This window comes from Rhododendron vialii, chromosome 6a, assembly GCF_030253575.1.
Source record: "Rhododendron vialii isolate Sample 1 chromosome 6a, ASM3025357v1".
Taxonomy (NCBI): domain Eukaryota; kingdom Viridiplantae; phylum Streptophyta; class Magnoliopsida; order Ericales; family Ericaceae; genus Rhododendron; species Rhododendron vialii.
In genome coordinates, this window is record NC_080562.1 from 11,010,897 (window position 1) to 11,082,271 (window position 71,375).

General features: G+C 38.1%; 5 protein-coding genes and 1 long non-coding RNA gene across 12 annotated transcripts in view; 4 read left to right on the forward strand and 2 right to left on the reverse strand.

Moving 5' to 3' along the window:
* Nucleotides 1-985, reverse strand: part of LOC131331406 (pentatricopeptide repeat-containing protein At5g27460) — a 3,030-nt gene extending 2,045 nt beyond the window's left edge. Inside the window, exons 1-2 of the mRNA XM_058365327.1 lie at nt 850-985; nt 479-749 (exon numbers count right to left, since the gene is read on the reverse strand). Of these exons, the coding sequence (XP_058221310.1) occupies nt 479-749; nt 850-878 (300 nt within the window). The 5' untranslated portion in view covers nt 879-985. The remainder of the gene's footprint in view (nt 1-478; nt 750-849) is intronic.
* Nucleotides 986-6,726: 5,741 nt separating this feature from the next.
* On the reverse strand, nt 6,727-11,188 carry LOC131331407 (uncharacterized). The gene is made up of 4 exons (XM_058365328.1): nt 11,092-11,188; nt 10,408-10,779; nt 8,060-8,217; nt 6,727-7,121 (listed from the first exon to the last, which is right to left on the reverse strand). The coding sequence occupies exons 2-4, from the start codon at nt 10,774-10,776 to the stop codon at nt 7,010-7,012; spliced, it is 639 nt and encodes a 212-aa protein (XP_058221311.1). The 5' UTR covers nt 10,777-10,779; nt 11,092-11,188; the 3' UTR covers nt 6,727-7,009.
* Nucleotides 11,189-27,016: 15,828 nt separating this feature from the next.
* Nucleotides 27,017-41,335, forward strand: LOC131331408 (uncharacterized). 4 transcript variants are annotated; one of them, XM_058365330.1, is made up of 10 exons: nt 27,028-27,494; nt 28,499-29,513; nt 30,353-32,013; nt 32,106-32,466; nt 34,662-34,746; nt 35,726-35,782; nt 36,209-36,268; nt 36,432-36,644; nt 37,510-39,099; nt 40,582-41,335. In XM_058365330.1, exons 3-10 carry the CDS (start codon nt 30,453-30,455, stop codon nt 40,819-40,821), a joined length of 4,167 nt encoding a protein of 1,388 aa, XP_058221313.1. In that variant the 5' UTR covers nt 27,028-27,494; nt 28,499-29,513; nt 30,353-30,452; the 3' UTR covers nt 40,822-41,335. The 4 variants fall into 4 exon arrangements, with proteins under 4 accessions (XP_058221314.1, XP_058221313.1, XP_058221315.1 ...); XM_058365332.1 differs by having other exon boundaries at nt 28,499-28,701; XM_058365331.1 differs by lacking the exon at nt 28,499-29,513 and having other exon boundaries at nt 27,017-27,494.
* A 3,305-nt stretch (nt 41,336-44,640) lies between these two features.
* Nucleotides 44,641-46,545, forward strand: LOC131331409 (uncharacterized). 2 transcript variants are annotated; one of them, XR_009201378.1, is made up of 2 exons: nt 44,641-46,063; nt 46,200-46,545. It is a non-coding gene; the product is annotated as an uncharacterized LOC131331409 (long non-coding RNA). The 2 variants fall into 2 exon arrangements; XR_009201377.1 differs by having other exon boundaries at nt 44,641-45,069.
* A 1,889-nt stretch (nt 46,546-48,434) lies between these two features.
* LOC131331410 (protein DETOXIFICATION 27-like) lies at nt 48,435-57,383 on the forward strand. 3 transcript variants are annotated; one of them, XM_058365333.1, is made up of 8 exons: nt 48,435-48,818; nt 50,180-50,721; nt 50,811-50,897; nt 50,998-51,054; nt 55,883-56,121; nt 56,208-56,326; nt 56,772-56,858; nt 56,938-57,383. In XM_058365333.1, exons 1-8 carry the CDS (start codon nt 48,534-48,536, stop codon nt 56,998-57,000), a joined length of 1,479 nt encoding a protein of 492 aa, XP_058221316.1. In that variant the 5' UTR covers nt 48,435-48,533; the 3' UTR covers nt 57,001-57,383. The 3 variants fall into 3 exon arrangements, with proteins under 3 accessions (XP_058221316.1, XP_058221317.1, XP_058221318.1); XM_058365334.1 differs by having other exon boundaries at nt 48,515-48,818; nt 50,184-50,721; nt 56,938-57,145; XM_058365335.1 differs by lacking the exon at nt 48,435-48,818 and adding an exon at nt 48,968-49,204 and having other exon boundaries at nt 50,184-50,721.
* An 11,956-nt stretch (nt 57,384-69,339) lies between these two features.
* The window catches only part of LOC131331411 (protein DETOXIFICATION 27-like), a 7,995-nt gene continuing 5,959 nt past the window's right edge, over nt 69,340-71,375 (forward strand). Inside the window, exon 1 of the mRNA XM_058365336.1 lies at nt 69,340-69,736. Coding sequence (XP_058221319.1) covers nt 69,431-69,736 — 306 coding nt within the window. The 5' untranslated portion in view covers nt 69,340-69,430. The remainder of the gene's footprint in view (nt 69,737-71,375) is intronic.

Consider the following 71,375-nt stretch of genomic DNA (forward strand, 5'->3'; position numbering starts at 1 on the left):
ACCTTTCATTTTTTACGTCTCTGAAAGCTAAAATAAAAGATAAAAAATCGCCATTTTTCCACAGAAAGGAAGGTGCATTCAATTCGCAACCCAATGTATCCACAAAAGCAGGTTCCATAAGAAAAATCTAAGACCCAGTTTGGAAAATGGGAGAGAAAGGAAAAGAAAAGAAACTGTGAGGTAAATGAGAGGAAAGTGGGAGGGAAAGTTTACTATTCACAAAAGTTGAAGTTGTTATTTTCCTCTCCCTTTCTCTTCCAACCAAACAATGAAGGTGAGAATTTTAAAATCTTCCGTTCTTTTCCCTTCCTTTCCTCTCCAAACAAAGCTGAAAGGCATGGGAAAGTCTAGTCAAACAGCATTTTGACACTACATTTTTTACTTCATAGACACAAGTGTGGTGGTATGTGAGACCACCATACTTGTGTCGCAGTGTCAAAATGTCGTGTCAGTAGCATTGCTCAAATCGAAATCAAACCTCGAGGGCGTGCTTATAACGCCGCAATTTCATGAGCCCAGTGGAAATCCGTCGAAGCTCCAACACTGAAACCTTGTGGCCATCATCGACCCAATCCTGAAGCAAAGCCGTCGCGCTCCGTCGTGGGAATACGAGCCCTAAAATCCTGCTCCTCAGATCGTCGTTGCGGCGGCGTTCAACTGAACGCGGCGATTCACCGGAGACATCAGTAGGAAAGGCACGAGACGATATGGGCCTCCACCAGCTTGTGGTGTGTGAAGTGCTGTTGATGCTGCCGTTGCGGAGAAATTTTTGTGAATATATAGATACGTGCATCATGTAATTGTATGTGCTAAGATTAGAGAGAGAAGATAAGAAAGATGGGGGCTTACCGTCTGAGATGGTGAAAGAGGATATGCATCGCCGTGGTGGAGGACTGGGAAGTGCACGCCGAGTCGGCTACGGTGGCTGGGGCTGTGTTTGAAAACTGGGGAAGGGGAGAGGAAAAAACGAGGAAATAGCGGAGAGAAATGTAATTTAGAAAGTTTATTACAAGTGTTTAAATTCTTTCCACCTTAGGTAGAAACTACGGAGGCGACTATTCGCAGCCTCATATTTTCTCTCATAGTTCGTAAAAAAAATTCAATTATACTTGACAATTAGTTACCGAAATTGAGATACATTTTCAGTATACAATTACCGAAATATAATATTTTTTTAAACAGTTATTTACCAAAAATATATGTTCGGCAGTTGTTTACTGAAGGTTGAACATATTTTCGGCATGCAGTTACTGAAATATAATCTTGTTTTCAACAGCTATTTACCGAAATATTATGTATGATTTTCAACAACTATTTATCGAAATGTAGTGGGCTAAGGGAGAAAATACGGGGCTGCGAATAGTCGCCCCCAAACTATGGGGTTTCCACCACCCATTTCGGATCTCATCCTGTGATTTTTTCAGTAATCTGAATTGTTTATCTTGTAGAGTCCGCAGAATAGTATTGACTAAAAAAATCATATTTATCGAATATCGATAGGTACATCAAAAATTAAATTTTAATTTATAAAATAGACCGTTATGGATTGTTTAACTTTAAACTTATCTATCGTTGATTTTATAAACCAAAATTTAATTTTTTATATACCTATCCAATAAAATTGATTTTTTGCAAAAATATATTACTCTGCGAGCTCTAAAAGATATTTTTTTTTTAAATGTCAATTCATTCAAGCTCGAAGGTGAAGATTACATTGCAAAATATAGAAGTGCACCAAACTACCTCATTCAAGACCCTAGGACACCCTGCAAAAGCAAATCAACACGAGGTGCCGATATGAGAATCCTGTCCGGGATAAAGCAGAGAGATCTCACACGAAATCCCAGTACAAACCATTATACAATAAAACAGATGTAATCGAAACAACGAACAACATACAAACGTAAAGGAAAACTGTTCCCATGGACAAACCACAATGACCGGAGCGATCGGAGAAAAACCTCGACAGGCCCAAGGCCGAGACCAGACCTCCCTTCACCCTCGATCTGTCGTTGACGGCCCAGAGTAAAGAGAAACGTGGGCGAGACCAACTGGAGCTGATACGAAGACCCCCAACAGAGGCCCCACTGTTGCCGCTGCCAGAAAACCCCCATAGCACAACCGCAATAGCCGCCGACCACAGCCACCCTCAAATTTGACCAACATTGAAACCTAATAATCTTATTCTGCCCACCACCCAACCGCCGGACCTAGGGGGAAACCCAGACTAGCACATGCCGAATCTAGGAGGACCTAGATCGAAAGACCACTGGACTGACAACCGGAAAAAAAAAACCGAAAACAACAAAAGGAAACCCCACCCCCATCTGCACACCTTATTACCTCGACGCCAGCCTTGAGCGGAACAAATCTAGAACCGCCGAGTAGGACATCGGACTGTGGAGCACCACCGATTGCCGGACAGAGCCCCACAAGGGGGAACCACGCCGGCCCTACACCACAAGCGCCCCAAACTAGGAGCACGGAAAGCCCAACACCCAACACCTCGAGCTTTAAAAGATGAACGATTCAGATTACTGAAAAAAATACACGATTGGGTTCACAATTGATGGTGGTGAAAAACGTATTGTTTCTACCTAAAGTAGATAGAATTTATACTCCTACAAACTGGGGAAGGAGAGAGGGAAAAAAAAGGTGAAAATCATTTTCCGTGTATTATGCATGTATACATCCAGATTTGGCGACCCATTTCAATCCCGAGTTTTGCCCACGTTGTTGCCCATCAGTCAGACCTTGGACCATAAACACTTTGAACGAAAACTTTTAATCGCATGAACAAATTAGTAGCATATGTTTGCACCACTATGATATGTATTATTGGAATCCAAATACAGGCAACTCAAAGATAAAGGGTTGTGGAAATCACTTGGAAACATTCACGATTAAGTTCGAATCACACCTCAACATCAAAACCAGGAAATTTCAAAGCGTTGCAGCTTTCGTATTTGAATCGTCATCATCGTCTTCATCAGCATTTGTGAACTTCACCAGAAATGACGAAGAGAAGTAAGTACATCATTTACTAAAACCCTAGTCTCAAGTTTTCTTCTAATGGAGATGAAATGACAAAGAATTGAGGCATGTATCATATCCTTAGAATACTTGTTTTTTTTTTTTTTTAATCTTTAGTTGTCGACATGTCTCATAGGTTTTTTAGAATAGTACTGTAGTTGTTTATTAGTATATCACTTACTCAAACCCAAGCCTCTAGTTTTCTTCTAATTGATGAAATCGCGAAGAACTGAGATATGATAATATGAGAAATGAGACATTTTTTAGTTTCAAAAAGTATAGGCTATGTTTGATAACACTGTCACTTTTCTATTTTTTAAAATCAATTTCTACTTTTTCTAAAAAAAGTTGAAAGTGGAAAATACGTTTGTGTCAACCTATTTTCAAAAAAAATTCTAAAAATTCTAAAACTAGTTTTTACTTTTCCTAAAAAATGTCTCTCGTAATTTCTTCACTAATTCCCAAATGATACGGAGAGAGTAATTTCTTCACTAATTCCCAAATGATACGGAGAGAGTGAGAGAGTGTGTGTGTGGGGGGGGGGGGGGGGGGGGGGAAGGATGGGTTTGAGGGGGTAGAACAATTCTGCCATTGGACATTTCAAATTGAATCAAACCAATCTAACATCAAATTGAATAAAACCAATCTAATGTCAATTTGAATCAAACCAATCTAATGTCGAACTGAATCAAACCACTCTAATCACTCCCATAGTCTCATAAAAGCAAGTAAGGAAAGTATAAAAATATGAATTTTGATAGAGAAACAAGAGTTGCCAAAGCATCCTTGTAAAATGTTGCCTGGACAATTCTGCCTTTGGAGTCTCTTGTCATTGCTACAATGGATGCTTCACTACCAATGCATCAAAGCCTTTGGCTATTAAAGATTTGTAACAACCCTAATTTTCTCCCTAATTTATTTTATGGTCATTCAAATAATGTTAATTAGTGTAATTATAACAATTAGTAAATAGCTTCTTTGTTAGTTTTATTTTATTTTTTTAATTACATATACTAATAATTATTACAAATCTTAGCAAAGTTATAAAATGCAATATATAACATATATGTAAGTACGTGTATGTATACATGGGGATATTAATACACAAAATATGGGGGACATGTTCTCCTCTCCTCTCTTTTCTGTTGACTCTCTCTCCCTCCGATTATCTCTCTTCCACTTTCCCACTTCTCCCTCTATGCCCTCAAACCACTACAACACCCCACCTCCCCACTATCTCATTCTCTCTCATTATACAAACCTTATAATCTGAAAATTAAACCCACATTCACTCCACTCCTATTTTTGATACTCAGTCCAGAGAAGAAGAAAAAAAATAGAGATGAGAGTTTGATTTTTCATCCATAGAATTTTACTGAGAGAGAAAAACGGGTTCCTACATAACACTACTCCATACATCAAGTTCGGGTTTCCAATCAACCACTACATCACCAAGCATCCACAGCCCACCTTCCATTCGTTCCGAGGCAGCCCCAGAGTTCTCCGATTCCGTCGTCTTCTCCAATGGCTAAAAATCGACCGAACCCATTAATTGTTTTTTCAGCCGAATTCGAGGTAGAATAATCGCTCTCCTACTTTCTCCTAAGTATATAAATGTGCAATTATATTAGTTGTAATGATAGGAATTGAAAAGAAACAAACCCGTGCATTGTAAGTTGAGAAAATCGAAAATTTTCGTTTTCGGTTCAGATCTGCGTTTTCGTGAAACTATTCATATGGAAAATCTAATCCGTTCATCTTTTCGTCTTATCGAGATGATTTCGGAAAGGTATAATAAGCCAATTTTCGATGTCAGGATTGATCACACGACCCGGTCAAAATTTCGGGTTAAACCATATATATATATATATATATATATATATATATATATATATGTGTGTATGTTATATATATGTATACTTGCGTACAGTACTCCAGGTTGAAGATGACTGACGTCATCATGAACCCCATCCATCAGAATTTACAGTTTAACCCCTGTGTTTTGGTTTGTACTAAAATTAGATCCTAAACTATGTGAAATTATTTGTTTTACCTCCTGTGCTAAAATTTTAAGTTTTTAGGATACATCTATGACTATTCCTTTGGAATATGTGATTTATGTTAACCTCTAAAGGATTTAGTAACTAAAAGTATTAGGCTTAGAAAAGAATAAAATTATTTTTGGTATTATTATTTTATTGTTAACAAAGGCCCAAATATTTTTAATAAAACTTTTTGTGTAGTTCATCGACTTCAGTAAATACATTGTGGATGTAGATCATGTCTAATTTATTGGAAAGCAAATGTTTGACAATAAGAAAAATAGTAACATGATGTATAAGTTTGAAAAATTAGTAACTTACTTATTTGCTAAAATTTGCTTGTTATAAACATAAAAATCTAAAGGTATTGACCTGACCATAAAATACTATCATTCCGTTTGGTTTAACATTTTGAGAGTTATTTTAACTCTTGGCACAGTTTTTAATAAATCTCTCTCTATCTCTATCTACTCATTACCACTCCAACTCTCAAAAATAACTTTCTAAAATGTAAACCAAACAAAGCCTATGTGTTTTTCTACTCACGAATTTTTAATTGTTATTTATCTCTCTGAGATATATCATGCTACAATGTTACGGCCTGAGAAGTTGTTGGAATTACTTTATTTTACGTGTTAGAATGAACTTAGGTTCACTGGATGGTTACGAGTAGAGATTCATATAGATGATGTTAAGTAAATAGAAATTGATAAAGTGTCGAGGTGTGAGGTTGTGGATTGTGATTTGAGCTATGGCTATGACAAGGATAACCAATGGGGCCCTGTGTTGAAATGGGTAACCCATGGGGCCTAGTGTTGAGAGATGTTGTGACGCTAATGTATAATGCGTCATAGAAAAATTCGCTTCTTTTGTTCAAGAGGGAATAGGTCCCATGAGACGGTTATAGTTAGTGGTAGGGATGTCCAACCCTAATGTACGATGCGTCATGGGATGACTCGATCCTCCTGTTATAGTCTTAAATGAGAACATGTTAGATACATAATTTAGGTGAACTCACATAGGATCCTGGTACAGGATAAGCAAGAGGAAGGGTGGACTCATGAGACGGTTTTAGTTAGTGGATGTGGGAGGAAAAAAATCTCGTGGAGAGGATCCTTAGATATCATGTAAGTTGATAAATAGTAAAGAAAAATGATGATGTGCTATTATTCTGTACCTTCTATATATTGTCAATTTTTAGATCGTTGAACTGCTAACTGTAGAGTAAGGGGTTAGTAGGGTTGGGATTATTTACTGAGTTTCAAAACTCATTATAATGCCGTTGGGCTGGCATTTCATGCCAGGTAATCAAGAGACCGAAGAACAGAATCCTCTTCAAGATGATCAGTACCAGGGTGAAGACCTCCCAGCTGAGGAAGGAAAGTTTGTCGAGCCTTGGATGCCTTACCCTTAGAAGCTCTGTTAATTTAAAGTATTGCTATTTGAATTTCCAAAAGTGTTATCACATTTGTCAACTTCTGTTTTTATTTCATTGGATTGTAAGACAGTTAAGTAGTTTTGAATTTGGTATTTGAGATTTCTGTTGCTAAACTCTGTTTAATAAAATTTTATTTTTTAAATCATTTTTATGGATTATTAAATCAATTAGAAATGATTTAATTAACGTGTCCGAAAATTGGGGCGTTACAAGATTTGGCGGGCAATAGTATTGCGAACTCTAGCCATTTCTCGCAATTGATCGGGGGTTACATTGATTTGTTGAGAAGAGCCCCTACGGCCTTGCTCACTCTCAACAATCAAATCTTCCTTGCTATAGAATTTGAACACCGCATCATTTTGGTCATGCATCCTTATAAAGTTATGGACCGTGCAATAAGCGGTTGGCAAATATTTTTGGGTCCGCACACTAAAGCCTTTAGGCATTTGTTTCAAGATAGGAAATCGTGCCTTTAATATGCCAAATCAGTGCTCTATCACGTTGCGAAGGGACGAGTGACAATAATTGAACCATTCTTCTTTCGTAATCGTCTACGTCCACGGAACAAGGACAAGTGGTACCGCTCGCTCTTGTATGGCTTTAGAAACCTAGGCATACTTACGTAGAGGTGCCATGGGAAACTGCATTGCTGGATTATTTGCGCACTCAAAAAGCACTCGTGAGTCATTTGCCGTTCCCTCCCAACCCGACAAGACGTAAGTAAATCTCATGTCAAATGAAAATGCAGCCATTACATTTTGTGATGTGATCTTGTGCCTCCCACGGTATGAAATTTGCTCACGAGCAGGAACCTTTGCATCGATATGTGTACCATCTATAGCACCAATACAATCCTATAGCCAAGGACAGAAGTAAATGTAACTAAATGTTAGACAATTTAATAATACCATGTGCAATATGAAACAAATAAGGGATTACTTACACACAGCCTTTAATACTCGTTTAAAATACTTAGAGATGGTTTCCCCTCAATGCTGGAATCGCTCTTGGATTATGTGATTTCTACTGTTGTATCCAACTACGAGCAAAAATATACATACTTGCTTTTGGACTATCAAGTACCTTGAATGCTTTAACCTAGTGTGTACTTTAAGCGCCTCACAAAATGCAATAAAAATATGTGTTTGCATTCGAAAACCTTCTTCACACCTCGCATCATGACCATTCAAAACCTCTAATACATAATCGTGTCCTCTTAATATAGAGGTTCGCATGGAATACGATTATAGTATTTTTGATGATGTTCATGTAGTGCTAAGGTAACCAATGTGATTATTGTTTCGTCGTTTGAATCAGACTCCAATTTCTTGTCACTGTCATCGCTAGACTCCGACTACAAAAAAGAGTAGCATAAACAAAATTTGTTGTTCTTCTCAGTTTCAAAGAGAAAAAGTTCTAAATATATACAAAAGATGCTTCAAATTTCGAAAGTGTATGTTAAAAGAATGACTAAAATAACATAAGAAAGATGCTTCAAGTCAATGAAATCTAGAAACACGGCATAACTTTCAAGAACTTAACTAACCCCAACTTGAGAGAGATTGTGTCTGAGCTTTCATAGTCATGTACATGGCCGGTAGACTTGCATATATTGTTGACAGACTCTAATGATTTGCCTTCTTCAAAGACCATGTTATCTGAGTCAGCAACGACATCGTTTTGAGTGTTAGATACTTCCATTACCTTCAATGAAATGTTACAGTAGCCACATTAAATCTTGTGGAAGAGTAGAACATAATTGAAACAAAAAAGGGAGATAAATATAGGGATATAATTGTATACTGCAAAAAGGCCAACAAAGTACTAAAAACTATTGAAAAAGAAAATTGCCCAATGACATCATAAAGATTGCCCATTAATAGTAGTCCAACAAGAAAACAAATCACAAAAATTCCATATCCAAACAATAGTCCAACAAGAAGAGAAAACAAACCAACCACATAAGTCTTACAACCCACAAAAGCTTACAAACCAACTACATAACCATGTCCTAAACCAAACCAACCATAAACAAAAGTTCACACATATGAAAGGAAGTCCTTCTTCCTTTACTCTGACATGCCAAGGAATATTGGTCTCCATGACGGGTCATCCTTCAGTAGTTCCATCCCTTTCGTATACGATGCTCCATCTAGGTCTTCCATGGCATTAAGAGTTTTTATGCACTCAGCCAGCAAACCTTGTGGATCACCATGGTCTTGGGAAGTCACACTAACACTAGTGCTCTTAGCATTATGCTTTGCTTCAAGGATATCCACATTCCTCTTGCTACTTTCTGCAAGAGCACTTAAAGATGCACCAAGTGTTAGCCCAAATGGTTATATAGAATACCTTATTGATTTTGATGATAACAAACACATGTTCAATTAACTTTATTTTGATTAATTGACAAAACACTTTAATTATTGGCCTGGTTCTTATCACTATATTAATCCTGGAGTGTTTGCTTAATAGGTCCATTGATATTCAAGGTTGCTTTGGTGAAATATCTTATGGCTAAGCTATGTACTTGTTGCACGGGATTATTTTCTTTCTAAACCAAACATATTCGGCTGTTCCTCTAAAATCCTTGCCGTGGATTAATTCAAGCTCTTGAAGAAAAGGAAACAAAGGAACCTATCTTCAATAGTCAAGAGTGAAAGAAGAAAAGAAAAGATTAAGGACAAATCTTTCCTTTATGTTCCAAACAACTATTATTAAATATGGGAACATGCATCTTGCTTTGAAGCAAAGAAGAATGGAAATAATCATTAAGCCAAGATTTTGGAGTTGATTGTCTCTAATGGCTAGAAGGAAAATTCATCGTTCAATAGATTCTTCTTGGTTAAAAAGAGAAGTCGACAAAGGAAGCAATTGACAGAAGTTTCGAAGAAAATACTTGCGAGCTATCACTTGCAAATCAGTCAATCAACTCAACTCTTCATCTTGATATCTATACACTTGTGTGTGTGAAAGTTCTTATTTTGATCTTTATTGTAAAAGGGATTGTACACCCTTATTCATACTCTTGATAGAGATTATCTTTTTGTGAGTGGTTTTGGAGAGAAAATTACTTGAAATTAGGTGTTACTAGCACCGAAGTCAAAACTAATTGGGTTAGGTGTGACTAACACCGGAGTCGAAAATAATTGGAGCGATTGGGGATAGATTACCCGTTGTAAAGGTCGTCTAGCACCCGCGAAGCTCGAAGTATTGTTACTATTGGAGATAGTGTAGCAAATCCCAAGTTGGACACTTTGGGAGTGGACTAGGCCGTGAAGTTACGGACCGAACCACTATAAATCCTTGCGTTCGATTCTCTCTTCCCTACTCTCTTTAATTTTCGCTTTGCATATTTATATTGCTTGCGTAATTTGATAATCTTTGAATCTTACTTGGGGCAATTTAGCTTGCTTTATTTTTATCTTGCAATTAGCTTTTAATTCCGCGTTATAATTGAGATACCTAATTCACCCCCCCTCCCCCCGGGTTGCTTTTGGACCAACACTGAGGTTTGCAGACAATGAGTCCCTCTTCTTACTCTTGCTACTCTCCTTTGGCTCAGTAGTCTTCAAAGCCTTCATATCAAAACCTTTTTGCCTTTTCCACTAACCACTACGTTCGTTACTTCTATTTCACCATCATCTTTGTCTTGTTTAAGTTGGAATAAGGGATCACAAATATTTGTTCTAGACGGGAATTGGACTGATGAGTGAGTATTGAATCCTGTTGCAGTGGTATCTTCAAGTATTTGGGTCATCGCTGCACAGTGTGGGAAACCTTTGTTCCTAAAATGCTTGGCCTTCTTATTAACTTAAGTGAAGAACTAAGTGGCTTATATCAGACTTAATTTATAAGCATGAGCAAAATAAAAGGGAATAGGTCACTTCTAACCTTATAGAGCTTCTCCCATAGGGTATCATCAGCAGCAACAGTACCTTTTTTCGCACACCACCCAATGCCACTTTGGTCACAAAGGCTCTTAAATTTGGTGTGCATAGTGCGTAGTTGGTTGAACTTGTTTTTTATTTGAAGTTCAGAGTATTCGTGTTTAGGTTTAGCGGAAAGACTCTTCCTTATCCTAGCCCAACTTTTTTCTTGAAAAGTCCCAGTATCTCTACTACCCATTGTTTTCACCTCCTCCTCCATAATGTCAATAAAAAACTCCTCATTTGTCTTCGACCACAAGGAATCAGCTACACCTCCCACTTCAACTTCATCATCATCCTCAATCTTGATACTTACATTGCCATTGGTAGCCATTTCCTATTTATAAATCACCCCACAATTGGTCTAAATAAGATCTAAGATTTATTTGGGCGAAGTAGAACTATAGATTCAAGAAATCTCATGGATAAGTTAAAGGTGTCTACGACAATAACTATCAAACAAAATCAGGTACATGATCCGACAAATCACTAAATCCAGATTTCAAAAAAATAGCTAATAAATCAATTTTAGGAAATCAATTTCTAATCCAGCAACTTTAATGCAAACATCTGGATAATCTATAGGCACAATATGCAAATTCCAAGTCAAACAAGTAATAACTGGAGGTGATGATAGTAACAATCGTACTTGTCCAAACAAAGAGTTGTAGTTGAGAGTTAGAAGGCCTGGGTTCCTGCATAATAGATAATAAGGTATACATCATAACCGAAAGCTCAAAATAAGCAGTCGACGGCGAAAGTGTGGCCAGCGAGTAAGAAGATTGATCGATTGAGAGAGACCTCTCAATAGCCGCTTGATACCAGTGGGATCGAGAGAGATTGATGGATCTGAACTTGGGGAAGACTGAGATAAGGAGAACGACCCGCGCCTCGATTGACGCGAAAGATTTGGCAGCTGGTTTTTTGTTTTTACGAGAAGTGAAAGTAGACTTTTGGTGCTTCCTTTATTTTCAAAAATTTAGAAAACTCATTTTAATTTTTAAAAATGAAAATAGACAACCAAACATACTTTCGGTTCTAAATTTTGAAAATTCTGAAAATAAAAACAGAAAACAGAAAATGAAATGGTTACCAAACATAGCCATACAAAGTTGGTTAGAATAGTTTATTAATTTGTGTGAGAAAAATGAGACATTTTTATTAATTTGTGTTAGAAAAATGAGACATGTGTTGTATGCTTTTGACCCATATGGTTTAGGTTGCCTATGTTTTCATAACTTTTGACATGTCTTAGTTGCCTATGTTTGTGTTCCCGAGGAAATTGTTGGAAAGCGGAAGTGAGAGGTATCAATTACACATACAATCAAAACACTACTCTTTTATTAATCTTGAACACAAAACATAAACACAATTACTCATCTCACTCAATCTCTCTCGTCTATTTCACACTATTATTCTAATTTTAATGTAATTCCTTCAGCTTCCATTGATAGCTCAAAAATAAAAATAAAAGAAGTGAGAAGTCATGTGACCTAGAGCATCTCCAGCGAATGCTTTAAATATCAAATTTTTTTCAAAAGATTTGAACATTTTGCGATGTTTTAAGTGTTTGATTAGCAGTTTTCAAGCAAAAAAAAAAAAAATTCACCATTTAATTTTTTTTCTTCTTAAACATAACATATATCATCTACATAATAAGGGAGAACGGGTTTTAAATCTTATCTCTCTATAAATCCTGACCATTGATTTGCTCCATAAATCCTACGGCTCTCCTCCTCTCTCTCAAACAATATTAATTGCACAATTGTCATTAATTAGATCTCACATTGCGCAGGCACGGGCAAACCCTAGTATATATACGAGTAACATTCTTGAAATATCATGGTGCTATAAAAAGTAATTTGATATTTGAAGAGTTTGTCAATTTGGTCCCTCAAATGGCAAAGGTATCGCTTCTTTTCACTTTCACATGCTACTATTAAGGAAAGGTGAGGAAGAGACTAGCTAATTGACCATTGCTGTTACCGAAGTGAAATCTCATTATTAAGATTCAAGTGAGAATGAAATTATTTGAAAGTGGGGCAAACCAATGTGAAATCTCCATTAGGTGACATTTCAATGTTGCGGCTAGCTGATTGCTGACTGGAGTACTATTTATGGAACTCAAGATGCTGGTGATGGAGCTATGCTTTATGTTTTATTTTCCAAACATTTGCTGATTAAGGAGGATGCTTATGGGTAGATTGTAGGACTGTTTTTCCACGATCTCTTTTAAAGTTAATTGGTGTTGGGGAGGATTTCAATTAAGTTTTTTATTGCATTCGATATCGCACCCGTAAGTCTATTTTTAGAGCGGTCGCAGGAAATGACATTGTGTAATCAAAATCATAGGTCCACTTCGGACCCAATTGTAGTGGGCTTTGTTTTGGGTTCTTAGGTGTTTGTATATAGTTGGTCAGATTATTGTTTCTTATTTTCCTTATATTTTGGATGGTTTCTTGCCAACAACTTTCAAGGTCTAGGGTGGCATATTATTGTTGGGGGGCTGGGCTGCCAACATAGTTGAGATGCCAGAATGGATGTCAATGGGTAGAGTATGGATCGCTATTCCATAACCGATCCCCAATTGGAGGGTCTTTCACCATCCTCGCCCCGATCTCCATAGGGGATATTAGATAAAAAATCAAACCCGTCTTCCGATGAAGATCGGAATTTCTCCGAATATACCCATATCCAAACGAAAAAATATAAAAAGTCAAGAATGAAAATAAATTGGTATTTCTAATTAGAAATATAACTGTACTCATATATATGTAACGAGGTATAACCGGGTTCGGGGCGGGTATGATGCAGGTACGGGTATTCAAGAGTGGGAATTGTAAAATCATGCCCGCTCCATATCGAGCAGGTTTTCTTTAAATCCTACCATACCCGCTACTATTGGAAAAAAAATTGGGTAAACCCCAAAGAAGCTCCCTCTTCTCACATCTCTCCCACTCTCTCTCTTTTTTCCCCCACACATTTTTCTCACAATCCTACTGGCTTTATAACTACAATCAAGTAACTCAAATCAAATACAATCGCGTAATCGTTCTCAATTAAAAAAATTAAAAGAAAAGAGGTATAAATCTTTGCTGCCGCCATGGTCTCCGGCAACCCCTGCCATCGTCCTCCTCTCCTTTTCTCCCTCTCCTCTCTCATTTCTTCCCCCCTCGTCGGCAGCCACAGGGAGAGAGGATAGGGGGAATGATTTCATTTAATTCAAAAAAATCAGCCACCCTTTGCATCCATAGGCATATGTATCTGAAGGTTTGTGTGCGTGGAATTGGTTTATGACCTGTTTGGATTCCTCCTTTCAAAAAAAAAAAGAACCTGTTTGAGTATGTGATGGTTATACCATGTGACTGTCACAAATGTATTGGTAGTATATGCCCTATTTTTTATATAGTGAAACACATTCTATCAATAAAATGATGATGCTTCATATGGTATCTAAAACATAATCACATCACCATAACATTTCACGAAAAAAAAAAAGAGCAACGATTTGGTGAATACAACTTGTAATATGATGAGCCTAATGTTCAAAAAAAATAGTTGTCGATTTGGACAAGAGCATCCCGCAGGGCGTCAACGCACTATGGGGATGTAGGGCGCCTCAGTGTGCCCAATTGAGATTTTGTCATAGTAATCTGAACTGTCACGGTGTAGAAATTTCTGAACATTATAGGTGATTTAAATCATCCCACAGTACTGCACGAAATTGATCTCATTTGTGAATTGGCAACAATAAGTTGTACATTCCTCTAAATACCATATTCGCTAACGCTTTTATACTACAAGAAGTTCATTACAGAGCGGTAATACCCTCCGGCAAATCTGTTTCTGAACATTGACTTTGAGGTTTTTTCTTCTCCTTGCGATGCTTTAGTAGCTCACCATAGAAATAGGAAACAAATCCCCAAAGGGCGAGAAGAAGAGAAACCCCTTTCTCTGGTTGAAACTTCTCCCGGTAGCAAATGACAGCTAAGACTTCGGTGACAGGGAGCAGAACCGCGAGTATGATAGCAGAGAGGAGAGAGGAGGCAGAGAAGACGACTCCTATTAATTGCACCCAGAAAGAAACACTGCCAAACTATGGCACTGCACACCAACACCAGATAATATGTTGTTTCACCAAGTTCAAACCCCTTTGCCTCCTTTGGAATTGCCCAAAAACACATGAAGGAGGTGCATGTCAGTTAAATTTAAAATTACAACAAGGCCTAAAGGACCAATATAATTAGCTGAGGAACTGGTGTCAATGCATCCTAAAATAGAAAAACAAGAATTTGGAGATCGAAATTGGCCCAAGAGTATACAGTAACACATAACAATACTCGTGAAATTCCCAAAATAATTGCTTGCAAAAATAGTGGTCCTTTTTTTTTTTTTTATCAAATTACAAGAGATGTTAAACCTTAGACGACATTAGAGAGGACAAGCCTAAAGTCCATTTCCAGTTTTTTCTTATTACCTTACTTTCTTATTAGCTGAGGACAAGCCTAAAGTCCATTTTCAGTTTTTATCAAATAATCGGCCCAATAGTGTGCCAAGAAAAAAATGCACAATCATTTCCCTTTCTTTATGTTGAGAGATAGGTAGGTTTCACTCGCTTTGAGTGCCGAAAGTCATCTTCTGATTTCAGTGTCTTTTATCGAAGTAATTATTCAGTGGTTTTGGGTGTCCCCAACACTCTTCAACACAATACGTTTTTGTAGGGTTCATGTACTTATTGGTGAGCCCCGTAAAATTTTGTGATATTGAGAGGTGTTAGGGCACCATGCGGCGGAGCCGCAAGAGACCACCAAGTACTTTCTCGTTTCAGCGTACGGACCCACTTTGGCTGACCAACATAATCCATTGAAATAGAATCTCGAAAGTTGACCAACTTTCTTTTAGGTTTCTTGAAGCCACACCTCCACAAGCGGGCGCAGACCCTCACGAAATGCTCCATTATGGTTTTTTTCCCCTACTACTGCGCTTTTCGCCGCTTGACGGTGGGCGATATTGGGTGGTATACACAGCTTTCATAGTCTTTAATTATGAGCTATTGTTGCCTTTTAAGTAATTTTTTTTCCCCAAGGAAATAGATCGACTAGATCTGCGGCACTCATTTTTTACTTGATCGGATAGGATGGTCCAAATCTGAGTTAAACAGTTGTATGGTCAATTTCAAAATGAATGAGGTCTGGAGAAGATCCGACACCTGTTCCCTGAGGAATGTCAGGATAACTTATGAAAACAAAATTATAAAGTGTAATTAGGTACCAGTACGAAGTGTCTCAATACTTTTATACATCACATATTTCTATAAATTATTGTATTAAATCTATGAATCTTATACAAATATGTGGTGTTAAAAAATGTTACACTTGACAGATCATTCAATAATTACTCCTCTTGCAATTACATATCTTGTTAGAGCATCCCCATTATAATAACCAAATGAGTGTAGATAAGCAAATTTAACAACAATATTCAAAAAAATACTTCATATTGTAATAAGCAAAGTTACAAGTCTTTTAACAAATAATCAAATTTCACCAATTCTATAACCAAACTTAACAAGTTTTACCAATAACTAAAACTCAATAACTCAAAAACACCCCACATTGAAATCGACTCATCGAGACGAATAATTTGGTGTGGTCGGGTACGTGATTGGAACTCGTTTGCGATTGGACAAATGTGCATTGTGTATTGTGAGGGGGTTTTTTTTTGTTAGGGATGCAAAAATAACCAATGTGGAGGTAGGTGTTATTAAGTTTAATTATGGACTAATTGAATAATCAAATTTTAACGTGACATATTTTGATTATTACCACTGCGGATGCTGTTAGTGGATTGTCCAATTTAAGCTTTTCTATGCCGACTTTAATTCGTGGGGTGCTTTGACTACTCCAATTAATATACTCCCTCCGTCCCAATTTGTTTGTCCAATTTGAAAAATACAACTTTTTTAGGAAACACAATTATTGCACTTATGAATGCTCAATTTTCCAAAAGTTGCCCTTTAACTTTTTGAAAAAGATTACTTTAGTTCAAATGGTAAGGGACAAAAAGGGAATTTTGTAGCTTTTGATCCCATAGTCTTCTAAAGTGGACAAACATTTTGGGACAAGTAAAAGTCAAAAAGTGGACAAACAAATTGGGACGGAGGGCGTAGCTCCAAATGACAGATGTATGATCTATAACACGTAGTACTTGTACTACCGTTTGAATAGAATGAGATAAACTTATTCAAGGAGGCTCTGTTAACAGGTCCGTGAACAGAAGCGGTGCAATCTCAGTCATTCATTCCCACAATTAATGACTAAGATTCGTTTTTAATTTTGACAACAAGATTATTATTGATTTTTAATCCAGATCGTCCAAAAACACTTTGAATGCGCGCGATTGACCTTCGTAAAACCGTCTTTATGGAATTGTCCGCAAATAAGATTTTCTGATAGAATCAAATAAAAAGAGAGAACTATTCAAGTTCGAGCATTTCTGAAAAAAAAAGAGGACTGCAGCTAAAAGCAAAAAGACACGCGTGAAGTATTTGAACCGATCGATTTGCTGTGATTTATTTTGGTCCTCTCATTTTGGAATTGGAAAGGTTCTATTCAAATTTAAGACTTCAGAAAAGAGAAATGCTCACGAAATCGAAAGCTCCTTTTAATGCACAATTATCTAAGGGGAAACGGGGGTTTCAAATCTAACGTCCGATAAGGAATTTTCCTTATTTGCGTACACTCTTTTCTTTGTTTTTTAGTATTGAAAGAGGACTCTTTTTTTTTTTTTTTTTTTTGGTTAAGAGACAAAAAAAGAAGTGTAAATATAAAAATGAGAGTGTGAAAATCAATTTCCTTGCGTATTTGTATTTTTAATGTCTGTATTTTGTCTTAGAGCACACTGTTGTGATTCCTTTCATATAATAAAAGGGTATCAAAGTTCATTTTAAGAATTTGTAGGGTAAAATGCAGTAATAGTCCTTAAAAAAAAAATCTAGTTTTGTCCTTACAGTTTGCAATGTTAGTCAAACCAAATTGAGTCGTGAGTTTCAATTAATTGAGGTCGACTACATAAATCTATTTTTTCCATTAAACTCTGTTTAGGAGAACATGCTTTTTGTGATAGGGTTTTGTTAACGTATGCCCCATAGACATATGACAATGTATATATATTTGGGCAAATTTCACTCAGACCCCCTGGGTATCTGGCAATGACAGAAGGAACCCCTCAGTTTTTAAAAATGACAGAGACCTCCCCTATTTCATAGTTTGAGTTTCATTCTGTTAGTTTTGTTAGTGACATGGACGAAAAATGTACGAAAAATGAAATCTTCAATTTTATTTAGTTCTACAGCTATCTTAGGGCTCTCATTGAAAATCCTAGAGCAAAAAATTAATTATGACCCTTTAGGATAAAATGATCAGAAAAATAAGATCTTCGCATCGATTCAAACGGATTAAAAATTGGAGCATTTAAGTATCTTCTCTTCATTTGGTTCTATGGCTTTCTTAGGGCTCTCATTGAAAGCCTCGGGGTCAAAAATTAACTATGATTATTTAGGATAAAATGATAAAAAAATAAAAATCTTCGCACCGATTCAAACGATTTAAAAATTGGAGCACTTAAGTATCTACTCTTCATTTGGTTCTATGGTTTTCTTAGGGCTCTCATTGAAAGCCCTAGAGCGAAAATTTTAATTATGACCCTTTAAGATAAAATAATTAAAAAAAATAAGATTTTCGCACCGATTCAAACGGATTGAAAATTTGAGCACTTAAGTATCTCCTCTTCGTTTAGTTCTACGGCTATCTTAGGGCTCTCATTGAAAATCTTAGAACCAAAAATTAATTATGACACTTTATAATAAAATAATTAGAAAAATAAGATCTTCGCACCGATTCAAATGGATTGAAAATTGGAGCACTTAAGTATTTGCTCTTCACTGAAAGCCCAAAAACCAAATGAAGAGCAAAGATTTTAATGCTCCAATTTTTAATCCGTTTGAATCGGTGCGAATATTTTATTTTTTTAATCATTTATCATAAATGATCATAATTAATTTTTTGCTCTAGGGCTTTCAATGAGAGCCCTAGGAGAGTTGTAGAACCAAATAGCAGATACTTAAGTACTCCAATTTTCAATTCGTTTGAATCGGTGCGAAGATCTTACTTTTCTTATCATTTTATCCTAAATGATCATAATTAATTTTTGACTCTAGGACTTTCAATGAGAGCCCTAAGATAGCCGTAGAACTAAATAAAATTGAAGATTTCATTTTCCGTCCATCTCACTAGCGGAGCTAACGGAATGAAACCCAAACTGTGAAATAGGTGAGGTCTCTGTCATTTTTGAAAATTGAGGGGTACCTTCTATAATTGTCAGATACCTTAGGGGGTCTGAGTGAAATTTTCCCTATATAGTTTCCTTCATTTATTGTTTGTTTTGGGCGCCGCTATTTGCAGCCCTCTATTTTCTCCCATAGCCCATTAAAAATTTTCAATTATACTCGACAGTTAGTTACCGAAATTGAGATATATTTTCAGCATCCAATTACGAAAATATAATATTTTTTTCAACAGATATTTACCGAAAATGTATGTTCGGCAGTTGTTTACCGAAAGTTGAACATATTTTCAACATGTAGTTACCGAAATATAATCTTGTTTTCGACAGCAATTTACCGAAATGTTATTTATGATTTTCAACAACCATTTACCGAAATGTAGTAGGCTATGGAAGAAAATAAAGGGCTGCGACGCCCTTTGTTTTTATGGAAAATCTAAGTTTGAAAGACTAGCCATAAATCATTCATTAATTGTTTTTGAAAAGATCTTTTTTTTTTTGTTTTGGACAGAAATACCTCAATTAAAGATCTCGTATGAATATACTTTTTGTGCATAAGTAAAACGGCAATGCTATTCTGTTTGGAAAAAGTATATGAGAGATGCTACAACCACACCCAAATTTACACACCCAAATACACACCCTTTCACAAAACACAAGGGTCCCACACACACTATGTTTTGTGAGAGGGTGTGTATTTGGGTGTGTGATTTTGGGTGTGATTGTAGAATTTTTGAAAGTATATTACATAGAAATACTTTTCGGACAGATTTTCACCATTGCTATTAGTGCATCGTTTGTTTATTAATCTACTTTTCACCATCGGTCTTTTTATTGTCAGCCCAGTGGGTTGACAATAAGTACACAAGAGAATAAGAAAAACACATATTTCTATATATTTTTTTACACTTTTTAATATACATTCACACTTCTTATTGTCAGCCCAGTGGGCTGATTTTAGATTTTTCCTTTCACCATTGATGGGAATTTCCGGCATATTCCAATGTGTGAAGGTCTTGTATAGGAGAAATTTTTCAGTGCGGAGCGAGTATGTAACACCCCTAATTTTGGGAACGTTAAAAGAGAAATTTCATTGATAAACTAAGTAGAGTCTGGCTCTTTATTACATCATAACTCTCACAAGAGTACTTTTATTACACAAGGGAGGGAAACTAGGGTCCCTAACTACAGCTCCACCTGTTCTTCCATCCTAGCCAGCTCTTCGGCTCCAAAGGTCTCCAAGGTGTACAGCTCATCCTGTTCATCTACAGAGTCTGACACATTATACCGGCGTCGCCACCAATATAATATGTCAGGGTCACCAAAGGTAACACCGTGAGCTTACAAAAGCTCAATAGAATATCCAAACCCACTAACCCTTAACTTACAAACAATAGATCATAAAATCAACAGAGCACAAGCAGGTTTAACAAAAACGATTAACGATAGCACATCCATGTTCACTATTCAAGTATCGTTGGTGTCCATATTTTTCTGTGTTTCTCCTACGCGACTCATCGTAGACCGTGTCACCATTTTCCACTTTTCATAACCAAATCAACATTTTCAAAATCCGTTTTTAACACACCCAACCTCGGTTCCGCCGTTCCGGGTTCCCGAGTATCCTCACAATGGTTCCGCTGCACCGGGTTCCCATTGGCACACAATTGCATTGGCTCCGTACCGCGGATAACCAAGCCATTCCTCACCATGGTTCCGCCGCTCCGGGTTCCCATGGGAACGAACACAATTCAAAACCCCCGGTTCCGCTGCTCCGGGTTCCCGAGTATCCCACAATGGTTCCGCCGCTCCGGGTTCCCATTTGGATTTTCAAAAATTCATCTCTCGGTTCCGCCGCTCCGGGTTCCCGAGTATTTCCACAATGATTCCGCCGCTCCGGGTTCTCATTGGGTTTTTTTCACAAATCTTTCTTTACACCCGCACACAACTCACATAATGCCACCCAAAATCGGTCATTATGTAGTTTCAAAATATTTCCTTCCTCGGAAAGCATTTTCTTTCATTAATCACACCCTAGGTGCCATGTTTCTACTTTCTCGTGTCTCGTTTTATGCAAAGACTCCGCGGTAGGACTTATCACAAACATAAATCATTTATTGTAATCTTGAAACTAAACTAGCAAGATCATCCAATTCTATATTAATAATCATGCTCATAACCATCCTAAAGATCAAAATACGAATACTTCTATTCAAGCGTCGAATTCCATCTTTCGAAAACCGTTCTTTCTTTCTTTTAGGGGAAATTCAATACAACATATGTTTATTTAAGACAAAGTCATTTATCTAACATGCTCATACCTCCATTAGCGAGATAAACTTATTGACAATCATGCATTTTAAACGATAACCTTATCTACTTAAAACCAAACAACAGATAATCTTATCTACGATATTGATACTTTGAATCAAGAACATTCTACTTTCTAACACACGATTCTATGCTATACGTAGAGTTATTGGACTAGGGTTTCTACTTATACTTAGGGAAGTGAGTAGAGAAAATCTACCTTGATTCGAAACTAGTCGGGGCCGAATAAGCTAGTTGGAAGATTTCTATGGGCGGTGAAACTCGCAAATCTGGACCAAACTTTGGATGGCAGTAACTCGGTCAATATTTGGCCGAATATGATCGTTCTTGGGTCGAAATTAAAGCTCTCGAAGTGCTCTACAACTTTCGTGAAGGAAGTTGATCCTAGAAACTACTTTAGGTAGGAGAAAAATGGTGATAAAGGCAGAGACAGTATGCTGTCTGGAAATGGAAATCCGAGATTTTTACTGAACTTCGGATGCCAATATCTTTGTCGTTTCTTCACCGATTGGGATGGTTCTTGGGTCTAACTTGAAGGTTTCGAAGTGCTCTACAACTTTTCCGAAGGGAGTTGGTTCTAAAAACTAGCCTAAGCAGGGGAAAACTGAGGATTTTATGAAGGGCAGTAGGCTGCCTGGAAAAACAGAATTGGTTTTTAGAGAGAAGTGAGAGCAAGAAGTGAAGGTGTGAGTTGAAATGCTTGGAATGACTTGCTATTTATAGGCAAGACTTGAGCTCCTCCTCCCTCCTCTATGGCCGGCCCCCCCTTCTCTCCTTTCTCCCATGGATTTGCTCCATTGAGTTGTCATCTCATGCCTTTCAATCATGCCATGCCTTCCATGACTTGTCACTTCCATTTGTAGGCCAAATCTTAGGCCATCATGAAGGGTTTTTGACTTGTCAAGTCTATGGGGAGGTTGCTTGCAAGAAAGAATATAATCATGGCCTAGCTTTGTACTTTGGAAGACTAGAATGGGTTGGCATGTGGTCAAAAATAGGCTTAAGGCTATAAATGTTGCTTGTGTAAGTAATCAAAACTCATGCACACACTCCACCCCACTCTCTCCATCCGGCCTTTCTCTCTCTCTCTCTCCATCCGGCCCTCTCTCTCTCTCTCTCTCTCTCTCTCTCTCTCTCTCTCTCTCTCTCGTATCTATATACATCCAAGAAAATCTAGGAAAGTAAGTCTAGGATTTTAAGACTAGAACATAGGTGTGCATGCATGGCAAAGCTAGCTTTGCTTCCCTTGGAAGCAAAATGATGGGATTCTTTGTATGACTTGTCATGCTTATTGGCAAGTCAAAGGTCTATTAACCAAGGGACAAAAATTTTCCTAACAATTATGGACCAAGGGGTAAAGGAATATTGGTCATAATTAGGGTTTGAAATGACTACACATAGGAATAAAATGATTACTCCTATGGTCTAATGGTTCAATAGGGTTCGGAGGGTTTCATAAGGTTCAAAGATGGTCAAAAAGGTTCATTTAGGGTTAGGGAATTGTAACTAGGTGAATCGGTAATCCGGTTCCTCCAACTAATCGGTTGGAAACTAACTCTACTTGCCAAGTAGGATTTCTAGCCAAGAAATATAATTTAAAGATTTTATCTAACTCGTTAGGAAAATATACAAGTGCTTTTATAAGCATACTTGTTTTTAGAAAATGACTAGATTGCTCGGCGTGAAAGATATAATTTTATAAGTCTCAAATCTAATTATGACGGATTATAAAAAATTAAAAAAAAATTTAGTAGCAAATCCAAGTAATTAAAATAAAATTTAAATATTTAACGAAATTTTTTATTTACCAAAAATCAGGGTCGTTACAGAGTATATCACTCGTGTTGCCTGCTCAGTGTATTCAAGTCGTCCAAAAGTGTTTTGAACATTCCGGATTTAAAAAAAACTTTTCCAGGAATTTTTTTTTTAAAAATTCAGACCGTTTAAAACACTTTTGGATGGCTCGAATGTGCCAAGCGGACACCATGTGATACCCACCTCGCATTGAAAATTTTCTCCTTGCATAGAACTGGGTAAAGGTCTGTTGTTGACATCACTGTTCATTTGGTTACAACTGGGTAAAGGTCTTGTATGAACTCTGGCTACAAATTTTATTTGAACACCACGACATCTACTCACTGGGTTTGGTCTTGTGTATGTCGAAAGTTTTTGGGAGGGAAAGGTGTATTTTTGGGATATTTCTGTCTAAAATGGAAAAAGTTGATCCTTTCTAAAACAATTAATGAAGGATTTATGACTGATGCTTCAAACTTAGATTTTTCATACAAACAAACATTAAATGAAGAAGAATACATATACAATACAAAAATGCTAGAGGCACATCGGGTGTGGCACACCTCAGCCATACCCCTCTCACATATCTAGTAAGTTGTTGAAATTTTTTTGATTTTTTTTTGCAAAAATTGTACTCCCTCCGTCCCACATTATTCCACCTGTTTCCTTTTTTGGATGTCCCAAAAAATTGTCTATATCTCACAATCTATAATATTTTATATATTCAATATGGATCTTGTTTGATAGATCTCAATTTATTTTATTAAACAAAGTTTTCGAAATCATAAAAAACATTATAGATTGTGAGATATAGACAATTTTTTGGGATGTTCCAAAAAGGAAATAGGCGGAACAAAGTGGGACGGAGGGAGTATTATTTTTAACACTCTGTTTTGTGGACCGGACAAAGAATTTGGGATGGAGGGAGTGAGTACTTATTTCACATTTTCAAATTCAAAAATAATGCAAATGAAAATTAACTTTTAAAATTTTTTGTATCGTATTAAAGATCTCAATAAGATCTTTCAAACAAGATCCATATTGTATATTTTTAGATTTCAATAAGCCCATCGTTTTTGAGCTTGAAATTGCCTTCTTAAAAAATAAGTGCTTATTTCGCGTTCCGAAACGGGGCCTGATAAGAGCAGATTACGGTATTTATCATCGGATGAGCGATTAGAATATTCTCTCGAATTCGGAGAAGTTATTGGGTACTTCTCCAGTTCAGGAGGTGCCTCTATTGGAATTTGTCCCACATCGGTTAAATATCTCCTCCAAAAAAACTAGTATATGAGCTTGGGCAGCCTCTCCACTCTTTGCCAATTGGTTTGGAGTTGGATGCTTTAACATGGTATCAGAGCTAGAGTTTCGAAGGCTTTTCCCCTTTGTTTGTGCCATAGTTGCACTTTATTTCATTGTGATTTGTGTGTTCCGAATCCTTTGTTGACCTCTTCACATGTGAGTCAGGGGTCGCATGTGCGGGAGAGTATTGGGATTTGTCCCACATCGGTTAAATATCTCCTTCAAAAAAACTAGTATATGAGCTTGGACAACTTCTCCACTCTTTGCCAATTAATTTGGAGTTGGATGCTTCAACAGCCTCATCGAAGATCGGATTTTAATTTTGCACTGCAGAACACGTAATCAACCATTCGAAATTGTCGTTAGTTTTAAAAATTGTGTGGAGCACATGAAATTAGAACATTTTTACGTATAAAGAGTATTATTTAATGTATTTGGTGGAATTGGCTGAATGAGATGTATATATGGCATGTGGCATTAATTTGGTGATAAGAGAAGTAAAAAGGTCAGGGTGTTATGGTCTTTTTGCATTACCTGATTCGATTTGGGTTGCGCTTCGCTGAGGATTCGGTGTTTCGTAATTAGTGATGTAACCCCTAGGATATATGTACTTATTATACGTGGCCGCCGATGTAATTTCTACATACTCTTTCTTCATTGATCGATAACATAACGACTGGTGTAAACTGTTAATACGCTAAACAATCTATTGGAGAACCAAATAAAAAATCTTTGTGTCTTGCATTCTTATTTTCTTTTTCCTTTTTTATCTTTGCACATTGTGCGTTGGTTTATTTGGCCGAATTTTCAACAACTGACATCAAAGCTCTAGGTTAGATGATCAGGATTTACATAATAGCTAAAGATAGGAAAGTCAGGATCGAAAAGTTCAATGGTTCAAACTAGGTGTTCTAGAAGACGGTACAAACTAAGCGTTTTGAAAATTTTAAGCAGGTTGGGTTAGTGTTAAAAGATACTTGTTTAAAATGATGGTTGATTTGGGTCTGTAGATATGGAAAAGTGAAGATTGACCGAGAAAAAGTTAAGGTCAATTGTTGTGGTGACCTTCCGAACGACATGTGGACGGCTAATCAGATTTACATGGGAAGGGGCATAAGAAGTTTGGGATTGACATGATCTGTTGGAAAAATGACAAGAAGAGAAGATAGGAGGGTGACGATCATCTGGTTTTTCTAGAGAGAGAGACACCGAACGTTACAATATGGTATTTCCTTGGACAATAATAGGTAATGGAGTTGTTAGAGACCTGTAAATCTAACCCAAAGGCAATTGCATCAATTTCTTATTTTGGTCGTGCCAGTAAACTTTCTTATTGAGGCATTATAATTGCCCTTATAAGAAATTGGATAAATTCAACTTAGAGCTTCTCCCGCCCTTACTCAAAATTTTATACATGTTATATGTCGGTAAAAATCTGAGTAAAAGTTCACTTTGTAATAAGCATCTCTTGTGTTTTACTTAGATTGTGAACCCTAACCGTTGTTCGATCACCATTACTTTACTCTTCACCATCGTCCTCCGCCACTGACTGCTGGAATCGCAACTCAGGTCTCTTCCCCCCTCTCGATCTCCTGCGACGTCGCTACAATTAAGGTTTATTTCTTTATCTCTCTACAACAAAGTTGGTCTATGGCGATGAAAATTGGCAAAGAATTTTTTTTTGGGCGCCGAAAGCTTAGTTTTTGGCGACGAAATTATAAAAATATGGCGACCATATTTTTCATCTCCGCCCAGCTTTCCCTCTTCCACAGCGACCACGCCGCCTCCCCTTGCTACATCCATTTCGAATTCCCTTTCCCTCTCCACCACCTTCATTAACTTTCTCACTCCTTCCCCTCTTTTCACACCCCGAATGATGGGGTGAATGGACTTTGGGTTGGTAATTTCACACTTAAGAACTTATGGAATTTGGGGGAAGAAAAGGGATGTTTGAGAATTGAGTAAGAGGAGGATGGTAGATGATGGAGGAATTAACATAAAATAACTCAAATTAGCAATTTTTGTTATCAATTTAACGAAATTTGCCAGGAAGGGTCTATTTGAATAACAAAAGATAACTTTGGAAGTAAAATTGATTGTTTTGAAATTTTGAGTCTATCAGACATTTAGTGTAAAGTTTAGGGGTATTTTGAAATTTGTACCCAATGAACTTATGTTAGCGGGACCTATTTAGAAAAGAATTGTAGAAATGTTGATTTTAGCAGTCCAAATATTGATGGAGGGATTCTAAAATGACGTCGTTTTGTGTATCAATACAATATAGTTTTGGAGCCCTTCCATCAATTTTTGGAGTGCCAAAATTACAATCTTTGTGGAAAATGTGTTAAGGCTCAGTTCTTGTAACATCCTTTGTTAGAAAAAAAATTCAGCATTTTTTACTCTTAGCAACTTTTTGTCGTAATTTTTTTGGATTAACTATTCGTTTCAATAAGAGGAATTAGAAAGAATAAAAGTATGGACCGATGAAAAAAATTCATATGAGATGACGCTTTAAAAAAAAAAGATAATTGCTTGGTCTTTTTTCATTTTTAGTGAATTGTTTTTTTTTTTGTCCTAATGTTTTAGTTTTTAGATTCCTCTCGTTGAGATAGATAATTAATCTAAAAAACATGATGCGAATTTAACAACAATTAAAAAAAAGAATAGAATACAAAAAACGAAAAAAATACGAAGTAAAAATTTTACTAGAATTCAGCCTTATTTTTTACCCAATAATTATTATTTTATTAATATGAATTTATGGATGTCATTGACATCTTTTAAAACGGTGAAAAAAAAAAAATCAATTATTAGAGAAACTGAAACACCAGGGAGTTCCAACTTGTACTTGCCGGGAACACACCCAGACGAGACGAGCCACCAGCATTGCGACCCGCACCCCACCGGCATCCTCGCCGCTACCCCCTTTTCATCCATCCATCCTCCCCGAATCCTTCCCCTTTTCTCCAGATCTCTCTCTCTCTCTCTCTCTCTCTCTCTCTCTTCCTTCGAAACCCTAGCGCCACCTCCCATACCACCAGGCCCAACCCTATCGACACCACCTTCCTCCTTTACATTCACCCAACTGAACACCCACCCGCATTCCGATAACTTTACAGTCGAACCAATCGCGCTCCACTCGGTGTGCCCGACAATCGAGTTCCTTTTGATGAATGATCCTCCTCGACTCGTACCTCATCTAGAGGCGTTTCTGATAATTTAATCCACCCCTTCGATTCATCAGAGTTGCGGTGCGTGCACGGCGACGTGGGTAGTCCGGTGGTAATCAATCTCTTTCTCTCTCTCTCTCTCTCTCTCTCTCTCTCTCTCTCTCTCGGTCCCCTAGTTCTTTTTACTGTCTCGGTCTGCTTCATTTTTTTCCAGCATTGCCATGAATTATTCGTTTGTCATCTTCCACTGATATGTAAATGTGTTCTGTTTCTGTTGTCTTTGGGATCCTTAGAATATATTTCTGTTGATAGAGTGTATTCTCATATTCTGGATACAGTTATGTTGTTTGAATCTTGCGATTTGACAGTTTCCCATCCTGTGAAGGAAAAAAGCGTGGTAGAACCTATTGTTTTTGCAAATCCCTTTGCCTCTTAGGTTAATCTTTTCCACTTAAAAGTAACGGAGAAAAAGAAAGAACATGCTTCGCAACACATCAATTAGTGCTTGATAGGAATAGGAGTGCATTAACGAAACAACACACTAGGCTGTACCAAAAAGAAATTTCAATGCAGTTACTATCTGTAATGTCACTCGTGTGACTATGTCGCATAATTCGTGTGGGCGTGTGTGAGCAGGAGCATGAAAGCGTCTTTAAAACACATCTCAAACTACTTAAATCCGTGAGAGTGAGGATTGATAGCGTGAATGTGAGCGTGATAGCGTCTGAAACATATATGAAACTACTAAAATTTGCAGGAGCAAGGATTGAGAGCGCAAGCGCAGTGGAGGATTGAGAGCGGGAGCGCGAGGCATTTTGAAGGATTATATGACTTGAGCTTGTGTCTCAGTTTTCTACAGTTCTATACTTCTATTCATAGAGCAGCCATATAGATAGTTGATTAGTTTCAACAAAATGAAATTAATGTGCTAGAGATTGAGTAGATTGTTCCGGTGAATGTTTTTGTTGCTTTGAATGGTTTGAATGCTGTCACTTTGTCCCTCAATCAGTCACACAGTTGTAATTGCAAACCGTTCTCAAAGCTTTTCCTGTTATTTATAGAGTTGTTGTCAACAAAGATGATTTAGTTAGTGATTTGAGACATTGGTTCTCTCAGGACGGTTCAAGACTTGGAGGTGGAAGAGTTAGTTGCTATTATCGAGGGGATCTATGATTTTTTCTCTCAGGACGGTTCAAGACTTGGAGGTGGAAGAGTTAGTTGCTATTGTCGAGGGGATCTATGATTTTCAGGAGATAGGAACAAGGGGGAGATTATTTGCAATGTTGTCTCACTTTCTCTCTTCCTCGGGGTCCTTCTAGGTATGTTGAGGGCATAACCTCACTTATTCTAAGAGGGAGAAATGGGGCACCCTTGTGCCACCCAACATTGCCCTTTGTGGGTACATGGTACCAAGTATCAAGGTTTGAGGGAAACTAGGCGACTTCATGAGGCGAAGGTTAGCCCAGCCGAAGGAGTCCTCTAGGGCATGGCTGAAGGATAACCCGCTCCTGAAGTCGAAGGCTAACACTTGGGCTGGAGGCAGGGCCCAAGTTATTCGGGACCGAAGGAGGATTGTGGATTGGAGGTTTGAGCTCTAAGGTATCATCTGAAGGCCCAAGCTCCCTTCAGGAGTTCAGACTTCTGATCAGTCTTAGAGAGAGAGGGAGACCTGTTCACCGAAGGACAATTCCTCGGTGTTCGCATCATACCTACCACCTGACCTCTGAATGACCTCTGAATCACTAACATTCTGTATCACTGACCCGTAGGCCTATGGCCTAGACCTCACATTACTACTACCTACTTCTACAAGCTTCAGACAATTCATATCACACATCACTGTCAATCTGACTTTAGAGGTCTGACCTCTGGTCTTAGAGGTCTACGACCTTTAGACTACCAGCCATTGAGGACCCTCCACGTGTCGTCAATCCAGCTGGACTTCAGGGCATCTCTCTCCTATATAAAGGACCCTTGCCTTCATCCGTCACATTACACACCCATTGCTCTTTGCCTCTCTACTGACACTCTCTGTGTGTCTAGGATTTGCCTTAAGCTCTCTCCTCCTCCGCCTTCAGCACCCCGAGGCCCGAGCCTTCAGGATCTCGTTGGTATCCCGGACTACCCTCAGGTACTCAATCAACCTTGCACACACCCTTCTTTGCGTGGTGCATAGTTTGAGGAAAAAATTATCACCTTAGATAATCTCATCCGAACATAGAAGATTATTGTTGAACTGGAGTTGTATGTGGAAAAGTGATATAGATTCGATTTCGCAAATTCTGATCCATTGTTCAGTGGCTTGGGAGCTTTGAACATTGGTCCTATGTTTGTCTTGAGTGACTTGGGTCTTCCTGATGGACTGTAGGAACTTCTACAGTCCTGGAGAGGCATAAAGGTGGAAGAGGAGTCGGAACTTATGGCATATGATCCCTTCTTGTTTGATGTGGCTCATGCGGGGAGAGGAGTTGGCGACATTTTGATGTCCTCGAAAGTCCTTCGTTTAGACTTAAGAGATCTTTTCTTAGTAGCTTCTATAGTTGGGAATGGGGAGTTGCATCCTTCGCATGAAAAAAATTCTTGTTAAGATAGATGATAGGCTTTTCGAATATATGTGGCATTCCCTTAATGCATTGCTTTATATAGTCATTGGCTACATGCTGCCTTTTGTTTCAGCATTCCCCTTTCTGTGGTTGAGTAGATGTTGACTCGGAGTTACAGGTTGGAGATGAGATTGACATAATGTTTTATGGATGGAAAAATCATGCTCATAAGCATTTGATGTTCAAGAAGCATTCTGCTGTTTTTCAATACTTACTCTGTTGGCCTTAACATTGGTAATCTATGGAATCGAACATGCATATTTGGCTTGTATGTGTTTGTAAATGTATAGTTGTTTAACTCTTTTTTTGTTTCCTTGAGCTAGACTTTGTGCTTTATAGCTGATATCTGCTTTCTACTATTGTTCAGGGTGAATCATATGGATGGTTGACCTTGATGCCACTTTTGGTTGATCTTACTTTTCAAAGCCTTAATTGTTAATCAACTTAATCTGATTACTTCGGTCAAGATGTCCTCAGCTTCAAAGGCGCCAGGCACTCAAAATGCTTTCCCTGTGGATGCAAACTTACATACTTCTAGTAAAAGTGATTTAGAACATGTAGACGAGGAGGAGGAGGAGGAGGATGTAGATTTCAACCCTTTCATAAAAGATTCCCCCTCTTCGGAAGCTTCATCGAGCATGAGCTCTGAAATTGAAGTTTTGGATGCTGATGTTTCTACAAGCAAGGGGAACACAGGGGTAGACTTGGCTACTCATTTATCTTCATTGCCATCTGGTCAGGTGCAAGATTATGCTCTTGGGGATTCCGAGCATGGGGAGGAGATTGTAATGCAACCTGCTATTTCATCAGGAGAAGCAAGTAATAAAGAATCAGAAAGAACATCTCCCACAAGGTTCAAGAAGAGAAAAGCAGTTCTGATTTCTCAGCCTGAAAGTGAAACATTTCTGAAAAAGGAGAATGCCTCAAGCAGTGGAACAGATGTTGTTAATGATGTTATGGTTAGGGATTTAACGAATTCCAGGAGGCCCACTATGGATATAGATGATGAGGATGCTATCTCTAAGCGCACAAGAGCCCGCTATTCACTTGCTAGTTTTACCCTTGATGAACTCGAGGCTTTTCTACAAGAAACAGATGACGAAAATGATCTTCAAAATGTCAATGAAGAAGATGAGTACAGGAAATTTCTGGCAGCTGTTTTACTAGGTGGAGATTGCGACTGTCAGATTATACAAGGAAATGAAAGTGTCGATGAAGATGAAGAAAATGATGCAGATTTTGAGATAGAAATCGAAGAAGCACTTGAAAGTGACCTTGATGATATTACAAGGGGTGATACCCAACAAGAAAGTGAGGCAGCTGGTCGACGACCTGAGACTAGGCTAATTAGGCGCCAAAAAGCTTCTGTCCGCCAGAAAAATAGGCTTTTGGGACAGCCATATAGGCCATTGCGTCCTCTCTTACCAAATGCACCTATAGCATCTTTCCCTGTGGTGATACCTGAGACAGCTCCACACTTTGTGTCTTTCTCTGGACATGATGGTTTTATCAGTGGATTTACTGCACATCAGCTAGGCCAGTTACATTGTTTGATCTATGAGCACGTGCAGCTTCTTATTCAGGTGTTTTCTCTTTCTGTTCTAGAGCATTCACGACAGCACATTGCCTCCCAAGTTCAGGAATTGATTTCAGAGATGCTTCACACACGTGATCAAGTAATGTCACGTAGAAGGGAGCCATATCGTGGTTTCCTTTTTCACCCTCCACACATTCATCCAGCAGTGCAACATGGACTTTCCAAATCATTGACTCCATCATGCACCTCTGAGTCAGCTCGTTCCTTTGATAAACAAAGAGATTGCTCCTTGGGGACTAACAATGGTCCTCTTCCTGAAGTAATATCTCCTAGCAGAAGACGTGGATATTATGCTTCTAATGATCAGGATGGTCTCTTTCTAACATCCAACAGTGCTTTGTCGGTGCCCTTTGTAAATGGTCCTAGCGTATCTGTCCTTGATGTAGCTCCGCTTTATTTTGTTGGGGAATATATAGATGATGTTGCTATTGGTATGTCAAGTATAGTTAAGTGTTTGTCGTATTTCTGCAGTTATCTGCTCATTTCTGCTTACCATTGTGCGGAATTATTGACTTCTTGGCAGCTGTGAAAGAGTATCAGCTGCAACGTGTCCAAGCTGCTTGTGATAGTCATTTTAAAAAGGAACCCCTGTTCCCATTTCATAGTTCGGAGTCTTTTGCTGAAGCAAATGCTGAAATTCTAGGAGGAACCCCTGCGCCAACTGCGAAGGTGTCTTCATATCCTGCTGGTGATCAGCCCCCCAAAAAGACATTGGCTGCAGCTCTGGTTGAAAGTACAAAGAAGCAATCAATTGCTCTAGTTCCAAAGAAAATTGCCGAGCTAGCGCAAAGATTCTTGCCAGTGTTTAATCCATCCCTATTTCCACATAAGCCACCCCCAACACCTGTTGCGAATCGTGTGCTTTTCACTGATGCAGAAGATGAGTAAGTTTTCATGTATTATTTGTTATTTGGTGGTAAGTCAATGTTCCTCCTACTGTATTATTTGTTAATTGTTATTTGGTGGTAAGTCAATGTTCCTCCTACCAAGATATCGACTGTATCATTTACTAGTTATTGATGCAAAATCTACATCTGACTCTTCTAAATCTTCTTGGCTAAGTTGGAGACTAGGTTTAGCAGCTGCTTTTTTAATTCTGTTTTTGCTAAACTTGGAAAGAACTTAATGCTACACTACCTTCTCTTTTTAACCTTTTGACTTCGAAAAATATTTTGTAGTCCAAATGAATTATCTGAAATATTGACTTCCTTTCATTTCCAGTTAGGTTAATGCTATGATATTGCTTACCAGTACCAAGAAGATGTGGTATTACTTGTGGAAGCATGAAAAGTAGATGCAAATATAGCTACTTTTTGCAACATGCCTACAAACATCTGTGCTGATGTATAGACATATATAGACATGAACATATGCTCATAGGTTAGATTGGGCGACTGATATGTGGTTCTCTCCTCCTACCACTTGAGGATTATCGGATATCTGCCAGTAGTGCTAGAAAACTACGTGACATTCGTTGTGTTACATAGATCAACGATCAGCTGGTTTTAGCTGCCTGGACTAAGTTACTCATCAAACAGCACCATAGAGGTAGATTTGTGCTGATTGTCCTCTTTATACAACTACCAAGCCTAGGACTTCTAATCGTTGACAAATAAACTCAGTTAGGCTAATAGAGCATTGTAGTCTGACTTCCATATGAAGAACCAACAACATGGCCCAAAACAGGACTTATGGTTTAATTTCACAACCCATATATACAAAGATAGGAAGTCCTAAAAAATTTCCACTTTTTAAGCTTAATAAAAATACTAAACTGTAATTGCAAAAGCTCAAATTAGCACGAAAAAGATGATATTTGAATCTAACCTTTACTACATATGGTCCCAATCATGTTTGACGCAAAATCCTCAATTTGCTATGTTTTTTCTGGGAGTATAGGCCGATGGACCCTTGCACTATGTCTGGATGACGGGAGGGGAAGTGAAGGGGTGGGTACTGGGTAGTGTATGTTATGGGGGAAAGGAAAGGAAAGGAAAGAAATGAGTAGGGGTGGTATCCCTTCCTTGTTTGGTTAGGGAACGTTTAACAAAGGGGGAGGGGTGGTGATTTTTTGTTCTGTTTGACTAAGACTAAATGGTGGTATGGGGCAGCAGAAGTCTAATCGGTAACCTTAGCCAACAAGGTGGGGATATACTTGGTTTTAGAACAAGAAATTGAATAACTTGCGCTTCACTTCCCTCCATTTCCTCCCAAATTTGGAGAGGGAGGGAAGCACTCTAATTGTGGGCCTTGTCTCCCCTTCTAACCCCCTCTATACACTTCTCTTTAAAAGTGTCTCAACCATGCTTATTGCTTAACATTGACCCGTGCCATACCCTTCACTTCCTCTCGAAAGCCATCTATTGAAGCGTAGTGTTAAACTCAATTGGCTTTCGTTCGTTTTGCTAGCGCTCTAAGCTAAAACAAGGGAATTATTTTTGGATACACAATGTCCTTCGATATTGAAAATTGTTATTCTAGTACTACAAGAATTAAAATTCTCATTTTGCCACGAGGTGGATCCTGTGGATTTCACCTTCCAGTTTGCTCTAGAATGGCCTTCTTAGATTGTCTTGTGGAACGATTTTATAGTTAGTCCTAATATGCTCCACCATACTTTCCTTCACCGTAGCGTAACCATATTGTGTTTGCTTTCACCAAGAATAGTTTCAGTTGTCTGAAGACCATGATTAAACTCTGAGCCAAATGTAGGAAATTTATCTGCACCTTAGCAGTAGGTTTAAAGTGGTTTTTGGTTTTCCCAGCTGTGATGCGTAACCAGCTCTAAATATACATCTGAAGTTGAAGGACTTATGCTTTTGCATGTGGAACATGAAGGAATGGAACCTTTTGGGTTACTTCTGACAGTAGCTCCTGTTTTGACTCAGACTTATAGTGTAGATTCTCTTAATAGTTTGGTATTCTTACTTATTTGTTTCCAGGGCCTTATCTATTGCTAATTTCGAATTTCAATGTATAGACTTCCTTTGTGGTTGACACGCACTTTCAGAAATTATAGTTTGTTACAGCTCGGAATATGTATGGGCACTCACTTGTTTATTTGGTATTTGCTTCGTAGGTTACTGGCGATGGGATTAATGGAATGTAACACAGACTGGAAAGCAATTCAACAGCGCTTCCTTCCTTGTAAATCTAAGCATCAGGTAATATCTTTTATGGACCTAGCATTGCAGATACTCCATAGGACATTTTTTGTTGCTCCTAAAGCCTGAAATTGTTTTACTTTTCTTTTTTCGTCATGATTCCCAGTTGACAATACTATTAGCGAATTTCTTCCTGTGAGTGAATAATTAATTTCTTCAGAGGTGGTTACCGAGTAATGTGCTGGAAATATCTGAAATTTGAGTTTGGGAGGTAGCTAATTTTTTAAACTGAAAATTCAAAAGTTCGTTCATTTGTAATGTATGGTCAAGTTGAATCATTCAGTAGTAAGCAACGCCCTAATTTTATTTCATACTAGTTTTAAGTTGAGTTTTAGTTTTATGTGATGGCTAATTGGCATTATCTACGTTCAGTTAATATAAGAATATATGTAATAATTTAAAAAATATTTTTGGTAGTTTTACAAACTTAATGGGCATAGCAGGCAACAGATTAATTTTTCCAGCTTTTCTTTAATGTTATCATGAACAATCTAGGGAAGGACCAATGGAAAAGCCTGTTCCTAAGTTGAACCATAAATTATTGGCCAAGATATTAACAAAGAGAGAATAGTGAAGAGTGGACAAAAAATAACATTAAATAACTCTCCCCAGCATACTCCTCTTCTACATGACCTTATACTTCTACGGTGTATTGCCAAAGTGCATATCCTTTTCACACTAGGAGACTGAAAGCTTCAACTCAGGGTTGACTTTTAAGCTTTGAGATCTAGGTTCTTTTACAATTGCTCTATGACATTTCAAGGAGTTAGCTTTGGTTTTTTAGCGAGTCTCAACCACAGTTCTCTGTGTATTTAAACACTTTGAGTCTCTAATTTACAATGGAGCATTGCTACTTCATTTCTGTCATGCCCATGATTTAGTGGATTGCTCTATTGTTTTATTCTTCCTTTTCGGTCCTTTTGTCCCCCTCCCTCTCTGTAATTCATCATCTTTATTTGAAGGGTTAACTGTGTTGCAGATTTTTGTTAGGCAGAAAAATCGTTCATCTTCTAAAGCCCCAGAAAATCCGATCAAGGTATGCTAACACTGCTCGCATGATTAATGATAACATCGCTTCATATTGGCACCCTGTCTGATGTACGTTCACACATTGGATGTTATTGTGAGAGATGACCTAATCATTATTGTGATGAATACAACAGCTTTGTGCGGGTGAACCCACCAAGGTAGCCCTACTGTTAAACATTGTCATTGGGCCCAAGCTGCCGAACCCTAAACCTTGACTTACTTGATATCTCTGGCTTTTGGGCCGTTGCTGGTATTCGGGGTTTACCCCATAGAATGGTCCAAATTGGCTTTGCCTTGAAGGGTTACTTGTTACAGGGAAAGGAATTACATTGCAGTGTTGGCCTTTGACTGTGTTTATTAGATATGCACTTAGATAATGAGCTAACCACAATCCTTCAGTTTAAATATTTCGAAGATTTTCTCAATCATGCAGGCAGTTCGGAGAATGAAAAGCTCTCCCTTGACAGCAGAAGAGATAGCACGTATTCAAGAGGTCACTTTTACTTTGGAGCATTTTGGGCCTATTTATTTGAGAATTCATCACATTATGTGCCTAGCTGTATCTATAATTTGGGTGATCTAACATCTAAATTATTCATGGTTTGAAGGTTTTTAAGCTTGACTGGATGTTCATTTGTGTGATCTAAATTATTCAGGGGCTAAAGGTTTTTAAGCTTGACTGGATGTCCATATCAAGATATGTTGTCCCATATCGCGATCCATCCTTGCTACCCAGGCAGTGGCGCATTGCTACTGGAACTCAGAAGTCATATAAATCAACTGCTGATAAAAAGGAGAAGCGAAGGTTATATGAATTTAATAAAAGAAAGTGCAAACCTGCTGCTTTGGCAACTTCATCTGAAAAAGATGTAAGCTGAACTTTTACAAATCTGAATGGCTATGTGATTCACTACTTGTGTGGTATTATGCACACATGCAAATAGATCTAATATACATTTAGGAATTTGTGTCCTGTTAACAACCCCAGTTTTGCCCAACTTTGCTTTGGTTGAGCTGGGGATAATCTGGGTATCTTTGAGCTTGATTGTCTTCTACACCCTTCCTTCAAAGCTCCAGAATCTTAATCCAACTCACAAAGTGTGACACTTTGTTGTTTAAAATGAGCTTCCATTGGAGACTCGACTCACAAAGTCTGACACAGTTGGTTTATTCAGAGCAATAAGAGTAGTACTTTGTCCTCCAGCTTTTATAGTTAGTAGCATATATTTTCTATGCCAACACAATTATATGTATTAAAGCATCCAACTCAAAACCAATTGACAATGAGTGGAGGGGCCGCCCAGGCTCATACACTAGTTTTGGAGGAGATAATTAACCGATGTGGGACAAACTCCAATACTCCCCCGCATGTGCGACCCCCAACTCGCACGTGGAGAGGTAAACAAACAATCCATAACACTTGGATCACAACAAACAACAGTGCACTTATGGCACAAACAAAGGGGAACCCTAGCTTTGATACATGTTAAAGCATCCAACTCAAAACCAATTGGCAATGAGTGGAGGGGCCGCCCAGACTCGTACACTAGTTTTGGAGGAGATAATTAACCAACGTGGGACAAACAATATATTTATGCATGCCTGAGTTGGATTTTGGCAAGAGGCTAGGACTTGCTCATTATATATGTATTACTAAGCGTCTAAGCCTTGTTCTTCCCTTTTCTTGTTAATAAGTAGTGCATTGACCTTGTTATACATTTTTATTGACTTCAGGACTGTCCAACCGATAATGCGGATGGAGAAAATTACAGTGGGGATGATTGTGTGGACAACAATGATGAAGCTTATGTTCACGAAGCATTTTTAGCAGATTGGAGGCCTGGTACTTCCTTTCCCATTTCTTCTGGGGTTCCTATTCCGAACTTCCGAGAGAAAAACCAACCTGGCAAGTTACTGTCCAAATGGGATTCTCGTGTCATGGAACAGACAAAAAGCAGTGGTTGTGGAGAACCAAATAGTAACCTTGAGCTTTCAGCTGCATTTAAGTACTCCCAGAATCCTGACACTTCATCGTATTTTACCCATACTAGACATCCTGCATCTCCTGTTGAGCCTAATCAGCCTGGTTCTGATATGATTTCAAGGCCTTCCAAATCCCTGTTCCCCTCACTGCCATATCGATCTCGCAAAAAAAGTAGTGCTCATTTGGTGAAGTTAGCTCCAGATTTGCCTCCTGTAAATCTTCCACCATCAGTCCGTGTGATGTCTCAGTCAGCTTTAAAAAGTTATCAAGTTGGAACATCGACTAAGGTTGCGGCTGCTGATAGTGGAATTAGGAGTGCTGCAACGGAAAAAATAGCTTCACGATTTCCTGGTGTTGGAGTTTCGGGAAGCTTTCATCCAATTATATCTGCAGAGAACAAAAGAAACCTGCTTGAAAAAAGTAACCCTAATCAGCCAGAAAAAAGCAATGCTAATCAGCACCGACAAGAATCTTTTGTCTCCAGGGATAAGTGTGTGGCTGGAGGTAGAGACGACACATATGCACATATGCATCCTTTACTATTCCAGTCCTCTGGAGATGGGCATATGCCATATTACCCGTTGAACTGCGGTAGTGGTATTTCAAGTTCCCTCAATTTCCTTTCACGAATCCAGCCCCAACTAAATGTCAGTCTCATAAGTAATTCTGACCAAGCTAACCAAGCAGTTAATCTTTCTGATAAATCTATGAAGTCCAAGCAAGCTTCATTTTCTGGTGGTATTGACTTCCATCCACTTCTGCAAAAAACTGATGATGCAAATACTGATTTTGTAACTGCACGCAGAGGCAGTTGTGCTCAGCTTCAAAGTTCGTTTGATGCTGTCCAGTCCGAGTCACGGGCCAAGAGCAGTCTGTTGGCCACCTGTGATACATCCTCCAGTCCTAATGACAAGACGAATGAACTGGACTTGGAGATTCACCTTAGTGTCACATCTAGAAGGGAGAAAGCTAAACGAATTGCAGATGTGATTGAACAGGACAGAACAACATCCAACGTAAGTGCTTTGGGTTCTGGAAATACCATGGAAACTCAGGCCACTATAGGTTCATATTATCAGCCCAGCGAAACTTCTCCGATAGCTTCAGTTCCAAACAGAATCACCAAGAAGATCAATTCAGGTCCACGTGCATCGAGCAGCAATATCTCGGTATGTGGCATCAATAATGAAGGTGACCAGTCTCTTTCAGAGATTGTTATGGAACAGGAAGAGTTAAGTGACTCCGAGGAAGAAATTGATGAACATGTGGAGTTTGAATGCGAGGAGATGGATGACTCAGAAGGAGATGACTCTGAGCAGATCATTGACATACAAAATAAGGTATCTGTACTGCATCTTAATTTTATGCAATATTTCATTTCTTCAGATAGATTTTTTGGAGCACCAAAACTTGTTTACCCCAAGCTAAATGTGCTGCTTTACATTTTATACTCTGATTGAATTTGGTGGATTTACCTGTCAAAATATTCTCTCAATTTAAATATGACCATGTTCAAGTGGGACTTTCATATTATCTGGGGAACAGTCCACTCTCGGAGGCAGACATGTTAACTCAGATTCACATGGCAACATGTGATCTGAAGCATCTCCTTGTGTCTCCTTTTTGGTACCAAAAACGAGGACCATTCTCAAGTTAAAGGATGTAAGAAGAACCCCTCAGTATCAGGGACACCAGATATTTCAAGAAGGAAGTTGAAGGGGTTCAGCCATGTGAGAGCGCAATGCTGTCATGCTCCGGCCAGCAGCAAACAACAATCATGTCCATCTGATCTGCTATGAGTCTATGACTTTTGCCATACTTTGTGACTCTCACCACTTGCTTCTTCTCCAACTCATTGAATGAGCCATTTAAGCCCCAGAGTTATCCATATGAGCCCCGGAGGGATTGGCAAATTGTTGACCACAATGACGCATTCAGCTTAAAACTCCACTAGCAGTAGATGCGCTTGCACTTTTTAGACCCCTTCTGGCCTTATTTTATTTTGTCAATATATAGTATGATAAACTTTGGCTCTGTCCACAGCATAGTTTTCTTTTCTGATGCAAAATATTTGATTCTCTTGTACTCCAAAAAGCATATCCTTCACAGTTAGCGCTTCTCTGAATATTCAAAAGCTACTCTTTGTGTTTGACACGCATTGCTTTTCGTGAAATTGCACTTAGATTATTCACCAATCACCCCAGAGCTTCTTGTTTAATTTCATAAGCAGCATCTTCTCCTTCTGGAAATTAGTTAAGGAGCTTCTGCATTGTGCACACTTTTTCTTCTATGTTGATGCTGCGGTCCCACGCCCCTCCTCTCCTTAAGTCTAGTTTGGTAAAGGGGCAGAGGCCGCAGAATCAATAACAATTTCATCTTTCAGGGTTGTAGTGAGAGGAAAACTTGTGCGCATTGAGAATCTTGATTTGTGTTAGTTTTCTTGCCTTTTGAGTTCGTAACAAGGTTTTGTAGATATTGGAACAAATTTAAGAAAAAACAGGCCTTTTTTTTACCACCGAATGGGTGCAGTGGGAGGAGGATAGAGAAAAGAGATGTTGCAGCTCACAGCAGTAAAACTCAAACAAAGCCCGGCATTAGACCCGAAATTAAGTGCCGCTTCCAATGTTCCAAATTATTGGTCTGAAGACTCTTTGAAAAAATCAAAATCACAGATATTTGCTTTGTGGCATTCTACCGAGTCTGTCTATGTCGTATTGTCATTTTATATGTATGTACTTGATCGTTCCTCATCGCTACTCTCATTTAAGCAGTGAGAATCTTTTATATAACATTCTGACTTCTTTGTTCACATTTGTTACCAGGTGGTCCCAGATTCTACTACAGATAGACAAAGCAGCTTTACACCAGCGAGTTTGATTTCTTATACTTCCGGTCGTCCACAAAATGATATGAAGAAAGCAAAGGCTTCACTAGACTCTTCAGTAATGGAAGGTTCTGCTAACAAAAACTGCCCCCCTCCCTTTCGCCCTAACAGATCTAGCAGGAAAACCGTCGTAAATAGAAAACATGTTGAAGAACACCATGACAGCAGCAGCAAGTGAAACGGCTGGAATTGGCTTCTTTTGCTGTCACGGAATCCGGGGAAGGGTGTGTGCAGAAGTAACTTAGCTTTATGTACCAGAAAGAAAAAGCAAAAAAGTTAAAATGTAAATACTGTTCTGCAGTAGTTTAGAAAGTTAGGTGGTGGAATCGAACCTCGGGCATTTGAAGTGGAGAAGCGTTCTATTTGCAGGCTCCCGTGATTCTCGAATCTTCGAAACCGGTCATCTTGCAACCATTTAAACCAGCTGTGATCAAGCAACCGGATATGCCGGATGCCATTAGATTCTCAGATGATGACTATGAAGAGGTCGATGGAAACTGAGCAAGGATGTGGAGAAGTAGGAAATGTGACCCAAAGCGGTCGAGGTGTTAACCCGGCTCATCTTTGGTCGGACAATCCTGGGTAGGGTTATTTGTATATATGTTGTATATATAAAAGAAGATATTGGCAAATGAATGGCATGAGTAACTATTTTTGTCAAGGAAATAATATTATCAATACTATTTCGAACACAGACATCTAGATACAGATGTGCTAAAAGTCTTTGTTCGGTTCTTAGGCCCCGTTCCGGAATTAAAAATAAGTACTTATTTTTTAAGAAGGCAATTTCAAGCTAAAAAATAATGTATTTACTCAAATAATTTTTCGAGCAATATGGATCTTGTTTGATAGATCTTATCGAGATTTTTTATATAGTGCAAAAAAAAATTTATTTACATTATTTTTGAATTTGAAAATTTAAAATAAGTGCTTATTTTTTAAGAAGGTGTTTTGGAACGGAGTTTTAGTTTTGTTTAGTTTTAGTTTTGTTTTCTAATCATTATCCTACTTTTTTTTTCAATCATTATCTTATTTTCCCAATTATTACTTTCTCATCTCTCTTTATTTTTCTCCAATCATTATCCTTTTTTTCAATCATTATTTTATTTCTCTTTTTATCTACTATCAAAACTAAACTAAACTAAACTCCTAACCAAATAAAGTCAATTGGACGGCTTCAAACATAACTATAAGTTCGAATTTGTGTCTAGATGTCTGTCCCCAACACTGCTGATTATTATACGAGTGTTGCTATATGTACCGACCACGGGGAGGGAAAACGTACCGACGGCCGCCGGCGGGCCGTCTCCGGCCACCGGACGGCCGATCCGAGCCGTTCAAAAATTCTAAAAAATAAAACCGAGGGGGTCGACGCGGGAATCAAGGGCATCCGAGGTGTTTAGGATGCTTGATCAAAGCACCCTTTTTTCGTGTATATATGTACACACACATATATACACGAAAAAAGGGTGCTTTGATCAAGCACCCTAAACACCTCGGATGCCCTTGATTCCCGCGTTTACCCCCTCGGTTTTATTTTTTAGAATTTTTGAACGGCTCGGATCGGCCGTCCGGTGGCCGGAGACGGCCCGCCGGCGGCCGTCGGTACGTTTTCTCTCCCCCAATGGTCGGTACTCATAGATTTTTCGTTATTATACCTATATATTATAGGAAAGAGTAATTGTGTACTCCGTACGCTGTTGTCTTCTAGTAAGAGCAGTCCTAGCAGTCGTCCCCCATCGGGGGGGGGGGGGGGTGCTGCCCTGCTGTGACCCATTTGCGGGCCCATCCCGGTCTCGCTTCGATAATTGGAAACGTTCACTTTGTAGAGCTCTTTGAGTAGAACAACTATGCAAAAAATCAGCTTAATTGAATATCATTGAGTGCCTAATCGAAACCTTTTTATCTTGAAAAGAATGGATCTGAAACACTGGATCAAATCCATTGTAACCCATGGACCGAGAGTTATATGGGCTCCGATCAGGCACTTAATGATATTCAATTAAGCTAATTTTTTGCATAATTGTTATACTCGAAGAGCTCTACAAAGTGAATGTTTCCGATCATCGAAACGAGACCGGGATGGGCCCGCAAATGAGTCACAGCAGCACGCTGCTGCCCCCTTGGGGCAGCAGCCCCCCCGCTTCCCCATCATAGATAAGGATGCGCACAAGAGGTCAAAACTATGGTAGTGTGCCATACAGCATCTCCAGCCGTACCTAGCCATTTTGCTCAAGAGCCGTACCTAGCCATTTTGCTCAAGAAAAATGCCAATTTCTATTTTGGCAGGCCACAAAATACATCCCTACCTCAACACCATAGCCAAAATAGCTATTCAACACCTATTTTAATTTTAATTAAAATATGTCCTACCTCTCTTAAAGAAAGCCAGTTTTGCAATTTTTCGCTAGGCATTTTTGTCCGATTTGGACAATTTTAGCCCTTGATTGAAAGGCTTGCAATGTTAATAAATTGGGTGTTTTTGTCATTCCACATTTCCAAAGTCTGGAGTACGTGGCATCTTTGTGTTGTACGTGGCTTATTGTGGTGTGGGTCTCTGAGGTGGGATTACCAGAACTGGGAGGATTGAGAGAGAAATTCTCTTCCACTTTACTTTCCCCTTCTCCCTCTCTATCCCACCAAATTACACGCCATTGCTGCTGCTTCTCTCTCTCTCTCTCTCTCTCTCTCTCTCTCTCAGGAACGAAATCTCCAACGCCAGTGCTCCTTGAATCGGAGAAGATCAGGGACATTGAGTTCGCCAGTGCTCATCTTCACAGCTCTCCCTTCGCCGTGCTCTCTCTCCCTTTCTCACCACAACAAACCCTAATCTCTCTCTCTCTCTCTCTCTCTCTCTCTCTCCAAATCAGGGCAGGCGACTCTATTCCGGCGCTTCCTACCAAGCCCGCCCGATTTCGGCTCAAACCCAGACCGCTCGTTTCTGGGCCACGAATATACATAAGTTCTCTCTCTCTCTCTCTCTCTCTCTCTCTCTCTCTCTCTCTCTCTCTGCGATTAAGCAGCACAGTTCTTCTACTCTCGGTCTGAAAAAAAGTTAAAAAATCAAACAGCTCTTCTGGTGCGGTAGGTCTCTCTATCCCTTGTTCATTTTCTCTCTTCGAACATCATGTTTAAGCTTTTTTAGGTCTGTATTGATTGGGATGAAAATTTAGTATTCTTAATGAGAATTTGATGACATTCTGAATTTCTGATCGAGGCATAATAATCTAGATGAAGCATATATTTCCACTATGCATGTACAAATCTTATCTGCCAAAAAAATTCACTGTTAAGTTAATGAGATGATATACAGGATGATTAAAAAGAAAAAGATGATAGTATATACTCCCATCTTAAAAATATTGTCCCGTCCACGAATCAAGAACTTAAAAAAAGTACAGGTTCTGCATGTTGGTGAGCCACTCGCACTATATCAGTTGCATAGGTTCTGTCTCTCACTGATCTCAAATCATCTCCTTTCCTCTATCTCTCTCTTCGTAATTTTTGCAGAGTTGATCACAGAGCTGATTCCGTTCTAGATCTACACTTTTCGGTCTACATTTTTGGTTAGTTTTTTTAACATGACTTCAGTTGTACAATTTGGTTTAGAACATCAGCTACAGTTTATTCCCTTTCTTATTAATTTCGGTTATTGTAAATCTGCTGAAATTTCCCTACAAAGGGAATGGATTGTTTGTTAAATTTCAGATTTTTTTGTGAAACTGTGGTTTTCGATTTGTGCATGTTAAGAGCGAGAGAAAATTTATAAGAAGGAATTTGGGTACTGGTTGCGGTATATCAAAGGTGTATAGTTTGTGGCTCTTGATTTGAGCTTGATTTCACATGGCTGACTGGGCCATGTGATATGCCATTTCGATTTTGTAAACATCAGCCAAACTGGGCGTACTTTTTTGTGGCTCTTGATTTGAGCTTGATTTCACATGGCTGACTGGGCCATGTGATATGCCATTTCGATTTTGTAAACATCAGCCAAACTGGGCCTACTTTTTTGTCCAATTTTAAGTAATGGTTTGTTTAGAAATTCATAAACTAAGAACTAGGGAAAATAGGTTTTTTTTTCCTATGGTTTTAGAATCTATGTTTCTTCTACAATCTAACTGAGCCTTGATTACTTTTTTGGCTATCCACTCCATCTTTTCTCTCACTAATTTGTGGTTCATATTATCTAATGAAGAATGGCATTACCCTTAAACCTAACATTAGTGAGGTTTGTGGTTCATGTTACGAAGAATGTTATCCAATTTGTGGTTCATCTTTTCTCTCACTAATTTGTGGTTCATGTTATCTAAAAAGCAGCTCAAGCAACTATTAGTGAGGTCTAATGCATTTCGTATCCTATTCTGCTTGTAGTGCACAGTCGTCTCCCAGCTCTGGAAAAGGAAGTGGTTATGGATTTGCTGACAAGGTTAGCCTCTGTCATGTGCTGTTGACTTTCACTACTTGCCTCTCGGGCAGGTTATGTAGCATTTAAGGACATAATTACCTTAAACTTAAGTATGGTTTATGACTTGATTGATTTATTTCGAGTAAACAAGTCCATGTAGCCATTCCAATTACTTATGCCAAATGCTTATTTAGTTGAGTGATTAAGTGTGTTAAATCTTGCAATAACTAATCTTAGGAATGTGATTTATTTTGATGTGTTATGTGTCATGGAATTCGGAAATGGATGGGATTTTTCCGGTATTCCTTTCGTTCACCATCTTAGGATTCTTAGCAAGGGCAAAACATTCATAACCATTAGTTACCGATTAAGTGTGTGAGTGTATTTGTATCTGTGTGAGAGAGAGAGGTATTGATGGTGCAAGGCTTATGAAAGGGTACTAGCCATTAGTTACTTGTGTTCATTCCATATGTGTGGCTTGCTATACTATTTTTAACCCCCTCGGTTCTGTAACCTGTTTATGTTATTATTTTTAGTCTGCAAAAAAAAAGGAAAAAAAACGATAATTAGTAGAACGAGCTTAAGGTGGGACCTCTTGTGATTCTGTGCTTCTTACCATCTTCTGGTACTTAGAGCTTGGATTAGCTTAGGGTTTCTCACTGTTATTATAACAAAGACATCACATATATTGAGAATTGTTTTTCCTTTGAGTGATGTTTCCTACTTCCTGTTGCCCTTCATTGATTTATGAACTGCGCTCTGTTTGACCTTTTTTTGTCAGATTGCTGATTGAATGGCAGTATAAGTGCATACTGTAAATATACTAATAGAAGTCTTCCATTGTACTCTTTTGGACACATTGTTTATTGAATATTTAGGCATTTGATCTTTGATTGAACTTGAGTGCAAAGCAATGCATTGTCACTTATCGAATGATCCCCTCTTCCTATAAGATGACAAAACTTGGTCCTCATGCTCAATGTCCTACTCCCTAGATGGGTCAATGTATCATCGGGTTCTATTGCTTCTATTGTACAAACCTCAAAATATAGTGTCATGTAACTTTTTCTGTTGATGTTCGCTCATTGATTAAACACTAACTTGATGTTTGCTCATTGATTCAACACTAAGTTGAAGCTTCTTATTTTCAGCGAGTCAATTACTGGCAGCACTCTTGTGGCTTAGTCTGAGCAGCTACCTCAACAAAGCTTAGTGATTGTCATGAGGCACGAATTCAATCAGCAAGATGGTCTTCCCAAGTTTGGAAAGCACAAAGCAGTTCAAATTATTTGTAGTTTACGCCCTGTATCAGTTTTTCATTCAATGAATTAAGCTATCGCAATGGGAAAAGAATTGGAATTGTAGCCTTTGACGATGTCAATTAACGGATAACTCAACGGGCATGACAGACGTGCAAGGCACGTCGCCATGCACCTAGTGTTCACAAACATACTTATCGAAGTCCAATCCAAACCCTATGGACTGAATTCCCATCAACTTGTTTTGATTTTCCCCAAATCAAATTCCCCCTAAGATTGGGTCTCTTGAAACTATACAGTAAACACTTGAATCAAGCCTCATCTCCTCCCAGAGTTGTTCGTGTTTGGAGACGCCGAAGAGGTAGAGCAGTTCTCGATTGGAGATGCCGACGTGGTAGAGCTGTTCACAATTGGAGCTGTCCACGATTGTTGACGATGATGCCAACATCGATGCCGACGAGGTAAAGAAGTTCTTCGATGATGACAGTTGACACCGTCAGATAGAGGTGACGATGAAGCCGTGGACTACCTAGGAGAGAGAGAGAGAGAGGGTGTTGTATCGGGCGAGGCTACAGTAAATTGCCACACTCAGCAAGTTACTGTAGCGGAGGATAAAATGGCGGGGTCTATTAGGTCTTTGATTTAGGGTTTCAACAAGCCGTTTTGTCTAAAATTGAGGTCCGCTCAGGGCCTCAGGCTACTAGTGATTCTCTTAATCGTGCTAACTTGGCACTGATGCTCTCTTGTGGCATGTGTTCCCATGGGAACGAACTTTGTAGGTGATTTTTCTTATTTTAGTAGTACTATCTAAATTACCAAATTGATTTTTTTATTTAGATATCAAATGAATTTCTGAAAGAAAAATATTAACAGCATGGGTCGGGATTTAAATCCCTAGGTAGATGTAGTCTTGAACTGTAAAGTTCATACATGTAGTCTTGAGCTACAGGAGTGTGTGATAATGGAGCGGCTTGAGGGACAATGGGTAGTGCCCCATGGCACGAGTCCTGCTATGGGGATCGATCGGTCCCCTACCGAATATACACGAAAAATAAGGTGTTTAGATTAAATATTCTATACATATCGGATGTCATTGATTCTCGCATAAGCCCCTCGTTTTTTTTTTAGAATTTTTGGACTGTTTGGATCAGTTGTTTGGTGGCAGGAGACGGCCTAGTGTGGTCGTCGGTACGATTTTGACAGGGGATCGGTCGGTCCCTCTAGCTTTATGGCCATGGCACTAACATTCCACTAAGTATTTTTAAAAAATAAGTATAGTATTTATTCGTATTTTTTAAATTTTAAAATAATGTATTTACGTAATTAATTTTTAATTTTTTTAACATCGTTCAAAAGGTCTCATCGAGATCTATCAAATAAAATACATATTGTACAAAAAATTATTTCAGTAAGTCCATTATTTTTAAGCTTGAAAATTATAAATAAGTAATTATTTTGTAAGAAAGCTTGACCGTAAGAGCATCCCTATTATAACAAGCAAATGGGTGTGGATAAACAAATTTAACAATAATGCTCAAAAAACACCCCACATTGTAATAAACAAAGTTAAAAGTCTTTTATCAAATAACCAAATTCTACAAATTCTATAATCAAACTTAACAATTTTTACCAATAACCAAACTCAAAACTCAATAATTCAAAAACACCTTATATTAGAATCGTCTCATTGAAATGAATAATTTGGTGTGGTCGGGTGCGTGATTGAAATTCGTTTGCGATTGGACAAATGTGCATTATGTATTGTGGAGGTTTTTTTGGTTAGGGATGCAAAAATAACCAATATGGAGGTAAATGTTGTTAAGTTTGATGATGGACTAAATGGATAATCAAATGCTTACATAACACATTTTAGTTTTGATTATTACCATTGCGGATGCTCTAATTACATCTTTTTTTGTTGTTGTTGCCACTATTGTATACATCAACGGAGAAAGTTAATGAGTTAGTTCACAATAGATTTAGAAGCCATTCATAGTCTTGAACCCACAAACCACCCTCAGCAGAGCTCGAACCTTGGTCTCCCACGAGGGAGAGCCACGAGTTACTAACTGGTCTACGAGTCCATTGGTTGTAATTACATCTTACCCCCTAAATTATCACACTTTTTCAAATGTCCCTATAAATCCAAACACTTGACCGCCTTCAACCACTTGGACACTTGCCAGCGGCGTGTACTGAATCTGTTGGTCCTACTAGCCAAATGCCATGGGATTGGCAGAGGACGACAACCAGCCTCTGTTAATCTCATCATCCGCAGCAGCAGCAGAAGAAGTATATGAACAAGAATCAAACGGTGGAAATTTGATCAGACGAATCTTGTTAGAGTCGAAGAAAACATGGCACATCGCGGGCCCCTCCATCTTCACTCGAATCGCCTTGTTCTCCCTCACCGTCATCACCCAATCCTTCGCCGGCCACCTCAGCGACCTCGACCTCGCCGCCATCTCCATCGTCACCACTGTCATCATCGGCATCACCTTCGGCTTCTTGGTAATCTATTCTAAAACCCCCTTCTAAATTCGGCTTCTTGGTAATCTATTCTAAAACCCCCTTCTAAATTCAACTTAATTCGCTTTACTCTGTTTGATAATCTCGTATATAGCTCGAATGTGATGGGTGGAGTAATAATTGAGTGCCCTTGGGCACCGGTGGCGGCGGTGCCTCAAACTCTTTCTACCACACAAATGGCTCCACGTAATTTGTGGTGGGGTGGAGCCCACACAGATGTGTGGTCTAAGAAAAGTTTGGGGCACCACTTGGTGGTGTCCCATGGCGTTGAATAATTTTCCGAGGGGGTGTTAGCTAGGATATAGTTTCAAGTTTCGACTCTGATATCGCTGCACTCCGATATACCAGTGATACCAAAAAACAGGCAAGTCTATCAAGCCGACTCCCGATACATATTCCTTCATATCTGATCTTTTATCCGCTCTGCATCCGCTTCAACAGCCCCTTTGGATGGAGGGATTTCGTGAGAAAAGAAAAGAAAGGGTTATGGTTTTAGCCAAATCATTCATTTAGATCGAGTATTTTGGCGAGAAATGGAGAGAAAAGTACAAAAATAAATTGGAATTTATTGATTGGCTCCTCCCTTTCTCACCCAATATCACCATTTTAAATCTCACCAAAAATGGTGAGATTGGTTGATAAAGGGCTCCCCGGTTTTTTTTTTTTTTTTTTGAATATGTCATTGGATTAAACAAACTGCTCAGTACAAGTCTTTAAGCAAAACACAATTCAAATCGGGCGGAATACAACCCGTGTGAAATAAGATTTTCCTATCTAGACATCGAGACGCAATCCAATGGGCAGCCTTGTTGTTCCCTCGAGCACACCATCCGAACGTCCATTTCCTTGTTCGTGCCCATTCCTGAATGTCAGTGACAAAGGCTCCAATTTCCCATGGACACTGCACCTTTGGGTCCTTTACACAGTTGATGAGAATTTGGCAATCCGACTCAAAGATAACCTCCTGATCTTCCCACTCTTTTGCCATACTGCAGGCGATCCTTAAAGCCCAAGCTTCAATAGCCAATGCCGAAGATATCATTACTCTACCACATCGCCACACCTGAGCTAGTCCACCACTATCTCTAGCAACAATGCCAATTTATCTCACCCTTTCTCACTATCCAAAAATAGTTTCAAAAAGGTTGAAACACCGATTACCCCTACTTGTCATTCGATACTCCCAGTGCGGTTACATGATGCTATTTGAAATCTTGGGTTTTAGAGAAGATTCTTTTACAATATATAGTTCGTATACGGCTTGATGATATACCGATGTTTGTGTTTTCTATTTATTAGTTTAAGCTTTTGGATGGACTACTAAGAATTTCTTTCATTGATAGCTAGGAATGGCGAGTGCGCTAGAAACGCTTTGTGGTCAAGCATATGGTGCAAAACAATACCACATGTTGGGCATTTATATGCAACGCTCGTGGGTTGTGCTTTTTTTCAGTTCAATTTTGTTGGTGCCTCTTTTTCTCTTCGCTACGCCCATACTTGAGTTCACGGGGCAATCAATGGAGGTGGCAGAGCTGTCGGGAGTGGTGGCGCTGTGGTTGATTCCGATGCACTTGAGCTTTGGGTTTCAGTTCACGTTGGTGAGGTTTTTGCAGTGCCAACTCAAGACAGCGGTGATCGCTTGGGTGTCCGGTGTGGTACTTGCACTCCATGTATTTGTTAGTTGGTTGTTTGTGTATAAGTTGAGGGTTGGCATTGTTGGGACTGCAATTACCCTCGATTTCTCATGGTGGGTTTCAGTTTTAGGTCTGTTTGGGTTTGTTGTTTGTGGTGGTTGTCCTCATTCTTGGACTGGTTTTTCCAATCAAGCATTTGTTGGGCTGTGGGAATTCTTCAAGCTGTCTGTGGCTTCTGGGGTCATGCTCTTGTATGTGCTCGCTCCCTTCCCTCACTTCCTTTTGTGTCTCTCTATCTCGTTTTCAATTTCATTTTGAACTTGTGCTTGTAATGCTTTAGGTTGGAGAATTTTTACTTTAGAGTGTTGATCATAGTCGCAGGTAAAATGCAGAATGCTGAAGTTGCACTTGATGCCCTGTCCATCTGGTTAGATCTGTACTGCTTTTCGTTTAGTTAATTAATTAGCTCATTCCCAATAGAGGTCTTTCCTTGTTCTAATCTTGTTGTTTTCCCCTTTGTCCGACAGCGTCACTATCCTGGCATGGGAATCCATGATTCCCCTTGGATTTTTTGCAGCAACTGGGTATGTTGTAAATTGTGAGTCTGTCTCCTCTTTCGAGTTTATAGTTAATTTTTCTGGAATTGAAACTTGATCTTACAGCATAATATAGCATAGAAGCAAATGCAACATAGTCCCAAGCTCCATATAAAGCTTCACATAACACAAGCATCTAGTTTTGTGACACTAAAAATCCACTAAGGGAATAGTTTTGGAAGCCATCTTCTTTTTCTGCTCAAAGTCCACAAGGGAGTAGTTTCTGGCTGCGATACCTTGTCCCCCTAGTTGTCTTCAGGTCAACCTTCAGATAACCCTGTTCTAATCGTCATTGTCATTATCTGAACATGGTCTCTCCACAGAGCATTTACTGTCACCATGCTGGTATAATTAGGGTTCTTATGCCCATGTAGACCCTTTTTTTTTAAGGTAAATTACCTTTCATTGAAAGAAATCAACCAATACAAGGATCAAAGGGGCATACCCCTGGAAAGACTCAGCAACAAAACGAGCAACCTACATCAGGACCAAGGCCCATTGAGGCCTATCTCCAAGGCAGAAAACAACATAAAACTAACCAACTAGCAACTAGAAAACACAATATAAGGAATGTTCCAACTAGCACACAAAAGCTTATTGACATCAGTCCGCTTGATACGACGCCAAGAGCATATGCAAGCACGCACATCAGAAGAGATTTTAGAACAGAGCTCCAAGGTCGTGGGACTCTTCTGCTGAAAAATTCTTCAATTTCTCTCACACCAGACATGATAGATGACTGCTGCGAAAGCATGCTTGAAAACCAGATCTCTGAACTCCTTATCCTTCCTATGATGCATGACCCAGTCAACCGCCTGTGCGAGGTGAAAGATAGGTCTACTAACTTCACATTTATGCAAGAAACGCTGCCACACACTCGTAGAATAGGGACATCCAAAGACCAAATGAGAGTGAAATTGGGTAGACCTTTTGCCATGAGATGCTGACATTGGCTTCATGCCTTCATATTTGCTCTCACAAGTTAATGATAGGGATTGGGCATTGATCAATGGTACCTATCCGTCTTTGAATGATATGAACATTTTGGTTTGGATTATGGTAGTTTTATTGGTCATTGGCACTGAAATATAATCTTGGAGTCAAAAGTCCTTATTGTGATTTTGTCTGTCTGCAAATAGATTTTGAATTTCTGAAATACTTTCGATCTTTATCTTTTATGTTTATAGACAAATAGGAACTAATATCGGGTTCCTTTGTTGAAATATATAAATGAGATCGGTAAAACATCTTTTTTTTGTCAGTTGAGTTTCATACAAAACAACACACAAAAAACATAACAGGGAAAAAAGAACAAAACAAAACATCAGCAGAAGCCCCCAGCCCGGAATGTAAAGGTAGCACACATTCACTGACTACCCCTCCAAACAAAACAAAAAAAGATCAACAAAAGCAGACTACAGGGCAATTAAACAACTCTGCCTATCTACTTATGAAGTCAAGTGGATCTCTCCGAACCTCACTTAGCCTTCTATTCTCTGGAATATCAGCCGCCTTCATCCAAGAACATAAGAAAGATATAATATCCTCCTCAATTCTCATGACAATCGTCTTCCCTTCTTTCTTATTCTGGATAGTTTTCATATTCCTTTCTCCCCATTTATGATAAACTGCTGCTGAGAAGATTAGTTTAGTGACCACGCTGTTAGCACTTAGCAGACTTCCCCTTGGAGTTTGCAGTCCATTGCCATTGATTTATTTTTGACTTGGATTGATCAGGATGGGCTGTCTATTGAAGTCCATTTTAATATTTGGTTAATGTGGTGTTCATATTCGTCACTTCTGTATCAGATGGAGTTTGAAACGAATGCGTTGCTTAGGTTTCCTACTACTATTATGCTTCATGTGTTGAAGTTTATAATTTCATAGTATTAAGTTGTTTTACTTATTTTATTCTTCGCTGAAGTGAAAGCATGATATTTTTTTTTTCGATCGGCAAAAGTAACATTTTATTAAGGGAAGGGAAAAGGAGTCCAACCAAAAGTTGGAACCGTACAACCATTGGGACAAAGCCCATTACAACCTGAGGGCCTAAAGTGCCCAGATAAAGCAGTGAAAAACATAAACACCCAAAAGGCCTAAAAAGCCCAGATACATCAATAAAGTCTAGCCCAAAGAAACCCAAAACCTACCATAACAAAGAAGCTGCCGCCCACTGTTACAAACCGGACCGCCACCACCGCCAGTCAAGACTTCCGATGCCCACCTTGCCACCACTGGCCACCCCATAGAAGAAATAACCAGAATCCAGAAAACAAACAACCAGCCGCGGATGCTACACCAAGCCGTTAGGCGAGAAACCGGGCCGTTCAACAACGGCCACGGCGGGAGCCAATGCCGACCGCTACACCCAAACCCAGAGAGACCCTAGCGGTTAGGCGCAATCAGAGGTCCAGCAACAACTCCAACCGAGAAACTTGAGAAGGCTAACAGCCGTGCAACAGGGACAAACGATGGGGGCAGAGGGTCGGGAAAAAAGAGGGGATAAGGAGAGGACAAGGGATTCGAGGACCTTACCAGAGTCGGTCTCGTCGGACGACCGAATCCCCTGTTGCGAGCTGCTGTGAAGCACAACGATTTGGCTCCTAAAAACAGCAGCCACCGTCACCGCCACCTCGTTACCTAAGCCGATTGATTTTGTGATAGGGAAAAAAAGAGGAAAGAAGAAATTGGAAGAGAAGAGAGATGGGAGAATGCGAAGGAGAGGAGGGAATGGCAGAGGAGACGGAGAGAGGAGGAGGAGGGGAGAGGCGGCGCCGCGCCCCCCCCCCCCCCCCCCTCCCCCCCCGGCATAGGAACCCAAGCAAACTCAGAGAAAGGGTTTTTCTTGTATTCTAGAGAGAGAGAAGGAGAAAGGGTTTTTCAAAAAATGAAAGCATGATATTTTGGTTCCATGAGTTGGAATAAGGTAATACTTTTTTGTGATTATTTAATTTTTGAGAGTCTCAGCACCTTGATAATGGAATGTGACGACAGAGTACAGATATAACTACAAAAGTATCATAGACATCTAAATATGCCGCCCTTATTTGTTCGTGGTCATGATTTTATATTTTTTAGGAAAACTATTTTCTTGCACTTATACTGCCTTGTCTATTCTAGAGAGTGATTGAGAGGGGCCATTCTCACTACACCATAAGGTGCAGAGCTTAAGTGCAGAAGTGACAGTAGCTGCATTTGTGCATGCTGTTGAACTTCTAACACACCTCCTAGTAGCTATGAAGTATGGATGCTGATTCAAGATACCTATATGATATGGATACGACAATACATAAAATTCTAAAAAAATAAGATAATGGTACTGTTAGGATTACCGATTACCCATTAGGCTACGCTACATTAAAACACATGATGATTTTTTAGTGTTGTGTGAAACGTAATCACAAGAATTGAGAGAAACCATTGTGTTTATCTGGTGCAAAATATTAGGCAAGAAAGCAAAAGTTATAGGAATAGATTATACATTATTATCTTTCTATCTTAAATGTAAACAAAGTGAGACAAGTGTTTACCTTTATTCATTCCTAAAAAATTACTCTAACGCATTCAAGAAGTGCCACAAAAGTTCAAATACGTGACCTAGAGTCTCCATAAAGTTTTCAACACTTCAAAAATAGAAAAGTTTTGATGTTTATATTGTGGGTAGGTTTGGGATATGCTTTGCAAAATTACAAGTATTCGTGTTGTATCTATATCTTCCACGAATACGACTCCCATGTAAAAATGTCTGTGCGCTCGTAGCTTAGTTGATAAATGCAGCTCTACCAATCTAGATATTGAAACTAGATGGTCTCTCATGTTGACAATTTCCGACCTATTAATTCAATAAACAACTAAAGAATGGGATACAACTCTCAGTTTCCTCATTGATTTCAATCATATTTTCTGATCAACCATGAATGTTTGAAAGTTCAATGCAAATGATTAAAGTAGTGATACCTAAAACCCCAGTATAATCCAAACCTTGTGCCAGTCTTTTCATATAAAGTAGTACATTGGTGGACAAAATGACAAAAAAGAAATAGGTAGAGAAAAAGATAATTGTTCGCAAAACATCAACATCCTATGTTTCAGAGCAATGGGAATTTCTTGATTTAGGAAATGGATTTGAAGGGTTTGTCTTCATTTCAACACTTATAGATGAAGTTGGGGACAATGAAAGTGAAACTAATTAGCAGGCTCTATAACCTAAGAAGAACGGTTTATGGATACGATACATGGACCTGTCATTTCTTTGGACACAGGCACGTTGGAGGCACGTCGAATATAAATGTGTGTATGATAGATGTATGTTTTGAATTCATAGAACAGTCAAAAAAATATAATTTCTATCAAACCAAGATAATACCAACATATAATATTAACATTAAAGATTTAAGTCAACGGTCACTATATAAGAACTCAATGAACTTTATCCATGAAATTTTTTGGCGCTGATACAAGTTTTGAAAACTAGATTTAACCTTTTAATTTGTTAGTGACGTGTCCCAATAATGTCCCTACGTGTCCCCAATGCGTCCCAGAGTGTTCATGTGTTCGAGTAGGAAATATACAATAGAAAAGTCGAACATGTATTTAGGCGTGTCCAACATATGTTTGGAGTGTGTTAGGTCGTGTTTGTGGCCGGAGAGTGTTGTGTTGTGTCCGTGTCAAACATGTTCACGGATATGTGAGGCCTGTGTATCGGTATTTTCATTTTAGTCTATAACAATGGAAAGCAATGAATTTGATATAATCTACCGAATGATTTGACTACGAAACTCTGTTCTTCTTTGTGAATGATCTACTTCAATTACAGGGTACGTGTAGCAAATGAGCTTGGAGCTGGCAATGCAGAAGGTGCGAAGTTTGCTAGCATTGTCTGTGTGTTCACCTCCCTACTTGTGGGCATTCTTTTTTGGGTTCTGATCTTAGCCATCCCTGATAAGCTTGCGATGATCTTCACTTCAACCACTTCTGTAATCACAATGGTCGAACAATTATCAGTGTTGCTGTCATTTACCGTTCTCCTGAACTGCATTCAGCCAGTACTCTCGGGTGTGTGAATTATCAAGCATTTTAAGTTTTGAATTTTACAATCAAATAAAATCACAAAAATATGACAGTGTTCCGTCTCTCTCCAGGTGTGGCAGTTGGGTCTGGTTGGCAAGTATTGGTGGCATTTGTAAATGTAGGTAGTTACTATATAGTTGGAGTTCCGCTTGGGCTTGTTATGGGCTGGTTCCTAGATTTTGGCATTGAGGTATGTCTTTCCTTACTCCAAGCTCTGAGACTGTAGGCTTTCCTTCGATTATGGATTTGTGGAGGGATTTATGAAGAGAATGGATAAATTTGGAGGAGGTTAAAATTTGTGGACCATCTCATTAGTCATTACCCCCAATAAATCCTATTAAAATCTATGATCCAAAAACTTTCTTCAGAGGCAGTTTTATTTCTGTTGTCTAGACTTCACTACATTTTTTCAAGTATTGATTGTTTAGTCCTTTGTTCTACCTGTCTGAATTCTCAAAAAATTGCATTCTCATTTGTATAATTTATAGCCCGCAGAAATCTTCGATATGACAACTTCACCATATAAATATGAAGATAACTTGCAAGCAGAAACTTCAATTTGTATGCTCCGGTTCGAGTAAGCTTTTCTCCAAGTTGTATACTGGATCAATAATTCACAGATTAGAACATTTCAGGGTATTTGGTGTGGAATGATCAGTGGAACAGTGGTCCAAACATTGATATTAACATTTATAACGGTCAGATGCAAATGGGAAAAACAGGTGATGTCATTTTAATAAATATTCCCTTTACTGTAAATTTCATTTGCCATGACCGTATAATTTACTAAATTCCTCACAGGTGCAAAAAGCTCGCGTGCATACGAACAATGAGGTTGCAACCAACAGACTATTAGCAAGTTAAATGGCATACCCGTGGCCCGAAGCTCCTGCATATGCTGGTCTGGAAAAAGTTTCATCTACGCAGCCTTACCTCTACAAGTAGATTGACGGTTTTTGAGAATTGAACCCATGACACCTTCAAGCCACAATTGGGCAACTTCACCACTGCGACAGGTCCGGTCCTTTATTATCCCAGTACATGAAATACATCAAAATGCTTTTTCTCGGACCATTGAACATTTTATGTGTGCATGAATCACAACATTATTCCTTAAATCAATTCATGGCTGGTGGAACCGTGGAAGGAAGAGTATTATAGACCGGTTTATTTCCCTTCTTTTGTGACTCCGGATGTAAGTGGAAATGGTTTTATCGTCGATTATCGTCGTTCTGGACTTAGTAAAACTAGTTAATCTCCTCCGCTAGATTGCTTTCGGAGAATTTGTTTTAAGTTTCTGGTCTCTACAGAATTTCGATGGGAAAATCCTATGGTCAGAGAGGTGACTTCATGAACTTTAGAAGGTTTCAAGGAAGATCAAATCCAGAAGTCTTGCGGATTTAGAAAACACAAAACGCTTAAAAAAAGATCATATCTAGGCTAGCGATAAGCTATTAAGGGCATTGAAAGTTTGAGTCTCGTTTTTAAATTTGTTAGGATATTAAAGATGAATTGTATTCTTTGGGCAGCGTTAAAAGTTTGAATTGTCACAATGTGTCGGCCATAAACGTGACGTTGAAAGATCTGGGACTTGGGGTTAACCCTGCTGGGTCTGAGTTCAAAACTTTCAACATTGATGGGGCCATGTGAGAGGGGGTGTGGTTGAGGTGTGTTAAATTGATGTGCCCCTAGTATCTTCCATTTCATAAAGGATTTTGTTTCGGCCTTAATGAAGACGGTGGGATTGGTCTCTCAAAGATAATTGAGGTGTATTTAAACTGGTCTAGACACTTTGAGTTATCAAATGAAATGAAACGCGATCGTCATGCCACTCTGTGATTGCGTTTCTCTCACCTTATCATCTTTGATTCTTTATATATAATCCGGTGTAGTAAGGGCAATATGAAAGCCGAAAGCTAGCTTTGAGATCTTTTGGCATTGTGATCATCGATCTCCACTATTGTTTCTTGTTGCAGAGGGATTATCAGACAAGTTTTAAGGGCATTTCAGTGCTGGATCTTTTTTTTTTCCCTGACGAACAAGATCATCCCTGTTATATTTATTAATTAATACTACAAAAATAAAGTACAATTAAAACAACCAAACTAAATATAATAGAAATAACAGGGATGAATGGGAACAATGTTAGCAGTGAACGTACTCTTGGGTGTTTTAGTTCATCTCGGAGGAAAAAATGACGTCTTGGCTTGTTAACATGATTTTTTTGGTGCAAAAAATATATACAGTATCCTTGCCCTTAGTTTAAAGCCATATTTTTGAGAAATTCTTTTTGTTCTTTGCCAAAAAAAAGAAAATAAATAATGAAGCTTCATAAATAAGGAAAGTTACTTTGCATGATCTAATTCCTTCATATTTATAGCTACATAATATGGCTTCAAACAAATACAAAAGTTTTTTTGAGGCTCAAAATATTGGTACATGCAATTTAAAAATTAAAGGTATGTACGCTTTAATTCATTTTGAAACATATGTATATCAGCATATGTATGTACGCTAGGGCTCAAGCTTCTGATAATGCTCTATGGTTTAAACGATCAATCGTCGTTTTGGAATGCTTCTGCGAAGAGTTATCGACTTCAACCATCCTCTCGGCTCACGCCTTCTCCACCATTCATCATTTTCAACTAACGGGTAGGTAATGGAGTATTATTGTTGATGGGGCTTGGAAGGAGGGTGCTCGATCAGCCAGGGATTCCATGCTTCTAATTCTCCGGATGGCGCACTTTTATTAAGCAAGGCTCCGTTTCTTGTTGCAGCTCAACCCCTTTACAGACACAACTTTTGGCCATACTACTGGCCGGCCATCACATGGGCACTGCATAATAACTACTTTAACGTTATCTTCCTTTATTCTGATTGTTTAAATTAATGCAATTTTGCAGCTAGCGGGCCAGTCTGAACCGCATTACGCAGATATTTTTTTGTTGCACAACCTTCGGTAAGAACTCTCAAAGTTAGCTTTTTGCAGGTTATCCAAGGTTGATCGCTAGGACGCGCACCAAGCCCAGTACTGCCTAGCTAAACGGACATTGTTGTCCCCGTTCACAACTCCAGCTACACGGGGAATTGCTTTTTGGACCGGATCTCCCACCATAAGGTCGGAAAGCGCGATCTAATGCCCTTAGACTTTCTTTTTGCAAAAGGTCAGCAACTACTGACCATCACTTTTTGTTTAGTTAGCTTCTTTATGTATGTATATATTTGTTGTTATTTCCCTGCTTTATTTTCTTGTACTCTCTAAACTGTTATCTTTTATCTATGCATTTCTACCATGTTTCAAAAAAATTGGTCTTTTTTAAGTAGTTGTGATTTTGAGCACTAATGACATTTAAATATAGTTTGGTAGCGGATTCATGTTTACCATCATTATGCAGGGGTAATAGATCATGATTCTTAAGGTGCTTGATCCAATCATTTAATTTTTCATTCGGATTTCAGGATAATGAGAAGTTAAATGGTTGGATTGAGCACCTATAAGTATTAGATTGAGCTGATTTTTTGCGTGGAGCCGATTTTTCGAGTGGGCCATTGAAAAGATATTTTACATTTAACAAATGACTTGGATCGTTTGGGTGGGACCGTAGTGGGCGTCACACCATGAGCTGTGCACACAAAATCTGTGCACAGTTACTATGTGAGTATTATTTATGTTTCAGAAATGCAGATGCAGGTGCCGTTCTGCTTTCTTTTTCAAAAAAAAGGTAATTTCAAGTTCAAATATAATGAAAATGAAAAATTATTTTTTAATTTTTTTTGCACCGTTTAAAAGATTTCAATGAGATCTATCAAACAAGATTCATATTGGTAGAGAACATAATTTTGCGTAAACACATGATTTTTAAACTTGAAATTATTATTATTTTCTAAAAGTTTCTTTTTTTTCCAAACTGGAACGGAGCCGCAGTCAACACGCAGCCACCTAAATGATCGGACATAAAAAATAAAGCGTTCTTGTAATGTATGGCTTTTCTGTTTTTGTTGGGTTTTTACCTTTAAAATAAAGCAAAACGCACTAAAACTTTGATTCATCGTACCCAACTCGGATATTTAGTGTTTCAACTTCACGTGGGCGCAGTGTCTATAAGGAGCTTTTATATGAAGGCGATATACACTTATTTATGGAGTCGTAGCAAAGATGTTTTTTGCGGAATTAAGTGATCTTAGGCGTCAGTTTCGGTATTGGACGGTCCGGATTGAAAATAATATCGTCCAAAACACTTTTGGATGACCGAAATTGAGCTCCGTAAAAACTTGTTTACAATTGCTCTGTAAACAGGATTTTCTCTTCTATGAATCCCAAAAGTGAGTTGTGAAAAGTTTTTTCTAATATTAATGCATATGGATACTTGCCGCAACTCACTTTTGGGATACCATACATCGGAATGTTTTGATGAACCATAGGCGGACTAGTCTATAAGTGCATGGGCCATTGCATTTGTTCTTCAATAAAACTATGGGCCAAATGCACACTGCTTTGTGGGGGGACTCATCTCGGGGTTCCACGCAAATGATTAGAGCCGTTCAATTTATTTCAAATATTTTTTAAGAATTCTTGCAAAAAATCAATTTAGTCGGATATCGGTAAGAGCTTGATCAGTTCTTTGCTCAATTTTCTTAAAAAAAATCAGGCAAAAAATTGATCAAGCCCTTACTAATATCTGATTGTGCTAATTTTTTAAATGGATTCTTAAAAAAAAATATTTTAAACAAATTGAACGGCTTTGGTCATTTGTTGGGGGTCCCAAAATAGATCCCGCATAATGTTGTGTGCATTTGATATATGCATGTCAAATGGTCTATCCACAATTGGACTCTTCGCTTTTAGGGATGCATGGGACTCCAATTAAGAACAGACACAGAATTTCAACATTAGGTGAGTGACATAGGACTCAGTAGTGGAACTAGGATTTTGATTTGGGAGTGACGTTGTTTTAATGGGAATCCACTTGTATTGCCATTTTTTTTTGGGTACAAATATAGAGAGAGTTAGTGTAAAGTGCAATTTTTGTACAATTAATTTTTTTGTTCAAGTATAAGAAAGCTATTGAGATATATTCTTTTTACGATTAGAACCGTTCATCATTCAAATTGTTTTTTTTAACAGTTCGGTGAAATATAAAGTTGTTTGAATACCGATAAAATGCATAATCCATAAGTACTGGAGTATAAATTAACATGTACAATATTCATGAAATCAGGGGTGGCCAGTGCCACTCCCCTCTCAATGTAGTTAATTCTACCCCTGTGGAAAAAGCTAAGGGAACACTTGATTTGGTTTTGAGAAATTTTTTTTTTTGATGTAATGATTATTGATGAGTGCAGAGAGATAGATAGAGAAATTTATTGAGAACCTTGCAGAAAGTAATTTTTTTTTATCAAAACTTGCATGATAAGGAACTAAAGAATGGGGACGGAGGGAGTACATAGGAAATTCTTAGCTCGCATGATAAAGGTCACTCATGTGTAATGAAATTCTTAGCTCCGTTTTTGCTCCCTCTCTCCTGGAAAATAATTATTTTCCCTACAAAAAAAAAAAAAAATCCAACCCTTCGCATATATGGAGATCCAAGTCTTGTACTTTTAGCGGATCAAAAAATAAAAAAAGTTCTCAATACTTTTCTTCTTACGCACATTTCTTTGTTTCCAATCGATTGTCCTCATTTACCATCACTTTGTGCTGAATCGTTTGCTTCGCTTTATATTGGTGGCAGTAGTAGTGCACAGTTTGTTTTATATGCTTTCTGGTTCACTTTTGTACGTGTTTGCTTGCAGCAGTATCTACAAGTTACTTATTTTGGGTAGTAAGATATGCTGCAAATTATGGTTTATTTCTATCTTCTCTGGCTAATAAAGGGCTTCTAAATTCCGTCGTTGGAAATTTGAGCATCTTAGTATATCTTGTCAGATATGTGGAAATTAGAACGACTTATTTTGTAGGCCTCATTGATATTATCACTAGTAAAAAAAGTTATTTTGATCCGACATTGACAGGTATCAAAATAAGTCATATTTGTTATATATTTTTTTGTGTTTAGATACCTATTGATGTCCTATTAGGAGGCCGATCGAAATAATTTTTTTTTATCGTGAATGCTCTTTTCTACAACCGAGAAAGCTTTGACTTTGGCATTTGAGACCGCTCATATTGTAGAGGTTGTTTAAGAGAGCGTTAGAAAAAATATTTATCTTTTATCAAACATCGATATATAGTTATGTTAAGGCAAAATTTTTTTTAAAAATAATACTTGTTTCAATACATGTCCATATCGATGTCTGATCAAAATAGGTTTGTTTTGATCCAATTAGCCAGGCAGCATAACAAAGGTTGCTAATTGTTATTTCCCCCTCCCTTTGATAGCCATATATTAGCGGGTTGCTTAGCTTTTTCTCCCTTATCTTTTCTTGGTGGCAAGTGTAGAGCCCTCTTTGTTACTCCATCCGTCCCTTTTTAAGTGTCTTGCTTCGTAACTCCAACTTATTAAAAAGACATCATCATTACACCTTTCACATCAACTTTTTCCTCCACTTTCCTTACTTACCCTTCATCATTACACTTTTACTCACTAACTTTTCAAATTAAAATCTACTTTTAGGGACAAAATAGATAATACACCAACTTTTACCCCCATAACTTTACAAAATAGACACTTATTAAGGGACAGCCCAAAATGGAATACTGGACAAAAAAAAGGGACGGAGGGAGTATTAGTTACTAATATTTTAGATTCTCCACTTTACTTGTGATTATTTTGACAAGTCGATTAAAAAACTTAAAATAAGTTGGAGATGAGTTTGGTATAACTTTTTATTAGCTAAAATAAAAGTTTGTACATAACTTATTATCAAGTAAATGTCTAGATTAACCTTAATCATTCTATAGAAAAACTCTCGAATTAAGTGCTTTCTTGTAAAACGTACTTCACAACTCCAAATAAGCTGAAAAAAAGTTGTAAATTGAGCTTAAAATAGATCACTTTTTTAGTCAAATAAGCTACTCCCTCTGTCCCTTTTTTAGAGTTCAGTATTCCATTTTGGGCTGTCCCTCAATAAGTGTCCATTTTGTAAAGTTAGTGGGTAAAAATTGGTGAATTTTTCATTTTGCCCCTAAAAGTAGATTCCATTTTGAAAAGTTAGTGAGTAAAAATATAATGATGATATTTCCATAGAGGGTAAGGAGGGAAAGTGGAGGTAAAAGTTGATGTAAAAGGTGTAATGATAATATTTTTTTAATAAATTAGAATTACGAAACTGGATACTTAAAAATGGACGGAGTAGTACAAAGATGATTTAGTTATTACGCATAATTGATACTCAGCAACATACATTTGCATTTTTGAGCAAATAAGTGACGCAACGGAATTCACAAGGGAATAGTTAGTGTATTATTCCAAACGAGATAAACACTCGAGTCCACAAGCAAATCTTACGCACAAGAAAAATAGAGAGAAACTCTGTATATTATTGATGAAAAAGTTGAATATAAAATTAGGTTACAACCCCTTTTATAAGGTCTAATCCTAGAAACCCGAAAAACACGTCGAAAAAAAGAGTCGAAGGGATATAACAAAAATCTTTCCAAGATTATATGATTGGATCGAGCATCTATAGGTATCGAATTGAGCTAATTTTTTGCGAGAGCTCTTGAAAAAATATTTTATATTTAATAAACGGTTTGAATCATTTGTGTGAGACCCATATTAGGCTCCACAACAAATTTGTACACAATATCTGTCTCTTTTTGTTGTACGAATTAATAGACTTACTGCAAAAGAACCCTCAACAAATCGCCTCGCGTTTATTATTCTTTCAAGTTGCAAGATAGGATGTTTATTTTTGATATGGCAGTCAAGGATGTCGGGGTAGTTTACGTGCACCTCGACTAATTTCCTTCCGGTTCGGTTAAAGACAAACAATTTGAGTTGAGACTAGCTAGAAAATTAACAGGAAATCATTTTTTTGTGGCCTAGCTCCAAGAATCGAACTCTTGACAACTCTGCGGGGAGCACACCCGCCCACCGTGCACCCTGACTAACCCTTGGTGTTTTAAGGATAGAATTATCTTTGACACGCACACAATTACTAATATACCCATCACTTAAAATAAGTGACACAAAACTAAATGAGGAGAGAGAATAACATAATAAAAGATAGAGAAGAGACTTGAATTTCTTTTGAAAATTTTGGTCAGAATTCTTCGCTTTGTAATTTGTCACGACAAGAAGAATCGAGAAAACATAAAAATATAAAGTCATTTTGAAATCAATTTAGACACGCAAAATAGATAAAACTTTTTATTGCCTTATTGTCTGAATCTAGTGATTAAAGTTTTTGATCAAAAGCTAACTTTTGATTAAAGCTAGATAAATCCAGAACGCAAAAAAGCCAGCTTTTGATTAAAATATTTTTCTTTTCAAATTGGTTTCATTTGAAGTACAACCGAATTCTATCAAAAGACGAAAGAATCCATAAAATAAAAGAAAGTGAGAAACAGAAAACCATTTTTTACTTTACATCGTCCAAACATAGACTTAATCCAAAGGTCAGGATTAATTCATTATCTACACTCATGGTTTTTTTTCCAGCCCTAATCTTAACTCAAGCGCTACTCTAGGGGCACCAAATTACCTAGCGGTGACTTCCCTCCATTATCACTGCTTTCCATCCGGCCCAGGTAAGGAAAAAAAAAAAAACTCCACTATTATATAGGAAAAAAATCCCTATGAAAATATATCGTAAATTCTTAGCTCGCATAAATGTCGCCCATGTATAGTGAAATTCTTGAGGAAAATGACGGCCAAGAACATGTTTGATAATTAATATATTTCAAGGACATTTTCAGCATTAACAAATATTTTCAGCATGTCCTTGGCGGGTATTAATTATCAAAACACGTCCTGGGCCGTCATTTTTCCAAATTCTTGGCTCCGTCTCTGCTCCCTCCCTCATGGAAAATATGGAAATTCAACCCTTCACATATATGGAGATCCAAGTCTCATACTTTTCTTCTTACGCACATTACTTTCTTTACAATCGATGGTCGTCATTTACTATCACTTCGTACGTGCTGATCGAATCGTTTGTTTTGCTTTATATTGGTGGGAGTAGTGCACAGTTTGTTTTATATGCTTTCTGGTTCACTTTTGTTCTCTTTTATACGTGTTTGCTTGCGGTATCTACAAGTGGTTTATTTCTATCTCTAGTCTAGCTGATAAAAGGGCTTCTAAATTCCGTCGTTGGAAATTTGAGCATCTCCGTATATCTTGTTAGATATGTGGAAATTAGAACGACTTATTTTGTAGGCCTCGTTGATATTATCACTAGTAGTAAAAAAGTTATTTTGATCCGACATCGACAGGTATCAAAATAAGTATTATTTGTTAAATATTTTTTGTGTTTAGTTTTATCTATCGATGCTTATACATGCATTTATGTGGGTTGTGGATCATTTAGTGATTAATGGAGGAGGCCATGAGAAGTGAACAATCAGCACAGAATGAGGTAGCTGGAGGATTAACGATATCCCAACTAGTCGGAGAAGAAGATCATGATCGTGATCGTGGTGGTGCTGAAGAAACTGGCCCTGTTCATATATTATTAAGCCTACTTGCAAACGGCCCTGTTCATTAAAATTACTCCGTATTATTTTTTAAGTACTTATTTTCCACTTTAAGAGACAGGTCATTCTGTCACAATATTATATCACAATCGATCACAATATTATATCACAATCGATTAAGAAAAAAAGTAAGTATTTTAGCTAGTAGAACACACCCTTAATACTTCCAAAATACAAAATCACAACAATTTTAACAAGACTAGGTACAAAGGTAATCAATCCTAATTATTTAAACTCCAAGACCATGTTCGTTTTGGGACTCAAATCTCAACCTTTTCTCTCTGTAGACGGTCCTCATTAAAAAATTTCTTAATTATTACTTTCATTTCTCTATCTATCTCTCTGCACTCATTATCCAAAAGTTAAAATTCCAAAACGAACATAATCCAATTGATCCAACTTTTGAACTTCAAATTCTAGATCATTGTATTTCAATTTTAACTATGAACAAGAAGATTTTGAACCCCATTCGATCCTCTATTTTTTTTCCTCTCCGATTTTAGCACTCTTTTTCCGCCCTTTGAAAACCCTAGTCGGTACATGTTGATCACGATACTATATTTGAAGTAATAATTCTGATCTCGATTTTGGACCCTAGTAGTTGCCATGTATTGGCCGGTACCTACGTTTCTGAAGTAGTAATAATTAATTATTACTATATAAAACCCAGGCGCCGTAACACCATATATGCAAGTTTTCATTTTTGGGTTTTTCTAATTAATGAAGGTTGTTTTGCTGGGAGAAACTTGTAAAACAAAGAGAAGAGGGTATGTGAACGAAGAGCGTTTTATCCTTATTGATAACATAGTGGATTGATCATTCCATTCTCCCGGTCATGAAGTGGACACATAGTTCGATCTTGTGCTTGTATCTTTGCAATTTTTCCTCGATCGCGTTCTTCTACATTGTTAGTGTACTAAATTTGATAGGTGATGCAGTTTGCATAGCATAAGATAGAGCAAGACTCCAATTAATGGTGATGGAAAATTGGTTTTTTGAAGAGCGAAAAAAGATTTTATTTATTTTTGAAAATAAATTACAAATATTAAAAAGAGCCGGTTATACAAACTCATGCTCGAATGGTGATGGAAATTTGGTTGTTAAATGGCAAACTTTTAAAGGTGGTTCTATGTTTGGAACCTAACCATCCTTGCCACCTCAACCACACAACTGAAAATAACCACCAATTAGGCAAAGAATTCGACGGGAAGTACTAGATGATCGGATGAACGGCTTGGATCATTTGGATGAAACCGTAGTGGGCCTCACAATAAGATCTGTGTACAAAATTTGTATACAGTTTTTTTTTTACTGTGAGTATCATTTCTGTTTGAGAAATGCGGATACAGTCAACACGCAGCCACCTAAATGATCGGATATCATAAATAAAGCGTTCTTGTAATGTATGGCTTATCTGTGTTTGTTGGGTTTTACACCAACTTTCCTAATCTTGAAAATAAAGCAAAACGCACTAACTTTGATTCATCGTACCTAACTCGGATATTCGGTGTTTCAAATTCATGTGGGCGCAGTGTCCATAAGGAGCTTTTCTATGAAACGATATACACTTATTTACGGAGTCGTTGCAAAGAGGTTTTTTGCAGAGCCAAGTGATCTTAGGCGTCCGTTTCGGTATTGAACTGCTCGAATTGAAAATAATCTCGTCCAAAACACTTTTGGATGACCGATATTGAGCTTCGTAAACACTTGTTTACAGCTGCTTTGTAAACATGATTTTCTCTTCTATGAATCCCAAAAGTGAGTTGTGAAAAGTATTTTCAAATATTAATGCATATGGATACTTGCCGCAACTCACTTTGGGGATATCATACATCAAAATGTTTTGATGAACCATAGGCGGACTAGTCTATAAGTGCATGGGCCATTGCATTCGTTCTTCAATACAACTATGGGCCAAATGCACACCGCTTTGTGGGGGGACTCATCTTGGAGTTCTACACAAATGATCAGAGCCGCTCAATTTATGTCAAATATTTTTAAGGATTCTTGCAAAAAATCAATTTAGTCGGATATCGGTAAGGGCTAATCAGTTCTTCGCTCAATTTTCTAAAAAAAAAAATCAAGCAAAAAATTGATCAAGCCCTTGCTAATATCCGATTGTGCTAATTTTTTACATGGATTCTTAAAAGAAAATATTTTAAACAAATTGAACGGCTTTGGTCATTTATTTGGGGTCCCGAAATGGATCCCGCATAATGTTGTGTGCATTTGGTATATGCGTGTCAAATGGTCTATCTACAATTGGACTCTTCGCTTTTTAGGGATGCATGGGACTCCAATTAAGAACAGGCACATAATTTCAACATTAGGTGAGTGACATATGACTCAATGGTGAAACTAGGATTTTGATTTGGGTGTGACAATGTTTTAATGGGAATCCACTTGTATTGCCATTTTTTCTGGGTACAAATATAGAGAGAGTTAGTGTAAAGTAAGTGCAATTTTGGTACAATTAATTTTTTTTGTACAAGTATATGAAAGCTATTGAGATATATTCTTTTTACAATTAGAACCGTTCATCGTTCAAATTGCCTTTTTTAACAGTTCGGTGAAATATCAAGTTGTTCGAATACCGATAAAATGCATAATCCATAAGTACTAGTATAAATTAACATGTACAATATTCATGAAATCAGAGGTGGCCAGTGCCACTCCCCTCTCGATCAATGAAGTTCTACTCCTGCAAAGGTAGAAAAAGATAAGGGAACACTTTGTTTGGTTTTGAGATTTTTTTTATGTAATGAGTAGTAACGAGTGTAGAGAGATAGATAGAGAAACTTATTGAGAACAGTGCAGAGAATACTTTTTTTTTTTTTATATCAAAACTTGCATGATAAAGGAACTAAAGAATGGGAGCAGAGGGAGTATATAGGAAATTCTTAGCTCGCATGATAAAAGTCGCCCCTGTGTAGTGAAATTCTTAGCTCCGTCTCTGCTCCCTCTCATCCTGGAAAATAAGTATTTTCCCAACAAAAAAAATCGAACCCTTCACATATATGGAGATCCAAGTCTCATACATTTAGCGGATCAAAAAATAAAAAATAAAAAATAAAAAAAGGTCTCATACTTTTCTTCTTACCCACATTACTTGTCGTCATTTACCATCACTTTGTGCTGAATTGTTTGTTTTGCTTTATATTGGTGGCAGTAGTGCACAGTTTGTTTTATATGCTTTCTGGTTAACTTTTGATCCCTTTTGTACGTGTTTGCTTGCGGCAGTATCTGCAAGTTACTTGTTTTGGGTAAGAAATGCTGCAAATTATGGTTTATTTCTATCTCTAGTCTAACTAATAAAGGGCTTCTAAATTCCGTCATTGGAAATTTGAGCATCTCCGTATATCTTGTCAGATATGTGAAAATAAGAACGACTTATTTTGTAGGCCTCGTTGATATTATTACTAGTAAAAAAGTTATTTTGATCCGACATCGACAAGTATCAAAAGAAGTCTTATTTGTTAAAAAAACAATTTGAACGATGAATTCTTAGTGAGTGCTTGGTGACACTGATTAATTTGGAAACAAAACCACACACCCACCTTTACATCGTGCGTCTAAAGTGGCCTTATTTGGATGGGCATTTCTCTCGATGCTTATATATGCATTTTTTTATGTGGGTTGTGGATCATTTAGTGATTAATGGAGGCCATGAGTAGTACTGAACAATCACCACAGAATGGGCTGGTAGGAGGATTAGCGATATCCCAACTAGTCGGAGAAGAAGATCATGATCGCGGTGGTGCTGAAGAAACTTGCCTGAAAAGGAGGGTGTGGGTCGAAACAAAGAAGCTGTGGCACCTAGTTGGCCCAGCCATCCTCAGCCGCATTTGCGCTGCGACATTTGCCGTCGTCACCCAAGCCTTTGCTGGCCACCTCGGCGATGTCGAGCTTGCTTCCATCTCCATCGTCAACACCGTTATTCTTGGCTTCTGTTTCGGACTCGTGGTATTTTTAATTAACACACACTCATTAACATTAGCTAGCGTACGTGAAACATAATACACGACTAGTTGATCCAATTAGCTAGGCAGCATAACAAAGGTTGCTAAGTGTTATTTCCCCCCTCCCTTTGATAGCCATATGGGTTGCATAGGAGCCGTTTGGTAACCTATTAAGAAATATTTAAATATTCATCCTCTTTATTCATGCCATATAAGAATTCATCCTGTCTTTTTTTTTTCATGTTTATATTTTCATCCTTTTAGTGTGTAAATTACATTTTCTTACCTTTTTCACTATGCTATATATATATATATAATGTTATATTATTTTTCTAATTTAGTGGGATTGGATTGAATTGTTTTCCCAATTTAGTGGGATTGAATTGGATTATTTTCCTAATTCAATGGGATTTGGTAAATTTCAATATGATTGATTACTTTTTTTTTAATCATGGATTGTATTTGATGAATCGATATTTTTTGGAATATGCAAGATAAGTTGACCATATCTTTCCATTTTATCTTCATTCTTAAAGTTGGCCAATCAGACAACAAAAAGTCATATTTTTCATTGATCTTATTACAAGGAACATGATTAAATTACCATAAAAAAATACTCCCTCCGTCCCAAAATGATTGTCCGGTCCGCAAAACGGAGTGATAAAAATAATGCAATTTTTTCAAGAAAAAATTCAAACTTTTTTCACAAATTAAAAATACTCATTGATATCTAGTAAGTTGTTAAAAAACTTTTGATTTTTTCTTGCAAAAATTGTATTATTTTTAACACCCCGTTTTGCGGACCGGACAAACATTTTGGGACGAAGGGTGTATATAACATGACATACTTAAACTGTTACATGGTTAAATTACCATGACATTACATGATTAAATTACCATGACAATTATAACGTGGACACGATAAATATTCCATGATTCGAACAAATATTTCATGGTAATGGTTCAAATAATTTGTCATGAAATGAAAATAACAGAGAAGGATATTTCATGGTAAATGATACAAATAATTTACCATGAAAACTAAAACCCGAAATAAAATCAACCATGTATTGACAGAGCCGGTCAGGGATGGTATAGTGGATTCGTCGGGCAGCGCTAGCGATGGTCTCAATCAAGAGAGAGGTAGATCAGACTTCATGATGGCTTGACTATGCCGGTTGGTGACGATTTGGTTGACGGCGACAATGAGGTTGATAAGCAATGGTGGGCCAGATGATTGGGCTGCCGCAATTGCAGAGGACGCCATTTTGAGATTTCGATTTCAGCGGCAGTGAAAATTGGGACGTTCTGGGATTTCAAAGGGGGTTGGATGAGGCAAACGGCGGCGATAGATCGGAGGATGTCGGATGACGAGTGGATCGCCGTCCACCGGAGGACGTTGGAGGACTAGTGAATGGTGGCGATTGTTTATGGAGGATGAGTGGACTTTGGAGGGGAGAGAGAGAGAGAGAGAGAGAGAGAGAGAGAGAGAGAGAGAGAGAGAGAGAGAGAGAGAGAGAGAGAGAGAGAGAGAGAGAGAGATGCTTACTTATATATAATCCCATCAGAATTTTTGGGATCCAAATTTTTAGGGATTGAATAGAAATCGTGGGACGGAATGGGAAAGATTATGTTTTGGTCTC

Bases quoted from the DNA above. Each gene is read 5' to 3' on its own strand.
- LOC131331407 (XM_058365328.1), bottom strand. From the start codon at position 10,776: ATGGCTACCAATGGCAATGTAAGTATCAAGATTGAGGATGATGATGAA. The intron at 8,218-10,407 runs GTTAGAAGTGAC...ATTTCATTGAAG, and splicing joins TATGGGAGAAGCTCTATAAG to GTAATGGAAGTATCTAACAC. The intron at 7,122-8,059 runs GTTAGTTAAGTT...AAGTATGCCTAG, and splicing joins ACAATCTCTCTCAAGTTGGG to GTTTCTAAAGCCATACAAGA.
- LOC131331408 (XM_058365331.1), top strand. From the start codon at position 30,453: ATGTCCTCAGCTTCAAAGGCGCCAGGCACTCAAAATGCTTTCCCTGTG. The intron at 32,014-32,105 runs GTATGTCAAGTA...ACTTCTTGGCAG, and splicing joins TATAGATGATGTTGCTATTG to CTGTGAAAGAGTATCAGCTG. The intron at 35,783-36,208 runs GTATGCTAACAC...TCAATCATGCAG, and splicing joins CCCCAGAAAATCCGATCAAG to GCAGTTCGGAGAATGAAAAG.
- LOC131331410 (XM_058365333.1), top strand. From the start codon at position 48,534: ATGGGATTGGCAGAGGACGACAACCAGCCTCTGTTAATCTCATCATCC. The intron at 56,327-56,771 runs GTATGTCTTTCC...AGAACATTTCAG, and splicing joins TCCTAGATTTTGGCATTGAG to GGTATTTGGTGTGGAATGAT. The intron at 56,859-56,937 runs GTGATGTCATTT...AATTCCTCACAG, and splicing joins GATGCAAATGGGAAAAACAG to GTGCAAAAAGCTCGCGTGCA.